We start from the raw sequence: 62,149 nt of genomic DNA, 5'->3' as shown, positions 1-62,149 counted from the left end.
GGCCGCGGCCTGGGGGCGACGACAGAGGAAAGGGCGGCCGCGGCCTTGTGCTCTGGGGTGTGCGCGAGGCGGCATAGCGAGCTCGGGGCGAGGCGGGACAGACTGTTTTTGGGGTGCCAGGAGCCTTCTGCGCGTTGGTCGCCGATGACCCATACTCATGTCCGCCCCCCGGACGCCCGCCAAATCGCTCCCCAAACGGACAAAAACGGATGTCCGGATGGGGTCTAGCGCTGGAGTTTTTTTTTTGCATCGAAACTAGAACTTTATTTCAGGATCATTCGGTTACAGTCTGCCCGTAGGCTAACAAGGAGGAAATCGGGGCTCTGCTCTAACCAGCACTCCGTGGCCTCGAGAGAGCAAGCACGTTGTGCACACGAGTGATCCGGAGTATTGAACTCCCTGCTAACATGGTGAACCGAAAAAGAAACAAAATTGAGGACTATATCATCTAGTTCTCGTAAGATAGGCGCTGCAACCGACCGTGAGTTGCCGTGCGAGATCCATTGGGTGACCAGCTCCATGCTATCGACCTCCATGATCACATGTGACATCCCGCGAAGCTGAGCAAAGATCACACCCTCCCGGAAGGCTAGTAGTTCGGCGATGAAAGGATCGGAAACGCCAACTAGCGGCATGCACCAAGCCCCAATGAAGGATAAATGGGACCGGGCAACACCACCAGCTCCGCCTGTTAATCCATCCGGGAAAACCGATCCATCGGTGTTGATGGTAATCCACCCCGTGTCAGGGGGTCTCCAGCCCTGTCCCGCCTGCATCCTTGTGCGACGGACAGGTAACTCCAGCAAAGATAGGGTTTCATGGATCCATTTGAGTGTCTGAACAGGATCATATCCGTCTTGATCATGAGTCCACTTGTTCCTGGAGGTCCATATGGCGTGCATGATTGTGATGATCTTGCATCTGTTGTCGTCTGTGAACATAGGATCCAACACAATATCACGCGCCCACGTTAACGGATGCAACCGAGGGAGTTGAAGGTCGAATCGCTCCTTGGCCGCAATCCAGAACTGCTTCGCATGCGAGCATGAAATAAGCGCATGCATCAAATCTTCATCCATTGCCTGACAGATGTCACAGCGTCCGAGTGGCTTAATGTGTCGACGCTTCAAGGTTGAGGAGTCCGGCAAGATACCGCGAAGCACTCGCCATCAGAAAACTCTTACTTTCGGCACCACATATATTTTCCAAAGCGCAGACCACAACTGTTTATTTGCTGATGAAGTATCCGTAGTCGTCCCTTCCTCTAGAGAGCCAAGCTCGTTGGGTGCCGATGACTCATGCTCCTGTCCGCCCCCCGGACGTCCACCAAATCGCTCCCCAAACAGACAAAAAACGGACGTCGGGATGGGTTCTAGCGCTGGAGTTGGCGTGAGAGAAGAATAACCAGACTAGGTCCATACGTGCTATCAAACGCACCCAAAAGACTTTGTGGTGGTGGTTGGGCATGACTGTGCAGCGAGGACCGAGCAGGACAGCAGGGCTGCATTCGTGTTCTTCTCTCTCGCCCACATTGAGAGCGGAGGCTGCAGCCCCGGATGTCGTCGGCCGGGAGGGCGAGGGCCGCGAGCCTGGCGGCGGTGGCGGTGCGGATGGTGGTGGGGGCGGCGGCGCGGCCCGCGCCGAGCGCGGCGCTGCTGATGGCGGCGGTGCGTGGGGAGGACACGGAGTTCGGGACGGCGTTGTGGTGGGCGTACGCCGCCTTCTCCGCCCTCCTGGTGCTGCTGGCCGGGATCATGTCGGGGCTCACCCTGGGCCTCATGTCGCTCGGCCCCGTGGATCTGGAGATCCTCATGCGCAGCGGCACCGACGCCGAGAAGGCTCAGGCCGGTAAGATCCCCAAACACCCGCCTCCTCCGCTCCGTCACAACAACGGCTGCGCCGGTCGCCGCCGGAGGGGTTTGGATTGGATTGGATATGATTAGTCTGCTCCCCGCGTCTATCCCCCGGCGGCGGAAAATGTCGTGGGTGGGGCCTACGGCTGGATAGTTGGACCAGGCGCCCTCCTCTTTCCCGTTGTCTGTTCCATGATTTTCCATTCCCCAGTCTCACATTAGGACAAAACATCATTCGTCTTAGGCAATTATATTACACATCTCTATGTGGACATCTAAGAGCTCATCTGCCAGGATTTACAAATTTTATTTCTAACTAATGGCAGCAATGATCCCGCTTATTGACTGTTACTGCTAGCTAAATGCTGCATCATTCAGCACAGTAGCTAATGTCCGACCCATGCAGATAAACACGGCTCATCTCCTTTACCCGATTGGCATTTTCTGTTGCTGTTTCTGTTTAGGTTACTGATGCATTATGTTTGCTGCAGCTGCTATCCTTCCGGTTGTAAAAAAGCAGCACCAGCTTCTTGTCACTCTGCTGCTCTGTAATGCTTGTGCCATGGAGGTACGCAATTTTGGTTTCAAGTTTCTAGCTCAGGCACTCGAAAAGTTATTGACCTTGAACACCTTGTTCACTTTTGTCTGTATTAAATCACGCTGTCGCACGATTTCCGGTATATGATCATTCTACATGTGGGAGCCAGTGTTTGCATTTATTGTTTTTCAGTGTTTGCATTCTTTTGAAGAAAAAAAGGATTTTAGTCCTGTGTTGGTGCCTTATCAAGTTTACATTATCATGCTTTGCGCCCAATATAAATTTACTCTAAAGTGATGTACTTGGGAATGCGCCCAATATAAATTTACTCTGAAGTGATTTACTTGGGAATGTACAAAATGGTGTAGCCATGATTTACTTGAGAATGTACCAAAAAGCTGTAGCTAAATTAATATACTACTAAGCTCCTCATTCTAGTTTTTGAAGCAATAGGATTTTCTTGTAGAGTTCTATTAGGATTGTTATGCTATATAATTAAGTCATTGAGTTAACAGAGCATATGTTCAGTCTGTTACTTGTGATTAAGTTGCTAATATGAGCGTGCACTTGTCTGAATTTCTTAATCATGTCAAGCTGGACAACATGCAATGCCAATATTTTGCATGACAGAGGACTGATATTGTAAACTGGATAGTATGAGGCTATGAGCTGACAATTAAACTCCCAGAATTCAACATAACCACAGTGCTAACTGCTAAGTTATTTCATAACATTCATGTCAGTATCTTCGCTTGTCTTGTGGGTATGTTTGGTGAGCTCTGCACTAAGGATCTTCAACATCAATATTTGCAAACTTTTTCTCCTAGTTTAATTGACACATGTGCATATTTTTTCCCGTACTTTATTTCTGAATTGTTGAGCTATTTGTAGACAGAGAATCCATTCTTCTCTTGTGTTTTTTTATTTTAACCAGTGGCTCTTCTGCTTACTTCTTTGCGCCCTTTTCAGGCTCTCCCTATATTCCTTGACAGGATTTTCAATCCTGTTCTTGCAATTATATTGTCAGTGACATTTGTTCTTGCCTTTGGGGAGGTAATGCATCTTATGTCCAAGCATTTATATTTCTGTTACCGGCCCACAGATTATCTGATTGATCATTACATTTCGACAACCAGGTTATACCTCAAGCAATATGTACCAGGTATGGGCTGGCAGTGGGTGCTAGCTTTGTCTGGCTCGTACGCATCGTCATGTTCATTGCCTATCCTATTGCTTACCCGATTGGGAAGGTAAATCAGCCAAGTCACATTACTCAATAGAAAAGTTTTAATTTGTACTGTATCAAAATCCTTTGAAGCTTATCCAGTGGCCTAGATTTTGAATTCCAGTGAATTAGACTATTATTATGAGGCCTGGGCTCACTGCTCTTTGGTGATGGACAAGGTCATGAAGTGATATTTTGGTTACACTTCTCTAATTAGGAAATTTTGGTAACATGCGTGCAAGTGCTTTCTTGTTTCTATTCTTATTTAGCCCTGCTCATCATAGCTGGTATTTGGGTTATCATAGATATCCATTATTGCTTTACTTTCCATTTCAGCAGCCTTGTTGGTTTGTATATGCTGAGCTAACACAAATTTTAGATCTCTTACGAAAGAACATGTAGTTCTATTTATTTGTTCGCTGTTGTATGTTGGGACTTGAACTACTGCTGCCAGATATCTCGAGAAAGAAAAAATAGTGACTGGAAATTGTAGGTATGGCCCATGTCTGCGCGATGCAAAAGAGTAATGGAAGGTAGTGCTTGCTAGTTATGGTTCTCTACTAAGTAGGGTGTTATTGGTAGGTTTAAAGAGTCTTATAATTTCCAGGCATTTGTTTCCAGTCAGAAAAATCAATCCTTCTGAAGTCCATACCTGTTATAATACTTTAGGTCTTTCTTAATCCCTGCCATTAGTTTGGTGATGCTAATTTTCTTCTGGGAAAGCGATCGTCAACAGTTAACTTTGTGTTCAAGCATATTTAGTGAACGCCCCTTGCTGTAGCTAGCTTGTATCAAGGTTTCTGTAGCTAAGAGCCATGAACAATCTGTTTGTACCTTTTTGTTCTATTTCAAACAAAAAATATGTAGTGTTCATGTGTGATTGAAAAATTGCAATTAATGTACACAGCTCATGCAGTAATTAAGTACAAATGTTGTAGGTTAATGTAGTATCCCTTTAGTAAACTGACATGGAACAGTATGTAACCTTATCTGTTTTAATTTTTTGTTCAAAGTTTAACCTTGATGTGATTTATCTATTGGTGACTGAAGTGGTTGACATTTTATATTGCCCCACAGCTCCTAGACTTTGCTCTTGGGCATGAATCTGCGCTTTTCAGGCGAGCTCAGTTGAAAGCTCTTGTTTCTATCCATAGCAAAGCGGTAATATGCTTTTAGCAAAGCGGTAATATGCTTTTAGCATGTAACCTTATAAGAAGTATGCACTTGTACCAATGTTATCTCACAGTTAATTGCCTCTCTCATGGCAGGCTGGCAAGGGTGGAGAGCTTACCCATGATGAGACTACAATCATAAGTGGAGCGTTGGACTTAACTGAAAAGGTGTGCAACATCTTCATAGTTTTGGTCCTAACATGTTTTTCACGAGGGAATTTAGGATTTGCCCCATAGTTGAGGTGACTGGATTTGCTCGGCTTTATATAATCTTTGACATATCAACCTCAGTTTGGGCACTTGATTCTTTCTCTTCAAGAATGAAGGAGCGAGCTGCTCCCCTTCGCATCTCGCTTGATGCGCTGGCCTAGATCACCTTGCACATACGCTTGTACATTCTTCTTGTTCTCCTCCCCTCTTTCCTCCCCCCTATATATGCCCCCCGCCCCTGTCTTGCATAGTGCTAATTGTACATACTTATTTGTTTTGCTAAAAAAACATCTTGGGGTTTCCTCTACAGTTTTCAGCAAAAAATATTCTCTACTGGGTTATCTTTTTTTTTTTGAAAGAAAAGGCAGACCTATATCTGCCTTATGCATTCAAAACGAGCCGGAGCCCGGATGACCATAGGCCAAATTACATGAGTTTGTTGGAAACAAAGCGCCTCCAAACCCCTAGCTATTGAGAGCCAGGAAAACACAGAGAGGAAACAAGGTCGAAACAGAAAGCTGGGGGAGCTACATCAGAAATCAGCCATGCAACCTAGCAGCCCAGGAGAGAAGAACTTGCTTGTCTCGTACGTGTCTCGCCCTGTTGCTCCATAGCTTAAGCAATTCTGCTGTGTGTGTAAAAAGTACCCTGGGAGTCCAGATCTTATTGTTGAAAGTGCGATCATTTGTAGCTTGCCAAGCTGTGACAGCACACGCAGCAAAGAGGATGCACCACAGCTGTCCAAAGACCGAACTCTCTTGCACCTGGTGCACAAAGCTGGAGATATCATTAGCATCAGCCGCTAGGCCTGCAACTTCCAACTTGTCCCACAGCTGCGAGCTGTGCCTGCAACGCAGAATGATGTGACTGATTGTTTCTGTGGCCGGGCAAGTGTCACAATCCGCAACCGGAGCAATAGCAGCCCAGTGCTTGCGCACCATATTGTATTTAGTGTTTAAACGGCCCTTGAAAGCAAGCCACAGGAAAATTCGATGTCTCAGGGGGATGATGTTGTTCCAAACATAAGACTTCATGTCCCAGGATACCCCTCTGAACGTCAGCAAGTTATAGAAATGTCTGGTGTTCAGATCTTGATGTGTGACGAACAGCGTGGATCTGACGAGCTATCGTTTGGTTGACAGCTCTGCAAGCTAGTAAGTAAATGCCCAAGCTTGTACTGGGATATCAATTTGGGGCATAAGATAGAATAGCAATGTAAAGGAGGACAGATCCTCTTAGGCACATCTACTATGGGGCAAATCAATGTTTCCTTTTGGTATCACATAGGCATAAGCTGAAGTATGATTAATAATTTTGATAAAATTTCAGGCCTTTGGTTTTTCACCTTCCCATTTTATTTATAGCAACCAAACTACACGACTTGTAGACTTACTCATACATGAAAAGTAGGAGAATGAATCAAACATGAATATGGCTCATGTATGCATCACATGTAGGCAAACTTGGATTGGAAACCATGTTTTCAACTCAGAGATGACTACGTAAGCTGTGGATTATTTCCAAAATCTAAATCCAAACTTGTCTACTCCACCAACTCGACCACGACAAATCTAATTGTCAAGCCACATTGTTTGCCATAATCTCCTCCTAATTTTGACTTGTTCTCTTTATAGGCACAACTCATTATTAGATACCAAACTAGCAATCCTGTTGGATACACCATCCGCTCCTTGCGCAATACATGCTAGTGCCAACTAATTATATAGCCCTTGAATACACCACCCACTACTCATTTGAACTTGATCTTCTTGCTATACGTGCAGATGACAACTAGACTAAGAAAAAGTAAAAAATAAATAATATGCATACTCTACTAACATAATTCAAAAAATACCACAACCGTTAACCTTGTCGTGCATTCGCCATCAGAGCAACACATGTGCATCAACAACGTGCGTCTGATTGGGATTAGCCTCCGCCTTCATCTTTGGTTATTTTTTTAATTGCGGCAATGTCGTTTGATGTTTTCAAACTCCTGACAATGTCACCTTGGAGGCCGGAGGATTAGGCGTGTGAGGTGACTCCCTCAGATCCATTCCAAATCTTCAAGCCCTTGGAGGCCTTTCCTCTTGAATTCTATTCAAGTGAGATTGAATGGTTACATTCTTGCGGGGAATGGGGGGCGGTGGTGGTGGTGGTTGTGGTTAATAGGCTAGCGGTCCTTGACAAATGACCAAGGCTACCCAGTGGTGTGGTAGTCTTGACCATTCGGGATCCCTGGTTGAATTAGTTATTCCTAATTGAAAGTTGAACTGATTTTCAAACCATATATCTGGAACTTTGCAAAATTAACAAATTTACTTGGTCGGCGGCAGAAGTTTGGCTGACCATCATTTTGGCACACTACATTTGACAACTCTAAAACTTGTCGAAAATCGACAAGTTTTCAGAGGTGGGCTAGGTAAGTTGGTGGCCAAACCACTTAGTAGACAAAATTTTGGTCTGCCTAGGGAAGCCGATTTTGTGGTACCAAAACAAGCAACCTCATTGTTACCACTTGAAAAAAACTGATCAAGGGGCACCATTGGCAACCAAAATTGAAATAAGCTTCGTAGTTGGCATAAAACTAGATGTTGCTTGACTTCTTATTGTTTCTCGATGTAGCCGCCTCATTTTGCTTTTGGGAAGACGAAAGCAAATTAGCTATGATTCTCTTTTGTGTTCTTTTATTAGCATTTAACAAGGTATAATATCCCCAATAATTATGCCTGCACCTGAAGCTTCCAGCTACGAATCATGGTTCTCATCCAAAACTAGTTTAATATATGTGGCAAGGCTTGAGCAGTCAACAATAGTGTGCTTCTTCTTTTCTTTGTATTGAATTCAGGATTAGGTGCCTCAGTTTCATTTATGAAGCAAATATTTTGGTTACGATTTCACAGTGTAGTGCTTCACTGTGGATCGGAACTCAATTTTATGAAGTTGACTTCGGCTGAAAACTCATTTTATTGTGTATGTAGACCGCCGAAGAAGCTATGACGCCTATTGAATCAACTTTCTCTTTAGATGTGGACTCCAAGTTGGATTGGTAAAAATGCATTTCCATTTGGTAGACCATTATCTCAATGGTGTTGCTTATTACTCCCTCCGTTTCTTTTTACTCCGCATATATAATTTGTTTAAAGTCAAACTATGCAAATTTTGACCAAATTTATATCAAAAAACACGAACATCTACAATACTAAAACTATATAGTATGAGAATACATTTCATGATGCATCTGATAATATTGATCTCATATTGTGAATGTTATTTTTTAATATAAAGTTAGTTGAACTTTATAAAGCTTGACTTTGACCAAATTTTATATGCAAACTAAAAAGAAACGGAGGGAGTACCATTGATCTAATGGTTCTCTTGTTGTGTTTTGCTATTCTTTTCCCAATTCTTTGCTTTCCTCATGCTAGATAAATACCCATGAGTTTGTATGGAGAAACACACGTAGTATGTTAGTGTTGCTCAAAATATATTCCTCATCCTAGGAAAATAATGATACACATATTACCAAGGTCCAAGAACATGTGTATTTGTTATGAGCCTCTATGCCTAAATATATGCACGTAAATGTGCGGTACATATGCAGAGAACACTTTATACAATTGGGTGATACAAACACGCTAGAACTAGGTAAACATGCTATGTATACACTATACATAGCTTTCAAAATCAGGGTGAATCAGACACACTTGTTTGGTCAACTGAAGCAAGCTCTGAAGTACTCAAGACTAATAGCTTGATCATGTACTTGTGACTGTGTATCAAGCATCAACACTTGTGACTGTGATTTTGGTCAGTGTGTGTATGCTTATTGATGGCAGATAACAAAGTTGAATCATATTAGTTTTAGATTCGTTGAAGTATTAAGTCCTTCAGTTGAAAGGTTGCAATGAGCAGTTTCCATTGTCCATTTGTGCCATTTTCTGCTTCTAATTTTGTTGGTTCTTCTAGCAAGCATATTCCATTGATCCTGATTGAATTCCCTTAGCTTTCTCTCTATCTGTGGATCTATACTTCGGTGATGTAATCATTTTAAAGTTTGACCTAGACATTATAATTAATAAACAGTTGTGAATACTATATATCAAGAGGACTCCGCTATGCAACTTTTGACATGCTTATTGCATACTGTTATTTATAGTGAACCTTCTTTACTTGTATTTACAGGGAAACAATTGGTACAATTCTTGCCCGGGGCCACAGCCGTGTACCTGTGTATTCAGGAAGCCCTAGAAATGTTATAGGTCTCCTATTGGTAGGTAAAAATTATGCCATGGAGAATTACTCAGTAATCTTTTTTATGTACTTTACTAACTTGAACCATTTAAATATTACTCAGGTCAAAAGTCTTCTGACAGTTCGTGCTGAAATAGAGACGCCAGTTAGTGCTGTTTCCATTAGGAGGATTCCAAGGTATATATCCCAATTCTATTTAAATATAAATTGGAAAACATCTCTTTCAAACTTTTATATAATTGCTCGATTTTTTGTAGTGTCTGTGTTGCTCTACTAGTACTAGAATATAAACTGTGCTGACATGCAATTGGTAAATATTAATCTCTCCCAGGGTTCCTTCAGACATGCCTTTGTATGATATACTGAACGAGTTTCAGAAAGGAGGTAGTCATATGGCTGCTGTTGTGAAGGCAAAGCCTAAGAATGCACCACCTCATGATAAAACTGAACCTGGTATGGAGTCGGCTGGGGCAACACAACTGACTGCACCCTTGCTAGCCAGTACTGATGAAAGGGTGGATACTATTATTGTTGATACTGAAAGACAGCAGAACATGCAGGTTAATAGAAATAAAGCCCACTCGATGCAGCCGAATGATACACCGTCAAATGCATTGGCTCAGTTATCAGAGGATATGGATAATGGTAGTGTCATTGGTATCATCACACTGGAAGACGTATTTGAAGAACTCTTGCAGGTAAGATGTAAACACACCAAGTTGCTCTTCTTTGGAAGGTAGTGTTGCCATTTTTCTGGTGTATGGTGGACAACTGCATTTGGAATTTAGGAGCAGAAAAACACAGTACATATGGAGTAAACTGTAACAATAGAGGTTAGGTGCATAAATTTTAGCCTTTGTCTTGCAACCACCAATTTAACTCTACATTGTTCATTGAACAACCAAAGTTTTGTTTCTCAGGGTGAGAGGTACCTGTTTTCGTGATAATTTACATAATTCCGTTTAATCATTTTGGCAAATTGGGAAAAAAAAGATCATGTTTGAACTCGTTAAGTATACATTTCATTTCGGCATATGGCCAACTTGTGCACGCAACACAAGTAAATATGAACCATGTTCTCTACTTCCATCCAACATTCCTAACTTTCTCCGTCATGATAATGGAATTAATTATGTTGCCATGATAATGGAAAAACTTGTTCTGGAAATCAATTTTGCTATGCATGTACTCTTCATCTCCTTCGTCCATTTACCCAACACATGGCGTACTAAATGACTATCTCTAACCACATATGTACTCAGATTGCCAGTTTTTTTTATTATTCTCAAAAAGTTGGAATTGTATATCTACGCAAAGGTGATAAATTGGTCAACGTACTGCATAACCACCTCTAACCAGATCTATAATCAGATTGCCATGTTTGTTTTGATTGTTTCTGAAAGCTCTAGCCTTGTTACTATAAGTTTGGGCTTTCAACTGGAAGTGTCATATTTGTTAAGTTCTTAGTTTTGATTTAATTCAAACCTTTTGAGTTCCTCACCATTCTGACCTTTGGAGTTTACAGGAGGAGATAGTTGATGAGACGGACGAATATGTTGATGTCCATCAAAGGTATGTCTCATCCTTCCTGGAGCTACCTGCTCCTGGCATTCTTCACCTTCTGCCAAGTGATACTGTATGCAACTTAATTCCCTCCCTCACAGGATCCGAGTGGCTGCTGCAGTCGCTGCATCAGCAGTTGCAAGGGTTCCATCTTATCGAAAATTATTGAGTCAAAAGGTAACTTTCCACTTTTATTTATGATGCAAGCTGATTAACAAAATATACACGAATATCTTGCATGATATGTTATCCTAGCACAAATTTTTCTTGACTCTTGAAATTTGGAGTATGAATCAATTTCCTTAATTTTGATCGTTAGAGATTTGATACTATAAAATTTTGCGGATAGAGAGGGTAGGTATGATATGAATATAAATCTTGTTATCTTGATTTCGCTGTTGTTTGTTTGTCCAGTAGGGAACTGCTCACAAGATTTAGACAGAAAATCTCCTTCAGTTTTTTGACTTTTTCGTCGACATTCCCGAACTATTGAATTAGCTGGTTTTAACATTTAACATAAACTTCAATGATAGGCTTCCGGCAAGTTTATGAGCTGTGATGATTATTTATAAGTCACCGCCTAAACTTGTTTTGCAACAGTTAAATTGCAGTTAGAGGCTTAGTAAGAAGTATGTGTGTACCCTATTACTTAGGTATAGTCTCTAGGGCGATCTTCCAAACAGATGCTGTCCGGATGTAATAAAATCCCAAATGGTCGAAGAGGCTTGCAGTCTCACCCAAACCCATGCTCCTATCTCGTCTTTGCTGAGATGCTGGTTTTAGTCCAATCTGTATTAACAGTGACGTAGCATTTTTGTCTTGTTTTGAAGATCATGGTTGTTCCTAATAACAGTTTTGTCTGTGCTTCCATGAATTTCTGGTGGAAGTCCCTTAGATGTTCATCTTTTGCATTTCCTTCAGGGTTCACAGGGACAGGGTCAGCCAGGGCAACAGCCTACCGGAATTCTGAAGAAACCTAGTGGTGATTCAAACAAGTCAAAAAATAAAGTGAGCCTTGTTGAGCCTCTTCTATAAAACGGGAGGTAATTTTAGATATATCACATCAATGTAAAGATGGAAGAACACAGGGGTATTGGGAAACTTTTTTCCGTTCATGCAATCTTCGGCAAGCAATAAATACAAGCGAACTTGCTCTGTAAATTTCAAGTACAGCAACATTTGGTGACCACTTTTGAAACCACTGATCACTGAACCATAAACATAAAACTGTTTGGAAATACTGACCGTGGAAACTTGGAATGGTGGTATATGGTAACATGCTGGGTGAATCCTTTTTTCTTCTGAGATCAGTGAATCCTATTCCGCGCATGCTGCATGGACGCATTTCCTGTTTGGCGCCTGTGGCGCCAGTTAACGTGCATTTTTGTTAACTGGTTGGTGCCTGTGGCGCCAGTTAACGTGCATTTTTGTTAACTGGTTGGCGCCTGTGGCTTATGTAAATGGGCCGGCCCATCTAGGCGCCGGTTGACTATTTTCTTTTTTGATAATCCTATGAACTTTTTTGAATATCATTGAACTTTTTTTAGATTTCAACAGTTTTTTTCAGATTGATGAACTTTTTTGAAAATGGATGAACTTTTTTTAGATTTATGAACTTTTTTTTTCAGTTCGATGAATTTTTCCTAAAAATAGATGAACTTTTTATTGAATTTCTATGAAATTTTTACAAATTTAATGAACTTTTTTTAAAAAAATAATGAACTTTTGCTAAATTGGATGATTTTTTTTTCAATTTGAATGAACTTTTTTAAAAAATTGATGATTTTTTTTCAAAATTGCTGAACCTTTTTTGAAGACATTAACTTTTTTTTTTCAAATGGTTGAACCTTTTTTATCTTTAAATCTGTTAACCTTTTTTGATTTTATATTTTTATTTTCGACACAAATAAAAAAACTGGGGCAACATGCTAGTGGGCCGGCCCAGGCTAGCAACGCTGCAGGCGCCGGATTGTTAACGGGCGCCTGCAGCGCTGCATAGGAGCTCCCCTGCATGAACGGTGACCATGGCAGGGTTGCACGGATGTTGGGCTGGCCCATTTGCTGTCAAAGTGATTTTTGCGATTTCCTTTTTCCTCCAGTGATTCTTCCGGTTTCTCCTTTTTTCATGGGTTTCTTCTGAATTTGTACTGTTTAAAAGAAAGCACAAACATCTTTAGAAACTCATGAAGGTTTTTAAACTATTCAGCAACACATTTTGAAATTTGTGAGCAATTTTGTAACTTGTGAACATTTTTTTAATACACCGTGAATATTTTTAAAATACATGGTGAACATTTTAAAGATGTTCATGTAATTAAGTATCGATGAATGTTTTCAAAATGAGTTACAATTTTATTCAGTTACACGATGAACATTTATATGTACGCTCACTTGTTCAATTTTTCATCTTTCACAATATGATTTCCCCATGCTGTAAAACTTACTAACAATAAAAACCTATGAAATAAGAACATTTATTTTTCATGTAAGAAATTAAAAAAACTGGTGAGCTGAGCTGAGCTGAGCTGCGGGTTTGCTTGTAAGTCATAACACACGGAATAGAAGGTCTCAACATGGTGCAGTAACACTAATAGGATGGCGCACGCCAATTTTGTGCCTCCAGGCCGAAACATTTGTGATCCTAGGCCGGGTCATACTTCTTTGACCCAACAAATCATGTGAAATCTCTCCTGCTTCAAATATGTAAGACTACACTCTGCGTGATCCAAACGCAGTCCAGTGAGAACTTGAACTTTCACATAGATTCAACTCGTGTATTGTAAAATTCCATTATAACAGTCCAATTAGATCCCGCAAATCAGACACGAGCAATGTCTCTTCTTGCAAGCAAAGTAGTAGTCAAGGCAACACCGACGCTCGTGGATTCTCTAAGTTAGCTCGTGCATGTGAAAAGTAGGAAAGACTTCGGATCCTAGACTGCGAAGCAAATTTAGCTTCAATAATTTGGAGAGATTAAAGGTGGACCTTCGGTCAGTACCTTTTGCTCAACGTAGGTATATTTTTTTTTGAAGATTGTAAGAGTATTGTGTTTTCGGTAAGAGAAAAATAATAATCTTTGAAGTTACTATGCTCCCTGGAAATGGGGCGCTCTCCGTGCTCTTGGTTATTTGGTCATTTCTTTCTCCGCGTGATATTCATTTGACCGCTCTTTCCCTCGCATGCCTTTATCTCTACCCCTTACTTCGCACATTCATGACCGCTCCCTCTCTCTTGTTTCTCATACGCGAAGCGCAAACCGATCTCCGCAACCTCCCCTGCCCCTCCCATGATGCGCAACACCATGGATTCACGGCTTCACGGCGATCTCCATCCTCCCTCGCCCATCCGCTGATACTTTGTGCTCCGCCGGCGACAAAGAATGCAGCCAACTAAGGATGCATGACGTGCTTGAAAGGATTGATATGATCGATTAGACGGGGGATAAATAGGTGACTAACAATTTTTATATGTGTATATCATATTTGATTACATAGAAACATGTGGGGCCATGGCTTTGAAATTAAAAGGAAATCTCGGTATAGTGTGTTGTTTTGTAGAACTTTTAATTACCTTAAGCAATCCATATATCAATTATATTATAGTCTGTTGGTATATATGCAGAACATAGTATGTGCGCCAGGATAGCTTTGATGTAATCTTTTGGCTGATTACAAATTGCAATGCAGAATCACTGATATTTTTCTAAGTTATTCCATTGCGTGTTCTATTTTGTGTGAAACAAATATGGTATGTGGTAAGCGAAATGATACTATTTCTTAGATAATGAAGTTATCAATATGTGGATTGGAATTTTCATGTTATTTACCTACTGATTTTGTTAGAACAATATCTAGAGTATAAGCGACATAACAAGAGAAAACTTTCACACAATGGCTTTTGACAAACCGCGTGGCAAAGTGCGCGTTTGGTTCTAGTTTGATTCATATCTGACGGAGGAGAATCGTAGTGAAATGGAAAGACATTTTGTATTGTGTGTCCTGTGTCCGACTCCAGGATATATATTTTCTACATTGATTTGTACCCCTTCCGGGCAACAGAAATGACAAAAAACACACCCCTCTGAGTAGAATTATAAGAAATGCCTTGGCGGAAGAAGCTAACGGCATCTGTAAGATTCCGCCTTAAGCCATGGCGGGAAGTACCTGCATGCATCTTGCATGGCGGAAGCTGCTTTCAGACTTGCCGCATGGCGGAAGGACGTGTGCCAGGAACAGCAGCGCCTGCGTTGCATGGCCCTTCCGCCTTGGGGCCTGCCGGGATGACTGGCCACACACAAGATACCAGATCATCTTCCTGTCTTCAGTGACGGTGATGGCGGCGCTAAACAAAGAAGTTTAAGATCCTTTCCCAACGAGGCAATCGACTTTATAGTTTGAGATGGATTTGAAAACCTCGAGCGAGGATGACGTGGCGGCGGCAGCATCCTCGGGCTCCGCCATTGCGACGATGTTTGTTCCAGCGCCGGTGTAGCTTGGGAGGTATCCAGGAGCGTATGCAGATTGCGGTCTACATCGATGGTATCTGAAAGATGATGGATCGTGTGCTGGGTCCGTGGTTTGTGGCTAGTTGGTATGGTTTCCCCCTCTGACATCTCTGTCGAGAGGAGGTGCCAGATTTGAAGTTCGAGGCATGCCTGTGGTGTTTTCCCACTCTGATTCGTTCAAAGACAATGGCTTTGCCTTTGGTGAGTCACCTTGCAGTAGGTCCGCAAAGTTGCATATTAATGATGTAGCCACATCGAGCTCGGGTGAGAAGGTGACGCGTTATATTTTTTTCTTTAATGGCTATTGTGGTGGTGCTGAAAACAGATGATGAACGTTGGTGTCCAGTTCAAAGAATTATTTGATTTTGATTGTAATTTTTTTACTTCGTTAATGATCCTTTGTGTAAGAGTTAGCGTTCTACTGTCTTTTCAGTTTTATCAGATTAGTGTTTATATGGATTGTGCTATGATTTTTATGATATGAATGAGATAAATATTACCATAAAATAAAACACAAGATACACAACAAGGTTGGCGCCTTAGCTATTCGGCCCGGGACGCACATACACGATGCTAATGGCTTCGATCTGTTCCAGCAAAACTCACGCACACGAGAGAACGGGACGCGATTGGTTTTGCAACGCTCCTAAGTAAGAGCATCTTCAACAGCCGCCCAACGCACCGCGCGCTAAAAACTATTTTGCCGCGCGCGCTTCGCCTGGCTTTGCGCGACCTGCAGCTCTGACTTCAACAACCGCGCTAAAATGTAGTGCACATGCGCCGCTCCAGCAGCGTGCAAAAAATACAGCGCGCACGACTCGCCGGGGCATTGCATGTATTGCATTTTGGACACAAATGAATTTCAAACATTCAAAATGCAATGCACACGACATATAAATTTCACACAAACAAGTTGATGAATAAAAGTTCATGCCCACAAGTTCAAAATCATGCCCACAAGTTCATCCAACCAAGTTCAAAATGCAAACCAAGTTCATGACACAAACGAGAGAAAGACACATCAAGCCTCGTCCTCGTCTTCGTCCTCATCTTCGGAAGATGATTCTTCCTCCTCATTATCATTGTCACGCACCGCATGACGTGAAACTCGGATGGTGTTGGCAAGATCTTCAACGGCATCTCCATAGAAAGGTGTGTGAGGCACACCGGAAGACATTCCGCCCATGGCAGCTAGAGGTGGACCCATGCCTCCTACGAGAGAAGCAAAACTCATGCCTCCCATGGCGGCCATAGCGCCGGGGGTGCTCCAAAGCCACCCATGCCACCCATGCCTCCCATGGTCTTCATGGTAGCTCCAAAGCCACCCATGGCATCTAAACCGCCCACGGTACCTCCAAAGCCACCCAGGCCTCCCATGGCGCCAAGGCCACCGCCACCCATGCCACCAAGGCCACCGCCACCCATTGCGCCAAGGCCACCGCCACCCATTGCGCAAATCATGGCTATTTTTTGGATCAACACTTCTTCACAGGAAAGATTGACAAACTCCTTTTGCGCCTCATTGAGGTTAGATGTGTCCAAGAAGAACAAATACTTCTCCCATTCCAACAATCTAGTTCGCTCCTCATTGCTCATCTTTCTCTCCTCCAAAACCACCTTCCTCTCCTCGGCCGCCACCCTCCTCTCCTCGGCCGCGGCATCTTGGTTCCTTGCCATTTTCCTCACCTTGTTGGCTTCTCTTCTTGCATTGACAATTGCTTCCATAGCATTTTTGATCTCATCATCTCCTTTCCTCTTCTTATTTTCTGTTTTGTCTTTCTTGCACTCATCCGGTCGTTTTGGCTTCGAGTATGAAACCGAGTTGGGTGTGAGGCTTCTCTTGCCGTCATCACTTGATGCATTATCCTCCTCCTCTTCATCATCATTCAACTCAATTGTTCGCTTGCGTTTGTTGCTCAAATGCAAATCATCCAAATCTTCATGCTTTTTCCGTTTTTCATCATCCTTCAACACTTCATAGCAACGAGGCAAGGTAAAGATCCTTCCTTTCTTGATCTTCCCCTTCTTGGTTTTCCTCTCCTATTCTTTGAACAAGTTTTGTGCAATGTGGTACTACATGCAAACAAAGCAAGTTAGCACTTTGAACACCAACAACAAGTATGATGAACATGTATGAAATGCCACTTACTCTATCGTCCTCATTTGTGCCACTTGGGTTCAACTTGTCAATCGCCTTTTGACAGGCCGCCCACCTTTGACAATCCGAGTTGATTGTCGACCACCGGGACCGAAGTTATCTCTCGGAGCGGTCAATTCCACTCACATTGCGACCATCAAAGTGTTCTTTCATCCGCCCCCAATAAGCATCTCTACTTTGATCACATCCAATAGATGGATCCCTCGACACTTGCAACCAAGTATTGCATAGTAAGATGTCATCGGCGTTGGTGTAATTGCCCGCTCTTTCTTTCGGCGCATCGACAATGCCCTCACCATCCTCGTCCACCTCGAACTCATGGTTTTCAAAATGCATGTCATTAGTCTGAGACCAATGCGAATTATTGGAGCCAACACCCATAGTTGACATGTATACATCATCGTTGACACTACAAAATATATAGAACAATGCAAATAAGCTATCTATATGGATGCATTCAAAAAATAACAAGAAAAGAAAAGTTGGAAAAAATTTCTATCTTTGAGGCATATCGTCGAACACGTTGTGCGCGTCGCCGGCTGGCTCAACGAGTGAGCTCGCCGGCGCTTCGGTAGCCGCCGCGCCTGTCACACGCACTGCAAGCTTCTTTCTCGTCCCCTTCGAGGTGCCGGAGCCGTCCGCCGCCTTGTTCTTCTTCGCGGATGTCTTGCCCTTTTTTGGCCGTGCCGCATTGGGGAGCTTCAGGGGGCGGCGGCGGCACGGGTAGGCGCCGGCGCGATGCCACCCGACCGCGGCGGCATGAAGAGGCCGCGCGCGAGGCCGATGCTCGGAGGAGCTCTGGCGGTGGCGAGGCCAACGCTCCCCGTGCTAGGGTTTCCGATGGCGGCGGCGGGGGAGGGGCCGCGGCTGTAGGATGGGGTGAGCGGGGTGCCGGCGAGTGCGTCCATCGGGTCAAGTTCGCCGGCGCCGGCGCGCGCGAGGCGAAGGTGGCGGGGAGGAGAGAGTGCGCACGAGCGCTCGTGTGTGCCGCGCGCGAAAGCCGGCGTCCCAAATGCACAACGCGAGTTGGCGTTTCGGACCGCGCGTCCAATTACATATGCCGCGCGCGCGGTTATTGCGCGTCCGCCGGAGCTTGTCTACATGTTGCGCGCGTGCTAAAATGACAAAATTTGCGACGCGGCGCTTGTTTAGCGCGGCTGTTGGAGATGCTCTAATGTAAAAAATCAGACTTCAGAGGTGTAGGTGCTAGGGGGCAGCATGGCCACATGACCGGGAGGAATTTAGATGGGGAAATGGGTGGTTTCCATGCATTCTTTGGCTCGTTTTCTGGAGCAATGCACGTCCGAAGACGCCAAGTACGGTGCGACGACCAAAACAACCACAAACACCGTCGTCAAGCGAGGACCCGGACCGATGACCGACCATAGGGCCCAATTTCACCGCACGAAGGTGACACCGGCTACTTAATCGTCTGCAATAGTGATTTGCTAATCTACTGTGTCCAACGGTTGCACACTGGCTTCGCTTCTTTTCCGAAATCCCCAAGAGTTTATGGAAAGTTGCAGAGAAAACTCTGAAAATTTTGGAAAAGCTGGTAAATTTTTTACTGAAGAATGCTGAAAAGTCAATAAAAATCACTTGGACTCGGAGGAAAAATAAGGAAATTTCCAAGAGAAGAGATTTCTTTTGTGGCCGCCTCTTTTTCACCCCTTTGCCGAAAGAAATCCTTCCACTCAGCTCATTGCCGACCTGGTTTCCGCTAGAAGATGGAAGAGTTCTCTACTCAAGAGCAATGAACATCAAATGCCGTAAATGCAAATAATTCAAAGGAGAAGTAAAGATCACATGAAAATTTGATGACCCGCAACCACGAGAACGACTATGGTGACTACGACTCAAAGGGGCTCTCATTGGGGAAATAGCTAGTGCAGATTTATATGTACAAGAAGGGATTCTATTAAAGGGGAAGAGAATTCCACATCCCCAACAAAAAAACAACAAGGATCACTAGTCGTCTACATGCTACCAAACAATGGAGCAAGAGCCATCCAACGCTCTGCGATGTGATATGATGTCCTTGTGAGACTTAAAACCACTATTTTTCCATTGAGGAGCTTGCCTTCATATATCGGAGTAATGTCTCCAGTAACAAATTTAAAGTACGATAAAGACTTAGTAGCCGCAATGAAATAATATTTGGTAAACAAAAGATTATTAAGAAAAGAAAAAAAAATCCACTCTTCTTTCCCAAAAGATTGATCCACCAAGTCGTCATGCATCCACCTACCAGCTAGCGACCCCAAAATATGAGCAGTTATTTTAAAAGAGTGGACTAACATGAGAACGTTATGTTTTGAGCAGTGCTTCGTGGACGACCAAATTCAGACGATTGTGCACGATGATTAAATTAAGCCTTGGAATCTCGTCCTCCTCCTCTACAATGGCCGCTGGATTATGGATCGTCCACGCATCGTTCACACTTTAGTGTGTGTAGCGGCTTCGTTATGTTTATAGGAATATATACAAACACCTCATCTCCTTTCAACATGTACATGCATGCACACACACTAGAGGACAAAAACTAATGTCATACTAGATTCTTCTATTTTGAAAATTCAAAATGCTTTGTATGTCAAACCGTCGGCTCGATTCAGAATTCCTTTTCACCATTAAATCTATTATGAAGAAACTTCCGAAACTAGATCATGTGTTGGTATGTCCCGATGACATTTTAGGGTCCAAAGATACCACACCTAGGTAAGTAAGTTATCACGCTTGCGGTACGTAAACTATCATGCTACTTATGCCGAAACTAGCGGGGTATGAAAAATGTTTCCAAACCTTCTCCCATATGCACATGCATGTACTAGAGGACACAAAGATGATATCATCCTAGATTCTCCTTGTTTAAAAATTCAAATTGTAGCTCAAACCTTCGGTCTGATTCAAAAAAAAAAATTCACCTCTAAATTCGTCGCGGCAAGACCTTCAAAATTAGATCCCATGTTGGCATGTTTCTATGACTTCTTTTCCAGGTCAAAAGTTACGAAGGCCGAGGGTACGTAAGTTATCAGCTACATAATTTACCACACTTTTACACATAACTTACCAAGGTGTCCTGTGTTAAAGTTACCACGGTGTTGTACCTTATCAGGTCTTCAGTGCATAAAGTACCATGCTATTAGCAAAGAAGTTACCGGGTATATTTTGCAACAATTTAGCACGGGGCAAGAGTTACCACGGTATTTGGAAGTAAATTATCAGGTACACGGTGCGTAAATTATGTGCTATTTACACAAAAATTATCGAGATATGTTTCTACAACTTTTTTGCTTAAAGTAAACACGGTGTATGTGCCAACCAGTTGAACCATATGAACTAGTGTGTGCAAGAGAAAATGTTGAGAAAGTGTGAAAGGAAAAGTAATCGGTGAGAAAATAAATAGTGAGTACATCGTACAAATCTTCATCCAGACATTAATTTTTTTTATGAGAGAAAAACCAATCAATCGGAACACTGAGCAAGTGTGGAAGGTAGAAAAAAAACTTGAGAAATGCCAGATTTAGCAGAAATTAAAGTATAGGGCCTCCTTCCATTGGGCATGAGCAAGGCCTTGGTGGATTGGTCCCTGGCTCCGTAATATTTTTTCTGTTTGTCTTCCTGAGGCTTGAACTATTGTGCAGGGATACTCCATCTCTTATACTTACTTAAAACAAATGTAAGGTTTCACATTTTATTTTTCTTTCCACCACTTATTTGTCCAACCTCCCGCATATGATAGTCAGCCACCTTAATTTACTTACCTGCTGAACCAATTCGATTTTAGTTTACTCACCAAACTTCTCATCAAAATATAAAATAAATCGTGGGTATAATTTGTAACAGTCACATAAATATGAACAGGTAAATCACAAGTTAACGTACTAGAATATTTATATCACGTTGCAACGCACGGGTTGTGCTAGTAAGTTAAAGAAGAGTAATTCTTAACTCGTGCAGCTGCACCGGTTAATGACTATAGTTGTTATATATAAAAAGTACTCAATGGGACAATAAAGTTAAAGAAGAGTAATTCCTAGCTCGTGCAGCCGCACAGATTGATGACTAATTATTATAATATATGAAAAGTACTCAATCGGAATAATAAAGTTAAAGAAGAGTAATTCCAAGCCCATTTGCACGGGTTGATGACTAGTTATTGATTATAGTACATATGAAAAGTAATCAACATGATAAAAAAAGAGAATTGTGCTAGGGAATCTCACAAAAAACAAAACCATCTAACAATTGATTTGGTAGACTAATAAATCAGAACCAATACATGTAAGAAACAACCCATTAACAATGAACTTGAAATAATTTACCCATAATTAGGGATGGGTAATTGGGCAGTTCATCCGTTAACTTTTGCGCAGTTTAAAATGTATAGTGCACGTACGCATCAAACAACTCAGCTCAACGACAAAACTAGGGCCGCGGCTTGCACACAAAGCGGGTTTTATTGCGGGTTTACAGATACAGATACATAGATAGTCCCCATTCAAAACCAAGTGGATGGCCTACTTGAAGTCAAGTCTACATTCTCTGTACATACCACGTATTCCAAGAGACTCGAGGACGGACGCATGCACGCACGTGACTCCAGCTAGAGTTTCCTAATTTCATATTCATCCATCCATATGAACACTTGCCCTGGCCGCCAGCCTGGAATGAGTTCTTCTTCTACTACTCACTCAGTCAGTCAAGCTGAGTAGCTGGTCGCTAGCTGCCATGGACCGTGATTTTAACTTAGTTTTTGACAAGCAAGCACATGATACGTAGGTCAATTTCAAAGTATCAACGTCGTTAGCACCCGCTTGCGTACGTTCAGAGTCAGACTGAGACTGGTTCATCAAACCAACTATTAATAGTACAACAATTGTGCAATGGTGGGAGGGAGGGAGGAAACTGAGCTTAGGTAGGACTAGCTACTGGTAGGCGATGAGCGAGGTGGAGATGATAGGCGAGGAGCAAGAAGAGGTTATAGGTGATGGTTCAGAGGAGGAGGAGGAGGAGGAGGCGCTCCCTCTCCATTCGGAGCCGGTGCGGCGGCTCAGGGCGGCCGGTCGGCGGGGGCTGGTGCACGCCCTCGTCGCCGACAACGTCCACGGGGACAACCTCCGGCTGCTGCGGCGCCAGCGCCGCAGGATGGACAGGGTGGGCGTGCGGCAGCCGACGGTGGAGGTGCGGTGGCGGGGCGTGCGCGTGGAGGCCGAGTGCCAGCTCGTCCGCGGCAAGCCGCTCCCCACGCTCCTCAACTCCGCCGTCTCCGGCCTCTCCGTACGTAACTCCGTTCGTTTTTACTTCTCTTCCGTACGTACTCCTACTGTTCCACTCGCCGCCTGTTCGCTCAAATGCCGCCATTGCGATCCGCAGCTGCTCACCACCATGCTGGGGCTCAACCGTGGCCGAGAAAGGATCCACATCCTCAAAGATGTCACCGGCATCCTAAAACCTTCCAGGTATAATCAAGGTTCCTCCTGCTATACGTGTACTGACCCCTCTTTCCTTCCTTCCTTCCTTCCTTCCTTCCTTTCTCATCATCAGTAATTGAGTACTCCCTCCGTCCGAAAATACTTGTCATCAAAATGAATAAAAAGAGATGTATCTAGAACTAAAATACATCTAGATACATCCTCTTTTATCTATTTTGATGACAAGTATTTTCGGACGGAGGGAGTATATATGCAAATGATGGATGCAAACCCAATCTGTGTTTCTGCAATGCATGCAGGATGACCCTTCTCCTTGGACCCCCGGGCTGTGGCAAAACCACCCTTTTGCTAGCACTTGCCGGAAAGCTCAACAAAAATCTCAAGGTGTCAGCAGAAATTGAATACAATGGTGTCAAGCTGAAAGATTTTGTCCCCGAGAAGACGGCGGCTTACATCGGCCAGTATGATCTTCATGTCCCTAAGATGACTGTCAGGGAGACGCTCGACTTCTCTGCAAGATTTCAGGGCGTTGGCAGCAGAGCAGGTAACCATTTTTTGTCTTCTTTTGGGACCTGGTTAAAATATAGGTTTTGGTGGGACATCAGGGCCACTAACTAATCGAAGCAAATCCCCAAAAGTCATAAGGACCTTGATTTGTTGAAATATAATAACTGACCATTTTTTGTTTTGTTTTGGGACCTGGTTGACATAGAGTTTTGGTGGGACATCAGGCTGCTAACTAGTAATCGAACCAAATGCCCAAAAGTCATGAGGACATTGACATGAATGAAATATCATTTACTCATTCTATCAAATGAACATAGACACTTACATGAAGGTGTGTGCTGATTGAAAGCCTTTCTTGTACAAAATAGAAATCATGAAGGAGGTCATTAGAAGGGAGAAGGAGGCCGGGATCACCCCTGACCCCGACATAGATACTTACATGAAGGTGTGTGCTGATGGAAACCCTTTCTCCGATAATATTGAATCAAAACTGGAAACGCCAACCTTTCTGCCAAGTGCTAACATTATTTTTCAGTGGGATTCTTTCCTATTGATTCTAAGATAAAAATTCATATAACCAAATATACAGTTACAACTGGTATGCACTTTTTTATAGGCAATATGTGTGGAAGGTTTGGAAAGAAGCATGCAAACAGACTACATTATGAAGGTAAATAATGTTCAAAGAAGAATACACACTGGTTCCAGAGTACAATGTTTTGCCTATGCATAATCTATTCTCGCCTCACAGATAATGGGACTTGACACATGTGCTGATGTACTAGTCGGAGATGCCATGAGAAGAGGTATTTCTGGCGGTGAGAAGAAAAGACTAACCACAGGTGAATTCATACATATGACATCTTCAGGATGGTTTTATCATCTCAGCTATATAATCTTGTAAATAATATTTTTGCAAGATAAATAAGTAAATAACTGCGCAATTCATTCACTAAAATTCAGTAAGTGCATATTGGAAGGTACACACCTCATTTTTGGTGGCTAATTGATTTCGTCAATATTTCCTGTACTTGGTTATTACCATGAACCGATATGAAAGTCTTGTCACAACAAACCATAAATTTCTGTTGTGATGAAAGCGCGCAAGCCATTCTGATAGATGAATCAACTTAGTACGATTTTCTCCACTGTTTTAGAATGTACTCCCTCCATTCCCAAATATTTGTCTTTCTAAAGATTTCAACAAATGACTACATACGAAGCATAATCTACACTCTAAAATATGTCTACATACATCCGTATATTGTAGTCCATTTGAAATGTCTAGAAAGACAAATATTTAGGAACGGAGGAAGTAGCTAGTAATGTGATATATTCAGTTTAATCCGTACTTTGTTGGTGTGTATAAGATAAATAAAATCAATTAGTTCAATACTGAATGCTTAATTTTTTTCACTTGTAAAAAATATCTTCCAAGCAGGAGAGATGATAGTAGGACCATCAAAAGTGCTCTTCATGGATGAAATATCAACTGGGCTGGACAGTTCTACCACCTTCCAAGTTGTTTCTTGCCTCCAACAACTAGCTCATATATCAGAGTTTACCATACTCGTCTCACTCCTTCAACCAGCACCAGAGACCTACGAACTTTTTGACGATATTATCTTGATGGCTGAAGGACAAATCGTATACCATGGCCCTAAGAGCTGCATTATGAGTTTCTTTGAATCATGTGGCTTTAAGTGTCCCCAAAGAAAAGGAAGCGCCAACTTCCTTCAAGAGGTATTTAGCAAAATACTAATTTACATACTCCGATTTTCTTATATTGCAATTCTCTTGTACAGACATGTTTCAAGTTTCAACTGTAAGAGTTACAACTACAGTTTAATGAAAGTAGACATTGTTAATAGGAAGTAAATGGGTATAGATTATGATAACCTGAATTTGCCTTGCTTATTTGTACTCTTTCTTACCATCATAGACTTCCACTCTTAAAAACTTATGTATACATAGGTCTTGTCAAGAAAAGATCAACAACAGTACTGGAGCCGCACTGAAGAAAGATATAATTTTGTTACAGTTGACCAATTCTGTGATAAGTTCAAATCATCTCAACATGGTCGGAATCTTGCCGAGGAGCTTTCAAAGCCGCATGACAAATCAAAAGGACATAAGAATGCCCTGTCCTTCAGTATCTACTCATTATCCAAGTGGGATCTCCTCAAGGCATGTTTTGCACGCGAGCTACTTCTTATGAAGAGGAATGCCTTCATCCACATAACAAAAGCCACCCAGGTAAGCAAGTCGAAGCTATCAATTTTTTTTGTGATTGATGCATGGAGATTCGTGGCTAGCTAGTTTAGTTGTTTTACAATGTTATCACGAATGTCACATGCTAGCTGTTTATGACTGTAAACCGAGTTCTAGTCTGTATGCACAATCCTCAAATTACACGCTTTATGCTTAGTATTAGTTCCACATAGAAATATAGCAGAAACTACAAGCAAAGTGGTGTGATAAAGTTCCCGTGTGTTAACTAGCATACTACATATTTCCGCTGCAGCTTGGGCTATTTGGTCTTATTACTGGGACGGTATTTCTGCGGACACGTATGGGTGTTGACAGAACTCATGCTAACTATTATATGGGTTCACTCTTCTATGCGCTCCTGCTGCTGATAGTGAATGGATTCCCTGACCTGGCCATGACAATTGAAAGACTGCCGGTCTTCTACAAACATAGAGACAACTACTTCTATCCTGCATGGGCTTATGCGATACCATCTTTTATCCTAAAGATTCCATTCTCTTTAGTTGGGTCGGTAGCTTTGACATCGATATCCTACTACTTGATTGGCTATACCCCAGAAGCATCCAGGTAAAGTCATAATTCTGCTGTACTCCCTCCGTTCCTAAATGTAAGTCTTTGTAGAGATTCCACTGTGGGCCATATACGGATGTATATAGATGCATTTTAGAGTGTAGATTCACTCATTTTGCACCGTATGTGATTCATAGTGAAATCTCTCCAAAGACTTATATTTAGGAACGGAGGGAGTAGAAACTAATTAGTTGGTGGTAAAGAAGCACTAATTCAACTACAACAACATTTCCTATCATCATTCAGGAATTATATATCACTATTGTGCCATTTCGAGTAATTCAGATGTGGAGTATAATCACCAAGTGAAAAAAAACTTGCTTTGTCCCATTCCGAGTACAAAGTATAAATCATTGTTTATATTGGTTTTGCAGTGATCTGCGTGTTCTGAAGTCAAACATAAAATTTACTTACCTAACACTATCTTTGCTTCTCTTTGATTATTGGGACTTGACTATTTCCACAAAACCTAGGTTTCAGATGCAATTCTGACTTTGTGTTAAGACCCACGATTCTTATGTTCAGGTTTTTCTATCAGCTCCTCATCCTCTTCCTGATGCACACAGTAACATTATCAATGTTCCGTTGTGTTGCCACATACTGTCAAACAATGGTGGCTGGTTCTGTTGGTGGTACTCTGGCATTTCTATTCACCCTTTTATTTGGGGGTTTCTTAATTCCTCGTTGTAAGACACTCCCCTATTTTCATAAGCTTCATATTGCTAATAAGTGACGTGTCCTAATTTCTTGCAAACGTGTGTCGTACTCAACTAGTATTAAACAAGCACCACTAACAATTTCAGTCCCATATTGCTACAGCATTTCTGCCTAATGGGCTAAAATGGGTATTTTGGGTATCTCCATTGTCTTACGCGGAGATAGGCTTGACTGGAAATGAGTTTTTGGCACCCAGATGGTCAGAGGTACACTTTGGCATACCAACAATGAGTTATTTGTTAAAAATGCAATCCCAAACGATACTAAAGTTCCTTTGTTGATAGATCATAATATCTGGCGTAACACTCGGAAGGAGGATACTAATGGATCAAGGTCTAGACTTCTCCAGCTACTTCTACTGGATCTCAGTTGGAGCATTGATTGGGTTTACTTTGTTGTTCAATGTAGGCTTTGCCATTGGCTTGACGTTAAAAATCATAAGTGTGACATGGCTTAAATTCCATTAAGCTAATTAGCTAAATAAGTCAAATACTTTACTTTCTTTCTAGCAGTATAACATGAATGTAAACTTAGTCAAGCATATTCTGGAGAAAACATAACATCAGAAATGGAAGAAAAATAATTCAATTCAGAAGAACATGTTGTTTACTCTTGTTAGATATGCCATCTGTTCTAATCTTCTCTGAGCCTCTCGGTTCCAGCATCTTCTCGTGCTATTATCTCTTGCAATAAGATTACCGCACTTGGTGGAAGAAACCAAGATAAGGATGCCGAAAATGTGAGGCCTAAGTTACATGCAGAAACTTCATTGATACCCAATACCACTGGTAGTTGAATTTTAAACGATGCAACTAAGCACAACTCATACTATTGATGGAATATAATCAAGATTTGACTTATCAATATGAAATCTTGTGCAGGGAGGATGGTATTGCCTTTCACACCCCTTGCAATATCTTTCCAGGATGTCAACTACTACGTAGACACCCCCGCGGTAATACTCATGTAGCTCGAACATCTATGAACACATGACCAGAGAGCTTAATTATAGCCATAGCAAGGGCTGATAAACAATAACTAAGTATTTCCTCATTGCAGGAAATGAGGGAGCATGGTTTCATGGAAAGAAAACTGCAACTACTCCATAATATCACAGGAGCATTTCAGCCGGGGGTTCTCTCGGCACTCATGGGGGTTACTGGAGCGGGGAAAACAACTCTCCTTGATGTTCTTGCTGGAAGGAAAACAGGAGGTGTTATTGAAGGGGAAATAAGAATAGGGGGTTATCCTAAAATTCAGGAAACTTTTGCTAGGATATCAGGCTACTGTGAATAGACTGATGTTCATTCCCCACAAATCACAGTAGGTGAATCAGTTGCATATTTCGCTTGGTTGCGCCTTCCACTAGAAACTGATTCAAAAGCAAGAAATGTGAGTTATATTTGATTCTGCAACGAAACATAAGCTACAAATATGCAAGTATATATGGAAAGAAAGTACTGCCTCCATCCCAAATTATAAGACATTTTGGTAGCCTAGCAAAACTTCTTATAATTTGGGACAGAGGAATAGTGTACATGGTTTGCATACTAGCAGCCTAGCCACCAGAAACAATTGAGATGTGAAACTCTGAGCTCATCTGTATTCCTTACCCTTGCAGGAATTTGTCAATGAAGTTCTTGAAAAAATTGAGTTGGATGAAATAAGAGATTCTTTGGTTGGAATACCAGCGGTAAATGGATTGTCGACAGAGCAACGGAAACGACTCACTATAGCAGTCGAGCTTGTGTCTAACCCTTCAATCATATTCATGGATGAGCCAACATCAGGCTTGGATGCAAGGGCAGCTGCTATTGTCATGCGTGCAGTCAAGAATGTTGCAGACACGGGTCGAACAGTCGTGTGCACCATTCACCAACCAAGTATCGATATATTTGAGGCATTTGATGAGGTAATTACTTGACATATATATAGCCTTCTGACCTTCTCCATGACTCTCTCTAGGTACCAAGACATAGTGTATTAAGTAATAAATTTTAAGGTGTAAAAATCTAATATAGATTTGCAAATTTATTATATTGGATAAGTATGTCAAAAAAGTTTTGATTTCATAAAAATGAATTAAAATGGTGCTACCATATCCTGAAATTTTGAAGCCAGGTCATACAATTAACCATCAGACATGGAACAAATTGTATGCCACCTCAGATAGAGAATCATCACTTTATCCACCAGAAATGAAAGAACCCAAATTAAGTCCAAGACAGAGTCTGCCTCAACTAATTTTTCGAGAAGTTAACAATGTAATTTTCTGAATTTTCGCTATGATTGGCATGGAACCTCTGTTCTGTTGTATCATTAACAAAGATGGTGTTAAAATGTGCTGACATATTCGTTTCATGGGTTAGGAAATTCCCAGATTAGTTGGAGAATAGATAAAAATATCTACAACACTTGGTTGGGTTTAGCAGTGCAATTTAAGTAGATGCATATGGTAACAGCTGCATAGATTTCATTAATAAGTATTCAAGTTCATTAATAAGTATTCAACTAAACTGTAAACCCTAGTTCCATATAATTTTCCATACATTATTAATCAGAAATTCCTCAACCAAAATAATTCATTTGGAAGTGAAGTACCATATTTACTAATTATGTTGTTATATAAATGTAGTTGATGCTCATGAGAAGAGGTGGAGAGTTGATCTATGCTGGGCCAGTTGGACACCATTCTTGTGAGGTCATCCAATATTTCCAGGTAATTAGGAATTTTAACTGCTTTGTAATTGTATATCATCCACTTGTATATGATATAGGCCAGTTTAATTAAACATACCATTTATAGTAAACAAACGTAACAAGATTTGGTTTTCATATTTTTCTCTATTTTCAAAATTTATGTTTTTTGCACAGAAAATTCATGAAGTTATGTATTATTGTGAACCCATATTTAGCCTCGTGATTCACATTCTACATACCACTGAAGGGGATGAGCTATATTAATCACAGTTGTAGTCTGTTTTGATCAGAGAAGGCTATACGTAGTTCACCACCAGTCCACCGCCTGACTTTTCTCCCCAATTGTTTTGCTACAAACTGGTGATTTTTTTTATTCTTCTAGGCAATACATGAGATACCTAGGATCAAGGACAACTACAACCCATCAACATGGATGCTAGAAGTTACTTCTACATCTATGGAAGCTCAAGTGGGAGCAGATTTTGTACAAATGTATAGGGCATCGTCAATGTGCAAGTAAGTTTCAACGAACCGACTCAGTTAGCAATAGTGCCTTAACAGCTGAATTATAATCACTGCACGATAGATTATACATATTAAAATTGCGTCTCAGACCTTCCACAATATCTAAGAAAAACAAAACAATTTTGATAAGAACAGAACATAAGCATGGCTCACATACCATGCTTAACAGAGATCTCATTCAGCCTTCAAACTAATCCTAACATAATATTTGTGCTAACCAATATGTAAATTTGGTGCTCAAAGGGATAAAGACATGCTGGTAAAGCGCTTGAGCGTACCAGTTCCAGGCACGAGTGACCTCCATTTCCCAACAAAGTTTCCACAGAAGTTTCGGGAGCAATTCAAAGCATGTCTCTGGAAGCAATACTTGTCGTATTGGAGAAGCCCTTCCTACAACCTGGTGCGACTGGCGTCCATGTTAGGCTTTTGCATTTTCTTCGGCGCATTGTTTTGGCAGCGAGGCAACATCAACCACATGTATGTAGTCATCTCTTAGTTATGCATATATCTTTTTTCTGCGGAAAATTATGCATACATCTTAAATCATGCTGCTGCTTGTTTTGTTTCTTTCTTCGATTTTCATCAATATGACAACACAGCTTCCAGAGACAAGCTTAATTATGCATATATCTATTATGGACATGTATGTGGCAATATATGATTGAAGCTGCTGCTTATTTTGTTTGAGGGTAGAAACGACCAGCGAGGCCTCTTCACCATATTGGGGTGCATGTATGGAATCACTCTGTTCACCGGCACCAACATTTGCCAGGCAGTGATGCCATTTGTCGCCATCGAGCGCTCCGTTGTTTACAGGGAGAGGTTTGCAGGGATGTACTCTCCTTGGGCCTACCCTTTTGCACAGGTCCTATTCATCGCGTGAATATTTTTCAGATAGATTATGCTACTGCTATATATGTGCAGACATTGACTTATACCTCTTTGGATTTAGGTTGCCATGGAGATACCTTATGTGCTGGTTCAAGTAGTGATGTTCATGTTGATAGCATATCCGATGATCGGGTACGCGTGGACAGCAGCAAAATTCTTCTGGTTCATGTACACCATGTCGTGCACGCTGCTCTACTTCGTCTACCTGGGAATGATGATTGTGTCGCTCACCCCTAACATCCAACTTGCATTCATACTTACATCTGTGTGCCACGGCCTGCAAAACCTCATCTCCGGCTTCCTCGTGCCTGCTCCGGTAAGTGAAGCCATATATATATATATATATATATATATATATATATATATATATATATATATATATATATATATATATATATAGACACACACACACACACACACACATTTATACATATATGATTACCATTAGAGATAAAAAAAGATGGTGCTTACAAAGGATTCATGAACATATGGCAGCAAATACCGAGATGGTGGATATGGCTCTACTACATCTCCCCAATGTCATGGTCGCTCAATGTCTTCTTCACCACATAGTTCGGGGATTACAACGACAGGATGATAGTCGTGTTTGGAGAGACCAAATCCGTTGCAACATTCGTGAAAGACTACTATGGTTTTCAACGCGATCTGCTGCCACTGGCAGCCGTGGTTCTGGCGGCGTTCCCCATAGTTTTTGCTGTCCTCTTCAGTTACAACATCTCAAAGCTCAATTTCCAATGGCGATAAACACACATGTATTCGAAGTAGGAAAATAGTAGCTGCAATACCCCCCAACAAAATTAATTCTTTGAAATGTTAACCAATTAAATAGAATGGATTGATTTGCTTTGACCTTGTTACTTTTGAGAGCCTGTTTGAATTTTCCAACAGAGAGGGAATAACATGAGTTTCCAAATAATAATTATTTGGGTATTTGAAAATATTTAAAGAATTACTTTTAGGGAATTATTTTGAAAAATTTAGTGTGGTTTGGAAATAATTCTCTTAGGCTTTAGATAAGTATGTCAATTTATTGTATTTTCCTTGGAACTTTTTGAAATTGATTTGGAGTAGTTGTGAGCCAAAATCAATTCCTGGAGTTATTTTAAATAATAAAACACTATCCTAATTGAACAGCCGAATCTCGCCTAATAACTTCAAAGGCAGCCCGGCCAGGCTTCCGACCATGACCCGTTTGAGGGCTTACTTTGCCGTACATCCTGGGAGCTTTTCAATTTTGTGAAATAAACCTTTTTTTGTTTAATAAACGATCATCATGCATATTCTTGGGCGAGATCGACATTTTTAATTTTTTGGTGCCTTGTGTGAGTGCATGTGGAATGCGACACCAGCAATGTACTAGTCGCACGTGAAGATATGGTCGGGGCATACCGTCAAAAGCTCATAATAGAACACATTATGGTACACAAAACCGACGGTGGCGTCTCCAAAGCTTGATGGGAAGAGAGCACACAATGGGATGAAGAAGCCACGAAGTAGGTGAACTTGTGACTAGGATTTCCATAATAAGCTTGTTTGATCACAATGGAAATGCTCAATCGATGAATGTTGGTGTTCCCATCTCCCGAAGCTCATCCGTCAATTTCAAGATGTCCACAATCGTAGATGGCCTAGTTCAAACATGTGAAAGTTTGTGCTAAGGTTTTAATATTTATCCTAGTTTTATTAAGGAATTTTGTGAGAGAAGAAGCAATATAGAGGAAAGAAAAGAGAAAAATAAGCAAATGGAGGAAAGGGCGACAAAAAGCTTTAGCGAAGCTCATCGATCTCAAAAGATAAACCATGCACACGTATTTCACTCAACTTTCAGAAGGTGCCTCACAAAAAACTATCATATTTTTATATTTTTGAGGAATCATCGTGCAGGAGGGGGGGGGGGGGGGGGAGGGAGTTCTCTCACATGAATATATTGCTTAAAAGTGGCCAAGCCAAGAGTCATCCCTTAGGCTTTGCTGATCTAGTTTATAAGGAAAACCAGATAAAAAACTTGAACAAGTTGGCCCTGTTTATGAGGGAAGCCGGGCCGAAAACCGTACAAGTGACAACAAGGGTAAAGAAAGAAGAGAGAGATAAAAAGAAAAGGGCACCCAAGACAAGACACGCCTAGCTAGCAGACAGAAGGACCATCGCCAGGAAAGACACTAGTAGATGTGGGGTGTCGCCCAAGGATCACAATACCAGAACTTTGCAAGCAGCCTAACGCATGTGTGCACCGAGCCCCACGGTGCAACTCAGGAGCATCGACAAGCAAAGGGTGCAACTGAAGATGAACCTTGACAAGAGCATGTTATCCTTGCCATGTTGTCCTGAAAAGGATTAAAGACCATCAAAGGGAGATTCTTTCATAGCATGACTACCTGGTAATTTTCCACATGATATATGCATCTACTTTGCATATCATTAATAACTACGACTTTGTGTTTTACATGGTACCAGTAATGTTTTGTAGTTGAACTCTTTTTGGCCATGTTTGTGCTTTCGTTTCTGCTGACTATACATCTTAGTGGCAGACATATGTAAACTACGGTTGTTTGTGTCAAGACTTCATACCAAGATAATTAAAAGGGACAACCAATATGGAGCATCACCTTATGTTTTTTCTGTTTGGTAATTTGCACATGAAGTTTTAGTTTATTTCAATTTGATTCACAAATCCCTTTTACTTTCGCTTTCCACTCTTGGTAAAGAAATTTTATAGGATGACACTTGCCATTCTTAGGAATTGCATTGCCTCGTTCCTACGCAAAAAATGAGGTTAGAGTGGATGTGTTGTATTCCTAAGGAATTCCTATACTCGTTTCCCACAAACCGAATGCATCTATATAAAATTTTCCTCTGGAATTCTATTCTCATGTTTTTTTCCTAGAATCCTATTATCATGTTCTTCCTACGAATAGGTACCCTTAGTCATTAAGTTTGCACTGCTAGTAGTACAATACAAATCAACTTTCTTAATGCATGTTTGCATGGATGATGGACGTCTTTAAAAAGCAACCGATGGAAGCTGTAGGTGAAGACGTACGTTTGACTTTGACTTTTTTTTTTGAAACGGGAAAGCTTACGTAAAAGCACCTCGTGAAAAGATCAACAACGCTCGGGAATATAACAGTGGCTTAATTACTCCGCCCGTACACATCCCCATGCGTCCTCCGCGTGTACATATTCCCATGCGTTTTAACTGAGGCTGGTCATAGTGAGGAGTAACTTAGACTAATAACATGCATATGTTACTTGTCTATGTTACTACCTCTATAGTGCATAGTATTATAGATTAGTATTATAGGTGGTCTCATTTATTGCCATGCATGATACGTAATAGTATCACATTTATTATGTTACATATCTATCTATGTTACTATAACCATTTCTTTAATTGCCTGCCACATAAACATGTTTGCGAGTCCAAATGCATGATACTACTTATGTTACCCCCACTAAAAAAAAGTCCAAAACAAACCTTGAACTTGTACACGAAAGCTAAACCGAACCTTGAACTTCAAATCCCTGAAATTAGCACACCGAACTATGTAATCCCGGTCTATATTAAACCTTGAGCGAGTCGAACCGGGATCGTTGGCGACTAGGCCGGCCCACCAAATGCAAAACGTGTTTTTCGACTTTAAAATAGCAAAAAACGATACTCACTGGGATTCAAACTTTAGATCTTGCGCTGCTAACCTCATCGTGTAGCCACTCCACCAGGTAACTTTAACTGACAAATGTGAAGCGCGGATGTATTTCACCAGACTACATAGCATCGAGGTTCGAAAACATTTTAGAATTTTAAACATTTTCTTGAAAATGATCAACATTTTTTAAATTCGGATATTCTTAAAAGCAACAAAGAGTTTTTCCAGCTCCAAACATGTTTTGCAATTTTTTAAACAATTTTTGGAATTGCGATTCAAAAAACACACAATGAAATTTTCAAACATGAACCTTTTTTAAATCCCTGAATATTTTTTCTACATGAACCATTTTTAAACGTGAACGAAAATTTCAATTCACTAACAATTTTTGAAACCTGAACTAAATTTTAAAGTGAAAACAATTTTTTAAAGCATGACATTTTTAAAGATAAACATATTTTGAAAAAATGGGAACAATTTTGGAAACCTGAACAATATTTTAGAATGTGAACACTTTCTAAAAAACTTTAAAATGGGAAAATTTGTCCAGGTTTCAAAATCGTTCGTGTTTTGAGCAATTTGTTATTTTTCGCCAAAAAGTGTTCGCACTCTTAAGAATGTTCGGGGCGTTAAAAATGGTTCAGGTTTTTTTAAAAAAATGTATGTTTTTTGAAAACTGTTCGTAACTCCAGAAATTGTTCAATTTTTTAAAACAATGTTGGAATTTAAAAAAAATTGGTTGTTAGAATATTCGGATTTCAAAACTGTTGGCAATTTTCAAGGAAATGTTTCGAAATATTACAAAAAATGTTTTCAAACCTCCATGCTGCGTGTGTTTAAATATTATCGTGCTTCACCTACGCTACCAACAGCCGTCTGTTAAAGTGGCTAGCAGGAAGACTTGACGAGCGTCAGGTCGCAAGTTCGATTCGCAGGGCACTTCTTTTTCAACTTTTTACGTAGCGCGGTTCGAAAAAATGTTGCAAAAAGAAAAACAAGCTTCGCCCCTTCCTTATGGGCCGGCCCAGTCTGGCCGCAGCCAACCATCCCGGGTTCAACATGCCACGTCGACGATCCCTGTTTGGGAACGCACTCAAGGTTTAAAATAGACCGGGATTAAATAGTTTAGTGTGCTGATTTCAGGGATTTGAAGTTCAGGGTTTGATTTAGTTTTCGTCTACAAGTTCAGGGTTTGTTTTGGACTTTTTTCCCCCACTATGGCCAGCCTGAGGCGTGGTGAAAATTGCCAACAGTTTTGAAATCCGAATATTCTAACAACCAATTTTTTTTAAATTCCAACATTGTTTTAAAAAATTGAACAATTTCTGGAGTTACGAACAGTTTTCAAAAAACATACTTTTTTAAAAAAAACCTGAACCATTTTTAATGCCCCGAACATTCTTAAGAGTGCGAACACTTTTTGGCGAAAAATAACAAATTGCTCAAAACACGAACGATTTTGAAACCTGGACAAATTTTCCCATTTTAAAGTTTTTTAGAAAGTGTTCACATTCTAAAATATTGTTCAGGTTTCCAAATTTGTTCCCATTTTTCAAAATATGTTTATCTTTAAAAATGTCATGCTTTAAAAAATTGTTTTCACTTTAAAATTTAGTTCAGGTTTCAAAAATTTAGTTCATGCTTTAAAAAATGTTTTCAAACCTCCATGCTGCGTGTGTTTAAATATTATCGTGCTTCACCTACGCTACCAACAGCCGTCTGTTAAAGTGGCTAGCAGGAAGACTTGACGAGCGTCAGGTCGCAAGTTCGATTCGCAGGGCACTTCTTTTTCAACTTTTTACGTAGCGCGGTTCGAAAAAATGTTGCAAAAAGAAAAACAAGCTTCGCCCCTTCCTTATGGGCCGGCCCAGTCTGGCCGCAGCCAACCATCCCGGGTTCAACATGCCACGTCGACGATCCCTGTTTGGGAACGCACTCAAGGTTTAAAATAGACCGGGATTAAATAGTTTAGTGTGCTGATTTCAGGGATTTGAAGTTCAGGGTTTGATTTAGTTTTCGTCTACAAGTTCAGGGTTTGTTTTGGACTTTTTCCCCCACTATGGCCAGCCTGAGGCGTGGTGAAAATTGCCAACAGTTTTGAAATCCGAATATTCTAACAACCAATTTTTTTTAAATTCCAACATTGTTTTAAAAAATTGAACAATTTCTGGAGTTACGAACAGTTTTCAAAAAACATACTTTTTTAAAAAAAACCTGAACCATTTTTAATGCCCCGAACATTCTTAAGAGTGCGAACACTTTTTGGCGAAAAATAACAAATTGCTCAAAACACGAACGATTTTGAAACCTGGACAAATTTTCCCATTTTAAAGTTTTTTAGAAAGTGTTCACATTCTAAAATATTGTTCAGGTTTCCAAATTTGTTCCCATTTTTTCAAAATATGTTTATCTTTAAAAATGTCATGCTTTAAAAAATTGTTTTCACTTTAAAATTTAGTTCAGGTTTCAAAAATTTAGTTCATGCTTTAAAAAATGTTTTCAAACCTCCATGCTGCGTGTGTTTAAATATTATCGTGCTTCACCTACGCTACCAACAGCCGTCTGTTAAAGTGGCTAGCAGGAAGACTTGACGAGCGTCAGGTCGCAAGTTCGATTCGCAGGGCACTTCTTTTTCAACTTTTTACGTAGCGCGGTTCGAAAAAATGTTGCAAAAAGAAAAACAAGCTTCGCCCCTTCCTTATGGGCCGGCCCAGTCTGGCCGCAGCCAACCATCCCGGGTTCAACATGCCACGTCGACGATCCCTGTTTGGGAACGCACTCAAGGTTTAAAATAGACCGGGATTAAATAGTTTAGTGTGCTGATTTCAGGGATTTGAAGTTCAGGGTTTGATTTAGTTTTCGTCTACAAGTTCAGGGTTTGTTTTGGACTTTTTTCCCCCACTATGGCCAGCCTGAGGCGTGGTGAAAATTGCCAACAGTTTTGAAATCCGAATATTCTAACAACCAATTTTTTTTAAATTCCAACATTGTTTTAAAAAATTGAACAATTTCTGGAGTTACGAACAGTTTTCAAAAAACATACTTTTTTAAAAAAAACCTGAACCATTTTTAATGCCCCGAACATTCTTAAGAGTGCGAACACTTTTTGGCGAAAAATAACAAATTGCTCAAAACACGAACGATTTTGAAACCTGGACAAATTTTCCCATTTTAAAGTTTTTTAGAAAGTGTTCACATTCTAAAATATTGTTCAGGTTTCCAAATTTGTTCCCATTTTTTCAAAATATGTTTATCTTTAAAAATGTCATGCTTTAAAAAATTGTTTTCACTTTAAAATTTAGTTCAGGTTTCAAAAATTTAGTTCATGCTTTAAAAAATGTTTTCAAACCTCCATGCTGCGTGTGTTTAAATATTATCGTGCTTCACCTACGCTACCAACAGCCGTCTGTTAAAGTGGCTAGCAGGAAGACTTGATGAGCGTCAGGTCGCAAGTTCGATTCGCAGGGCACTTCTTTTTCAACTTTTTACGTAGCGCGGTTCGAAAAAATGTTGCAAAAAGAAAAACAAGCTTCGCCCCTTCCTTATGGGCCGGCCCAGTCTGGCCGCAGCCAACCATCCCGGGTTCAACATGCCACGTCGACGATCCCTGTTTGGGAACGCACTCAAGGTTTAAATAGACCGGGATTAAATAGTTTAGTGTGCTGATTTCAGGGATTTGAAGTTCAGGGTTTGATTTAGTTTTCGTCTACAAGTTCAGGGTTTGTTTTGGACTTTTTTCCCCCACTATGGCCAGCCTGAGGCGTGGTGAAAATTGCCAACAGTTTTGAAATCCGAATATTCTAACAACCAATTTTTTTTAAATTCCAACATTGTTTTAAAAAATTGAACAATTTCTGGAGTTACGAACAGTTTTCAAAAAACATACTTTTTTTAAAAAAACCTGAACCATTTTTAATGCCCCGAACATTCTTAAGAGTGCGAACACTTTTTGGCGAAAAATAACAAATTGCTCAAAACACGAACGATTTTGAAACCTGGACAAATTTTCCCATTTTAAAGTTTTTTAGAAAGTGTTCACATTCTAAAATATTGTTCAGGTTTCCAAATTTGTTCCCATTTTTTCAAAATATGTTTATCTTTAAAAATGTCATGCTTTAAAAAATTGTTTTCACTTTAAAATTTAGTTCAGGTTTCAAAAATTTAGTTCATGCTTTAAAAAATGTTTTCAAACCTCCATGCTGCGTGTGTTTAAATATTATCGTGCTTCACCTACGCTACCAACAGCCGTCTGTTAAAGTGGCTAGCAGGAAGACTTGATGAGCGTCAGGTCGCAAGTTCGATTCGCAGGGCACTTCTTTTTCAACTTTTTACGTAGCGCGGTTCGAAAAAATGTTGCAAAAAGAAAAACAAGCTTCGCCCCTTCCTTATGGGCCGGCCCAGTCTGGCCGCAGCCAACCATCCCGGGTTCAACATGCCACGTCGACGATCCCTGTTTGGGAACGCACTCAAGGTTTAAAATAGACCGGGATTAAATAGTTTAGTGTGCTGATTTCAGGGATTTGAAGTTCAGGGTTTGATTTAGTTTTCGTCTACAAGTTCAGGGTTTGTTTTGGACTTTTTTCCCCCACTATGGCCAGCCTGAGGCGTGGTGAAAATTGCCAACAGTTTTGAAATCCGAATATTCTAACAACCAATTTTTTTTAAATTCCAACATTGTTTTAAAAAATTGAACAATTTCTGGAGTTACGAACAGTTTTCAAAAAACATACTTTTTAAAAAAAAACCTGAACCATTTTTAATGCCCCGAACATTCTTAAGAGTGCGAACACTTTTTGGCGAAAAATAACAAATTGCTCAAAACACGAACGATTTTGAAACCTGGACAAATTTTCCCATTTTAAAGTTTTTTAGAAAGTGTTCACATTCTAAAATATTGTTCAGGTTTCCAAATTTGTTCCCATTTTTTCAAAATATGTTTATCTTTAAAAATGTCATGCTTTAAAAAATTGTTTTCACTTTAAAATTTAGTTCAGGTTTCAAAAATTTAGTTCATGCTTTAAAAAATGTTTTCAAACCTCCATGCTGCGTGTGTTTAAATATTATCGTGCTTCACCTACGCTACCAACAGCCGTCTGTTAAAGTGGCTAGCAGGAAGACTTGACGAGCGTCAGGTCGCAAGTTCGATTCGCAGGGCACTTCTTTTTCAACTTTTTACGTAGCGCGGTTCGAAAAAATGTTGCAAAAAGAAAAACAAGCTTCGCCCCTTCCTTATGGGCCGGCCCAGTCTGGCCGCAGCCAACCATCCCGGGTTCAACATGCCACGTCGACGATCCCTGTTTGGGAACGCACTCAAGGTTTAAAATAGACCGGGATTAAATAGTTTAGTGTGCTGATTTCAGGGATTTGAAGTTCAGGGTTTGATTTAGTTTTCGTCTACAAGTTCAGGGTTTGTTTTGGACTTTTTTCCCCCACTATGGCCAGCCTGAGGCGTGGTGACCTAATTTGCGCAATATATATGGCTGCCTACGATAGATACGTGGAGGTAGATCGATTGAGAGCTCTCCTTCGTCCCCTAGCTTTGCCCAAAAGGATGTCAGCCTCAGACGCGAAGAGGATCAAGTTCCTGACGTACAATGTGTGGTCCAATCAGCACGTCGCCGTGTATCGCAGGATGCAGTCCGTTTCGGATCTCATAGCGAGCCATGCCCCGGACGTCATCTTCTTGCAGGTACCCCTGACGCTCGATCGACTCATTTTCACATCAATCATGCATGCATTATCGTTCATATGACCTGCATGCATTTTCGCTTCCTCCTCCATCCTCCCGCGGCGCAGCCACTCCTCTGTCTCCTATCCCTTCCGCCGCCGCTCGTCGCAGCTCCGCCTCCCCGCCTGGCAGCGGCCAGAGAAGGGCCTCCCCGCCTCACCTCCTCTTCCTCTCTTCCCGAGGGTGCTTGCCGGAGGGATCGCGCGGCGGCTCTATGGCAGAGACGGCAGCGGCAGCAGAGTCGGATAGCGGGAGCGAGGTGGGCCCAACCGGGGACTCGGCGGAGTTCGCTTCGCCGGTGAAGGCGAGGAAGAGGGCGCCGGAGTCGGAGGCCGGCACCTCGGCGACGACGGCGTCCGAGTCCTCGGAGACGAGGGTCGACGATGGCAACATCCAGGAGGCCGAGTCCTCGCTCCGCGAGGGCCTCTCCCTCAACTACGAGGTATGGAATCGTTGCTTCTAAGCTTCTGTTTTTCTTTTCCTTTCTGCCTGATCTTAGTCTGGGAGGTTGCGCGAGTTGCTCGGGGTCTGTTTGGGTGAGATGGAATCGAAAGATTAGATACTTTCGGTTATTCTCCCCGCCTCTGTTTTCAGCTGCAGGTGGAGTTCTAATTTAGCGACCCTGTGAATCATCAATATTTGGTTATATAGATGCCCAAAATGTCTGATTCTGGCTTTCAAGCTGAAGAAAATTCTAGCTGATGGTGACACAGAACAAAACAGTGGGGACAAAGTTGATAATAGCGACAATGCAAAGAAGGAAGGGGAAGGAATCGGGGAAAGCTTGTGAAGAGAAGGCCCCTGAGAACACTGATGCCAAGGAAGAGAACTCAGATGATGCTGAGGAGTTGAAAGTGTCAGATGCACAAGGGAGCGGGCTGCTCTCGGTGCTCGACCGGATGCTCACCGACAAGGAGTACCGTTGCGTGTGCGCCCAGGTGCAGCGCAAGGGCGTGGAGGCGGAGGGGTACGCCGTCGAGGGGATCTCGGTGGGCGGGCACAAGACCTGCATCACAGTGCCGTCCCTCAACGTCGCATTCGACATCGGCCGTGGCCCACTCTTCGCCGTGCGCCATGACCACCTCTTCATCACGCACGCCCACCTCGACCACATCGTGAGCATCTGAGTCCTCTTCTGGTTCGTCTCGTCTCTGTTCTGCTTGGTTAATCGGTTTGCATATGCGGTCTCTAGCTAAGCTCGGATGCGCCATTGCGAGATGGTGCTCATGCATGTGCCTCATTAGCCTATCAAACGGGGTGATACTTTGGTTTAGATGCTTGCAGTCTACCTGGTGAAAATTTTGTTTGCTCCTTGTTGGTATTGGCACGGGTGGCAAGTAAAGAAAGAGTCTAGGTGCGTCAAAAAAAGATAGGATGTGTAGTTGCTTTTAATGTTGCCCTGTGTTTGTTCTTCTAGGAAGAAGTAGATACCGTTAAAACCTTCAGATTGTTTTCTTATGTTGAGCTGTCAAATGGTTATTAGAATGCTCTTGATGCATTTTTCTTTTGGTTCTTTTGTATACGCGTCTTACAGATTGTCCCCATGCGCACTTTGCTTTGCAGGTTCATGCAATTCAGGAGCAATGCTGGTGCTAAGAACGCTGGCAATGCAAAGAAAAAAAGGCAGTAATTCATCTATCGTCTAAGATGACCATGGGCGCATGGCAAGCCACATTTTTCTTCCATGCATTCAGCTCAGTTTCTACTTCTGTAGAATTCATGTTTTCTAATTAAATTTGCATGCATCTTATAAACATGCTGCTTGCTGATGGCTGAGCACTATTTATGCACTTTTAAGTTGCTGCTAGATAACTTATATTTATGCCCTCCTGATCCAAGCTGTTTTAAAAAGCTTTCTGATGCTGTGTGATACCCTAGATCTTTCAGTAATTTGACCATGATGCTATTCCAACATGCATTGTGTTGCAATCACATTTGTCTTTTTGTTAGCTGATATGTTCCTGAGATCTACATTTCCTACCGATGACTCATAGACTACATATATGATTCTTTCTGTTACTTCCCATTTTTACTTGTATACGTGTGAGTGCCAGCTAAATCAGCCTATCTTATGAATTTCCTTGGTTTTTTGCATCAGGTTCTTCTGTATATCGACGCTCGCTGCTTTGGCAAAGGCCTTTATAACCTACACCAGCTAGGACTAGCCAAGACCTCGCCGCAGTTGTCTTCAACTCTTCATGCACTTGTCTTTGCAACCTTTTGGACACACTGCTACTATTTTGCTTGTGTGTTTGCAAATCCAGGTTTTGGTGCTCATAGAGTAATGCCCAAGATCTGCTGATGCAATTCTCTATTAAGCTCTGTTGTCGTAGACCATTTTTATATGTTGTGAATATTGTCGTTCGAACTATCTTCTTACCCCTGTCTCTTCTATCCATTGTAAATATTCTTGCACTGCGTTACCTGATCTATCTATAATTATCGTCAGTAAAATGCTACCTGCTTTAAGACTTTTATGCCTACATATTCCCCATTTCCAATGTTCTGTTTGGTAACACAATATTGTCTACCTTAGCTATGCATTCTTCAAAATGAATGTCTACATCTTAAAGCTAATAAATAGAACTTGACGATGCATGTTTGCTCTATTTTTTTGTCAAAAGTAGCTACTGGCTTATTCTTGATCTCTAGGCAATACCACCTTACTACAATGTTTTTGCTAATTTCTCAGCACTTGCGCAGAAAGACAAGAGCTACGTGTTGCTCAAGGAACAACTTGCTGTTGTTGTTCCTGTGCTAGACGACCTGAAATGCAAGACAGAAAAAAGGATCAAGCAGTATTATGATATTCGATCACAGATTGAGAAGATATGCTCCGAGTTAAGTGAGCATAATGATCAGGGTGATAATGTAAACAGTCCAGCTGGTGATGAACATGATTTGTCGACAAGGAAGCTTAATAGCTACCAAGCACAACTTCGTGCTCAAAAATAAGTTAAACCGTCCTGAATAAGCTAGGTAATCTGAAACCTACAGTTGGCCTTCAAAATATTATGTTTCTTGCACTACATGTGAATAAATAGAACTGGCAGCTGCTAAGGAATACTTGAGTATTCAGGAATGGTTCAAGTCAGAGAAAAAAGACCTTAGATTTTGTGGTATATGCTTTCTATAAAGTGGTAAGATGATTAATTTGTTAAGCTAGCCACTGCCATGTAATTTGTATCAACTATCTAGGACTGCAGGTCATCTAATTTAAGTTACTTTAGGATTGAGTGTTGATGCGAAATGTTTCCTTATTTGCATTACTTTCAGTCTGATAGACTTCACAAGATTCTGAAATATGTAAATGAAGGCATTCTTTATGTGGAGTTATTGGAATTGATTTCCCAAAGACTGTAAACGTAATTCATCCCGGTCTACATCAGAATGGTGCTGAGCAGTCCAGAAACATGAGCAATGGGAAGGCCTTCCTAGCACAATATCAAATCTTAAAGAAGAGAGAAAATCTAGAATCGATAAGGTACTCTCAAGGTTCCTTTCTTCTCGGTTTTTGTTATATGAGTTCTGCACAATACATTCTCAAGCAATCGATTGCCTATAGATGAGAGACACAATGGAATCATTATGTCACCTCTTGAAGTTAATGGATTCTTCTGAAGAGGAGAAAAGGCAATTCAGCAAAGTAATCAACATTCTCATATCACTAGAAGAGGGAATCACATCCGCTGGTGTTCTTTCGTAGGAAACAATCGGGAAGGTTTACTAGAAGAGGGAATCACATCCGCTGGTGTTCTTTCCTAGGAAACAATCGGGAAGGTTTTACAGATCGCCTTTGGTTTTTCTTTTATATCCTATTTGTTGCTTACCTTAATCATTTTTTACACTTTAGACCTCATTACTGTCTCTGTGGTCAAAAGAAGCTTGTGATCACTTGTTCTATATATGTAAAACTGCCCTTCTACTAATATTTTCAAAAGACTATTTATATATGTTTACACTGGTTAGAGAAAATCATGACATTGCCAGGAACAATTTTTTATTTTTGTATGTTTCACTCTGTCTCTAAATATTTTTATGTGTACTCTTTCAATGCTTGTCTTTCTCTCGCCCTTTGCGCCTGCTGGGTTTGAAAAACACAGGATGGAATTGTTAATTCATTATCTCTGTCTGAAGCAAGACATTTTTGGTACACTGTTGAATGGAGTTGATGTATTAGCATGAGTAACATTGCGACATTCTAAGGGTTGGTGCTAGAACCCCACCTAGAAACCATTGTTTTCCCAGCAACTATGTGGTTCATATGTTGATATGATTGTTTACTGGTAGGACAACCAGGAGGTAGTGCAATATCCTTATTAGTTATACTCAGGGATGCAAAATCTTCACCTGATGATTCCACCCCTTTTTACATGACACTAGCTGCCGCATAGTAAAAAGTGTCTCGTCGATGCTCTTTATGACACTAGCTGACAGATTAATGAGTGCACTCATAGAGAACATAACAAGGTATTTTAGGAAGTGCTTGGACGAGGTTCAAATTTTTGACAGTCTTAGGCCCGCTTTTTTTACAGTGTTGGTTTCAAGTTTTTTTTTCGACACAGTTAGACTTTCTGAAATACAGCCTTGAACTACACATGAAGCAATAGTGTTTATTTGGTCACCAGCAAGATGATGATGTGAAACGAATGACAATTTGCGTCTTTCAGAGTTTCTACCATTAAATAGTTTCCCATAACAGAATATTTGCTAATATTGGTAGCTAAAAATGAGATACTTATGCTTGTTGATGCCTTCCCTTTTTGTAGTAACATCCATGTGTCCAACATATGTAGAATATTAGATTTTTTTGGCTGTTTATTGTAGTTCGTTCTCAAGGTTTGGAAAATTCTTTAGCTATATTCCTTTTCTCAAGCGAGCATGAGCAATATCTTCTTTATGCCGCATGCCGCCAAGTTTCTCTATTTTAGATGGTTGTGTATTTTCGCTTCTAAAAAGGGATATGTATTTCATTAATATGACTATAATTTGTGGTAGGTACATACTGAAGGATGTTCCGAGGATAGCACCAGGTTTAGAAGTTTTGCAATTCACAACAATACCTCATAATTTTGATTTGATGTCCAGAATGTCAATTGAAGAATGAGCCTATGAACTGCATTGTATTTTGGGATATATCCTTATATATGGTGCCTGTGGATTTTTTTTGCAATTATAAGTTTACATTTATGGGTATTATAGAGTCCTTTCTTTTTCCACAAGGGGCAGTAGCCGTGCCATTCGATTCGAAGGACAAAAAGTTGATCACAAAGGGGTAGCACTCAGGATATATACACAAGAGTATAGAACCAAATTATATGATGTAATTGACCACTATTTCTATTTACTTCTCCTGTACAAATGTTCACGAGTTCATGTATTAAGTACATTTTATTGTGTCACTTGTGTTTACTCTTTTTTAATAAGTTTACAGCTACTCAGAGTTCGTAATTGCAGACTCAATTATTTGACCTACCGATGATCTAATTTGTGGCATTATTGCCTTTAGAAAATATTTGCATTTAATTCCCTTTATGTATAGGGGTATAAGTTCTTATCAAATGTACTCAAATATACGGTTATTAAAAAATGCAAATATTTTCAACATGAACATGGTTTTAAACGGGTCTGTGCGCCATTTGGCGCAACTGGTCATCTAGTATGAAAGAAAATCTTTCGGGGGTCTCCGTGGTGGGGATTGTACGTGCAAGTCGCTGTTCCGGACTCTGACGCTGTTCTGGTGGTAGTACTACCAACAACAATGGAGCACCAGTACCGTTTCCTGTATTTCGTTGTTTGGTGGCTAATTGTTTGTACTAACATATTACTACTATGTAATCTTCTGCAGCTGACCAAGTTGCATCCAGGGCACGACCAACACGACGCCGTGCCTGGGTCCCTGCCTGTTGGTGCCGCCGCTTTTTGCAGCGCCGCTCTTCTTCTAGCTCTCACAAACACACACATGGTGACGAACTCTACACACGCACGCGCACACACATGCACCAAGGAAGAAGACCAAAATGGCTTTGCCAAGAGAAACTTTCTTGATGCCCACCGTGGCTACATTGTGTATCCAGCCTTCACAGCCTCTTTCCATTGCTCAATGTGACATATATATACACAGGAGGGCACACAGCCAGCCATCACATCCGGCCATCACGCACGCACTAACCGGCCAGCACATCCAGCCACTACTCCAACTAACTCCATGCATGATGCTAATCACTGACTACATGCACGTAATGCCATCCACTCCTATCCATGCGCCACCAACACACGGCCAAGAGCCACCGGCTTGGACTCATTCCATGCAAACTACACTGAATCATCCATGCACTAACTAACTAACCGAGTCACCTGACTAGCACTGCCGCCAGCGGCGCCAGCGGGTTTGTTCTCGGCTTTTCTTGACTGGAAGCGCAGTGCCACCAACCCCTACGGCGCTGATGGCCGCCCTCGCCTCCACCCGGTGTTCTGCGACCACAGGCTGCATGTGGCGATGTGCCGCTTACCCGAGCCCACTCGGTCGGACATTCGGTCCGTGGCCAGGCTCGACAAAGCCCACGACTACCTCCGGCACTTCGCCAGCTGCTCCTCCCACAACGCCGTTCTCGCCGGTGACATGAACTGGGACGAAGACCTCGACGGTCCCTTCCCCATCGCCGCTGGATCGGGGTGGGTGGACGCCTGGCGTGAGCTGCGGGGTGATGACGGCGCCGGCGGGTGGACGTACGACTCGGTGGCGAACCCGATGCTGCGCGGGTTCAAGCCCGGGGGGAGGCGGATGAGGCCGGATAGGTTCCTCTGCAAGCTCAGGGACTTCAGCCTGGACAGCACCGAGATGGTCGGGACAGAAGCCATTCCTGGCGTCACCTACTACGACGAGAAGGGGGGCGTGCTGCTGCCGGTTCTTCCCAGCCATCGCATTGGCTTGCTGCTCACCATCTCGCCCAAGCAGGCTTAGTTGATTTTTTGGACTTATGATCGGCGTCGGGAGCAGTGCGGTGCTACTCCAAAGTGTTCTGTTCCAAATTGTGACAAGGTTCAGTTATCTAGTAGTACTTTTTTTTACCGCAAGTTCAGTTGGGTTTTGTTTGAGGATAGAAGTGACCCTGATAACAGCCGAATGTTTCGGTCTGGAGGGCCTTCCCACGAGTTAATTGCATAAAACCACTACATTTAAGGCATCGTTTACAGAAAACCACGAGGTCACTAATTATTTGCAAAACCACCGCGCATTCAGTAATTCTTTTGCATAAAGCACTTATCACTTGCTTTGCCGTGTTTGATCGCATTTCTGACAGGTGAGGCCCGCTTGTCAGGAGCTGACTTGGCAAAAAAGTTGCCACATGTGCGTCTTGACCAATTCTTCTTTCTTCTCCTCTCTTTCACTCTCACACACATTACAACAAACACGTTGTGTGCGTGCACTGGGAGGGGCAGGGCCTAACGCCGTTCGCTTGGACGAGGGAGAGTGGTTGTTGCCGGGCGTGCAGAGGCTGAGGGAGCCGCATGGCAGCGGGAGGGGGGGTTAGGCCGTGCCGAGACTGGATGCTCGCGGTGACGACTTGGGCGCGCAGCAGCCGCAGGTGCTGCACGGGATCCAGGTGGTGTCGTTGGCGACCAGCAGAGTCTGCAGCGGCGTGCCGAGCCTTGCGCAGGCCACGTAGTTGGAAGTGCGAGTGCGCCAGGAGCAGCGTTGAGCTGCACACGAAGACCGCAGCCATCCAAAACACAGGTAAGAGCAAGGCGAGGATGATGGATAGTCTTGGAATGGACATGGTTCCCGCTGGCCATGTGGGAGTGGACGGAGAGCTGGGAGATGTAGGAGAGCTCGTGGAGGTCCAAGGACGCGTGCGCGCCCGGCGAGGGCGTTCCTGACGCGCCCAGCGAGGCCACCGCGCAGAGGGAGCGTCGGAGGTAACTTGTACGTGACGCGCACCACCAGGAGTCGCTGGGCTGCTGCGAGCCATTGAGTAGTTATAGGATGTGTTCTTGTGTGCCTGCTGCCACTCGCGCTAGGTTGAGTTGCTGCTTTGTTCGTGCGTGTGCGTGATGTGCGACAGCGACGAGCTTCTTGCCGGTGATAGCTAGGCGGCATGGTGACGGGACCCCTCAACTCATGGGTGGCGGTCGCGGACATGCACGACGGTGCGGGCCGGTGAGATTGCTGGAGGTCGGGTCCGGACGTAGAGACGATGCGGAGCAGTGCCGAACGCGGACGCCGTCTGGGTGGCGAAGATGTTGTACGGAACCATGGTTCAGCCGAACCTGCGCTCGACACCATTGATTTTTAAACACTATTCATGAGGATCCATGTATGGTTAATTAAAAAATGTAGTTGGAATGCATGTCTATTCATGAGGATGCATGCATGGTTGATTAAAAAATGCAGTTGGCATGCATGTCACAAATCCACATGTAGTGGGATGTTAAATCGTATGACATAGACCGTAGGTTCGATTGAACCATGGTCCTAAATCACGTGTCTCGTCTGGGTGGTCAGCGGCCACGCCAAGCAAGTCGAAGGACGTTGCCACAGTCGACGACAACAACTGCAACCTGTGCGTCGGCCATCACACGAAGCTGTGTATGCAGCCAGTGGCATGGATGCACGCGGCGGCTTTACCTCCGCATAGGTTTGAGCTTGTACCACCAGAGAGGGGCCATGGCGGGCTTGTGTGTGCGGATAGCGTCGTAGATGCATGCGGCTGCAGCCTCCACCTCGATCCTGTGGGCGGCCAAGGACCAGAGCCACCTTGCCGGAGGCCTCCACACCCACCATGTCCTTCTCCGGCTGCTTGCTGCATGCCAAGTGCTCAACGAAATGTCTAGCTGAAATAGAATGTGAGGAAGAAGATCCACCGGGGACTGGCATGTGGGCGTTGACTGCGAGGCCACCGTGCAGAGGCTCGGGCTCATGAGGCCGCTTGTGTCAGGAGCACGGCGGCGGTTGCTTGCCGGGCGGCGTAGCAGCGGGTGCCCTGGTCATGGGCGTTGAGGGAGCGGCCGGCGGCGAGCTGCGGGGAGACTCTCCTCCATGGCCTCTCACACAACCACGTTCCTCTGCTCCCCATGGTGAAGCGGCGCAAGCGTCGGTCCCTGCCCTCAACATGTTTGTTGTAATGTGTGTGACAGGGGAAGAGAGGGGAAGGAAGAAGACTTGGTCAAGACGCACACGTGGCAATTTTTTGCCAGGTCAGCTCTTGGCGAGCGGGCCCTACCTGTCGGAAACGCGACCAAACACGGTAAAGCAAGCAATAAGTGCTTTCTGCAAAAGGATTACTGAATGCGCCGTGTTTTTTACAAATAATTAGTGACTTCGTGATTTTCTGCAAACGATGCATTAAATATGGTGATTTTATGCAATTAACCCGCCTTCCCACCGAACGAAAGATTCGTACAAAAGCGATCGTGCCAACGAACAAAAACGATCGGCGGAAACACGCTCCAGTCAACCCCTGATTGCTAAAAAAGGAGTATCCCCCAGTAAACCAAGTGGGCCAAAGGCCCAACTATCTTACGCCATAGCACCAGCTAACATTTTAGTTTAACATACAGAGAAAGTTGCCATCTTTTTCGAAATAAAACAACAGCCTAAAACATGGATTTGAAAAAAAAACATGTATGCATGTAATTTGACATCCATAAAATAGCCACAAACTGTTACAAACTAAAAAACCTTGCTAGGGCAACTACTATCCAATGAAGCTGCTTAAAAACACCATCTGTACCCCCCCCCCCCCCCCCCCCCAAAAAAACAAAAAAACATTACACTCTTACTCATAATATATTCCTGATCATTTGCAAGTAATACCGCCATGGGAATGACACTACATGCCATGGCAAATTTATTAAACTCCCATATATTTATAAAAAGGTTAAAAAATTATGAGTTGCCATGATATTCAAACACACTTCATGACATTTGAGGGTGAAAACAATCGCTGAACATAAATATCATGAAGACTGCATCAGTTTTGATTCAACTACATGTGTGAACATGTGCCAAGTCAAGCCACTTGAATTATCCAGAGGAGGATACCATACTAACATATTACATCACAACCAAACCATTTTAATGCATGCTGGCACTTAAGATAAATCATTATCCACTCCTAACTATTTAAGCATGTCATGAGGAACTGTAATCTCTAATTGTTATCATAAACATGTTTACTCATAATATGTTGAATCAAGATCGATTGAGTTAAACATATTTACAAAAACGAAAACACGAAGAGTTCATACCAGCTTTCCTTGAGCACAATCACTTCATCAAATCGTCGTCATTATTGCATTTCACTTACACGACCTAATGATGTGAAAACAATAATAGTGCAAGTGTGCCATGGACTAAGCTGGAAGCTACAAACATTTTTATTCAAAGGGGAAGACAAGGTAATATTGGCTCTTTGTGAGATCAACAATAATGCAGATGAGAGCCACTTAACAATTATAGCATAGTCTTCTCCCTTAAGACGATTCGAAGAAAAGAAAAGAATTTCACACACTAAAATGTTTTTGTAGTTTTTGGTTTTTCTGAAGAGAGCAAACGAACGAAGGGAAAACGAAAACGAGAAAAACTATTTACATGGAAAAGCTCCCAACAAGCAAAAGAAGAACGAGAAATCTTTTTAGGTTTTCTTTTACTACTACGCAGTAACTAAACAAGAAAGAAAAACCGAAAGAAGCGAGAAATATTTTTGGGTTTTCTAAGTTTTTCAAACAGACAAGAAGAAAGCGGAAATGAAATTAACATGGATATACAATGAAAAAAGATGAACACCGACAACTAGAATGAATGGGCGATATACTTCCCGAAGTTAGGCTTTTGGCCTAGTTTGGTCTATGGCCCCTACTGGCCTGGATAGTAACCGTGGTAGTAGTTCGGGCGACACTCGAGTGCGGCCACTAAGGCTCAACCGAAGCTAACCGATAATTATTAATGAAGAAAGGTGGGATGCCTACCAGGGCATCCCCAAGTTTAGATGCTTGAGTCTTCTTGAAATATTATTTTGAGATTCCTTGGGCATCCCCAAGCATGAGCTCTTGTGTCTTCTTCATTCCTCTCATATCACGGTTTCCCTAATCCTTAAAAACTTCATCCACACAAAACTCAACAAGAACTCGTGAGATAAATTAGTATAAATCAATGCAAAACCTTATCATTCTCTATTTTAGAAAATCACTAAAATTATAATTTAACAGTGCATGCTAAATGCCTTTACATATTTAATACTTATACCCTCAAAGAGAATCATCAAACAAGCAAACATATGCAAACATAACAGCAATCTGTCTAAACAGGACAGTCTGTAAAGAATGCAAGAAGATTCATAATTCTCTAACTTCAAAAATTCTGAAAATTTACCACACTGTAGAAAATTTATGATAGCTTATTGTGCAAAAAATCAACATTTTATCACATTCTTAATTTTCTCGGGAATTTTTGCAACAGCGATAAACTTTTTGTTTTGAAATAACAACTCATATACTTGCAAAATAAGCATGGTGAAGGCTATCCTTGCCACCTTTATTGAAATAAAAGATGCAAAACATTGCCTAAATAACAGAAAGCAAATCCTAACAAAATAAAATGACGCTCCAAGCGAAACTCATCTCATGTGACGAATGAAAATATAGCTCCAAGGTTACCGATAATGTTGAAGACAAAAGAGGGGATGCCCCGGAGGGCATCCCCAAGCTTAGTTGCTTGGATCTTCCTTGAATATTATCTTGGGGTTCCTTGTGCATCCCCAAGCTTAGGGTATTGTCACTCCTTATTCTCCTCATATCGATATCTCAACCAAAACTTGAAAACTTCAATCACACAAAACTCAACGAAACTTCGTGAGATGCATTAGTATAATAAAGAGCAATTCATTCACTTGGGCACTGTCAAAGACAAGATTCATAATTGTTCTCACACAATTCCTACTGTACTCTATCATTTCAACAATTTATATAGACCAATATAAGCTATAAAAACCATAAAATGAGCAAACTATGCATTGAAAATAGAATGTGTCAGAAACAAAACAGTGTGTAATGATCTGAATTGTTCTCATACTTCTGCAATTCTAAAAATTCTGAAAAATAGGAAAATGTAAATTGCTATATCAATCTTGTGTAGAAAATTCAGAAGTTTTAGTCGCTTCTGTGAATTTTAAAAATTCTGCTACTGGACGCACAAGTTTCTGTTTTCCAACAAGATCAAATCAACTATCACCCAACATAACCCGAAAGGCTTTACGTGGTACTTTATTGAGACAAAAGGTATAAAACATGATTACTACAATAGCTTAATCATGAACACAAAAACAGTAGGTAAAAGTGTTGGGTTGTCTCCCAACAAGCTCTTTTCTTTAATGCCTTTTTAGCTAGGCATGATGATTTTAATGATGCTTGCATAAAAGTAAAGAACTGAAACATGAAAAAGAGCATCATAAAGCATATGACTAGCGCATTTAAGTCTAACATACTTCCTATGCATAGGGATTTTGTGAGAAAACAATTTATGGGAGCAAGAATCAACTAGCATAGGAATGCAAAACAAACATGACTTCAAGATTTTCAACACATAGAGAGAGAACTTGATATTGTTGCAATATGTAAAAGAATAAGTTCCTCTCTCATAATAATTTTCAATAGCATCATGAATGAATTCAACAATATAGCTATCACATAAAGCATTCCTTTCATGATCCATAAGCATAGAAATTTTATTGCTCTCCACATAAGCAAATTTATTCTCATTCATAATAGTGGGAGCAAACTCAATAAAATAACTATCATGAGATTGAAAATTAAAATCATGATGACAAGTTTCATGGTTATCATTATTCTTCATAGCATACATGTCATCACCATAATCATCATAGATAGGAACTTTGTTTTCATAATCAATTGAAACCTCTTCCAAAATAGTGGAATCATCATTAAATAAAGTCATGACCTCTCCAAATCCACTTTCATCAATATAATCATCATAAATAGGAGGCATGCATTCATCATAATAATTTTTCTCATCAAAACTCGGGGGACAAAAATATCATATTTATCAAACATAACATCCCCAAGCTTATGGCTTTGCATATCATTAGCATCATGGATATTCAAAGAATTCATACTAACAACATTGCAATCATGCTCATCATTCATGGTTTTTGTGCCAAACATTTTACTGAATTCTTCTTCTATCAATTGAGCACAATTTTCCTTTCCATCATTTTCAAGAAAGACATGATAAAGATGAATAATATGAGAACCTCAATTCCTCTTTTAGTTTTCTTTTGTAAAACCTAACTAGTGATAAACAAGAAACTAAAAGATTCGATTGCAAGATCTGAAGATATACCATCAAGCACTCACCTCCCCAGTGACGGTGCTAGAAAAGAGCTTGATGTCTACTACACAACTTGTTCTTGTAGACTCGTGTTGGGCCTCCAAGCGCAGAGTTTTGTAGGATAGTAGCAATTTTCCCTCAAATGGATGACCTAAGGTTTATCAATCCATGGGAGGTGTAGGATGAAGATGGTCTCTCTCAAACAACTCTGCAACCAAATAACAAAGAGTCTCTTGTGTCCCCAACACACCAAATACAATGGTAATTTGTATAGGTGCACTAGTTTGGCAAAGAGATGGTAATAAAAGTGTAGTAATCATAGTAGATATTGATTTTTGTGATAGGAACAATAAAAACAGCAAGGTAACAATTGATAAAACGGAGCACAAACGGTATTGCAATGCTTGAAAATGAGGCCCAGGGTCCGTACTTTTGCTAGTGCAATGTCTCAACAATGCTAATATAATTGGGTCATATAACCATCCGTCAACGTGTGATGAAGAATCACTCCAAAGTTCTTATCTAGCGGAGAACATAAGAAGAAATTGTTTGTAGGGTATGAAACCACCTTAAAGTTATTCTTTCAGTTTGATGTATTCAAGAGTTTGTACTAAAATAACACAAAGTTATTCTTTCCGTTCGATCTATCCAAGAGTTCGTACTAAAATAACACCATATGATACACATCAACCAATTTCAGATTCACAATACTCATTCAACACAAAGAACCTCAAAGAGTGCAGCAAGATTTTTACCGGAGAAACAAAGATGAGGACGTGCATCAACCCCTATGCATAGATTACCCCAATGTCACCTAGGGAATCCACGAATTGAGTGCCAAAACACATATCAAGTGAATCAGTATAATACCCCATTGTCACCATGGGTATTCATATGCAAGACATATATCAAGTGCTCTCAAATCCATAAAAATATTCAGTCCGATAAAACGAAATCTCAAAGGGAAAACCCAATTCATCACAACAAGATAGAGAGGGAGAAACACCATATGATCCAACTATATTAACAAAGCCCGCGATACCTCAAGATCGTGCCAAATCAAGAACACGAGAGAGAGAGAGAGAGGGAGAGAGAGAGAGAGAGAGAGAGAGAGAGAGAGAGAGAAAGATTAAACACATAGATACTCGTACAAACCCTTAGCCCCGAGAGTGGACTACTCCCTCCCCATCATGGAGACCATAGGGATGATGAAGATGGCCTCCGGTGTTGATCTCTCCCTCTGGCAGGGTGCCGGAACAAGGTATATATTGGTTTTTTGTGGCTACAGAGGCTTGTGGCGGCGGAACTTCCGATCTAGGGTTATTTCTGGGGGTTTCTGTATTTATTGGATTTTTTGGCATTGGTGTCACACGAAGATGGGCCTCGAGGTGAGCACAACCCACCTGGGCATGCCCGGACCTCCTGGTGCACCTAGGTGTCTTGTGCCCACCTCCTTCACCTTTTGGTCCTCCTACGAAGCTTCTAGTGCCTCTTTTGTTCCAAAAAATCAACAAAAAGTTCCATTGCATTTGGAGAACTTTTATTTCGGACAAAATACTACACCACGACAGTTCTGCTAAAAACAACATTAGTCTGGGTTAGTTCCATCCAAATCATACCAAAACCATATAAAATTGTTGTAAGCTGTCAGGACCCTGATCCTAAGTCACACCGATCTAGCATGAAACACATCATATCACTTTGCGGCCTTACGCACGGTATTCCCACGGGTGCCACCTTACCTAGCCCGGGACCGTTTGCGCCTTTTGGCTCATGTATATGACAGTGCCGTAGCATCCATATGACAAAGAACCCGGGCCGACATGACTAGTCGTAAATCCAAGGTGGCGCTAACTTACAGGGACATGCATACATGACCCAGCAACGAATGTGTCGATCAACAACGTATGAACCCAACTCGTAGCAAGCTACAAGGACTTAAAGGAACAACTCATGACATTTCCCTGAAGGGACAGACACAGGAACGAAGAAGGACACATGCCAGCCAACCTAAGTGTTCTGGAGCAGTAGCAAGCTACCATGGCTCAGTGGAAGCACTAGGAGACATTTACCGGTAAAGGAGGCTATCTTGAATAAATAACTAGGTTGTCGGATCCCACACATGCCAAGCATTTCAATAACATACACACAATATGCTCGATATGTGCAAATACAACATGGCATCACAACAAAACTCTACGACTCAAAGTATTTATTCAATAGGCTCCGAGGAGCCAAGTATTACAATCATGAGTATCATGACCCAACATTCAGAGCATACATACCAAAAGCACAAGCGAAATCTTAACATATCTGAGTACAGACAACTACAAATGAAAAGGGCTGAGAAGCCTGACTATCTACAAGACCCTCCAGAGGGTACAAGATCATACTGAGGTAATCAAGCTAAACGTCAAAGTCCAAGCGACACTACTAGCAATACTGAAGTCTCTCTTCAAAAACACAAATTAAGCAAACGTGAGTACAAATGTACCTAGCAAGACTTACATCATAACTATCTACACATGCATCAGTATCAACAAAAGTAATGGTGGTGTTTAACTGCAGCAAGCCAGCTTTGACTCGGTGGCTATCCTGAACTACGACTGCAAGTAACTCTTTTGAGGTGGCGCACACGAGTCCACATATTCACCATATCAATACACCACTATGGATCCTCTCCCGTCTCCCTACGAGAACGCCATCCATAGCACTCACGCTTATCTTGCGCTTTTAGAGTATTCACTTTCACTTGTCTATGAACTGTATAGGAAACCCAGAGGTCCTTTACCGTGGACGCGGTTATTCGAATAGATGATGTTAATCCTGCAGGGGTGTACTTCTTCATACACGCTCTCGCCACTTACCGCCATGTACACGTCATGTATCTCGGCAACCTTCAAGGGGAAGTCTGGTGAGGGTGTCGGCCACGACCTGACTAACCACACAAGTCCCTAGTCCAGGTTTATCGCCTATTCAGGTTCCATCCATAGGGAGTCCAACCAAGGTTTCCACATACGGCCCCGAACGATGTGTGCAGGGTTCCCGAGGCACCAAACGGGCGTCTCGATACACCGTGCCATGTGCCTACCACATCAGAGCCCACCCCTTGGGTCAGCGGTGCACACAGCCTCCAACATACTACAAACACCAGAAACTACTTGCAACTCCCGTACATAGGCTATGGGCGGTTAATAAGTCGAGAGGTCCATTGGTTTCGGGCCCAACGCGTGGTAGTAACTGTTCATGGATCACAAACACAAAACTAAGTTCTTAGGGACGGTTCCAATGAAATAACCCACCATGTACTCCTACATGGCCTCTCATCGATACCTTTACAAATCGTGTTCAACACTTCACTCTCATCATCGACATAATCATTTCACTCTAGCCCATCACCCAGATGAACCAGACTTGACACGACTCTAAGCATAGCAGGCATAGCAAGGTAGGAAACACAGACATGGCTCAATCAACTCCTACACATGCAAGTGGGTTTCATCTAGTTACTGTGGCAATGACATGTCATGAAGAGGAAATGGGTTCAACAACCGCAACACCTAGCAGTTTGAAACGTTGTTGTCTTAAATGCAGTAAATGAGAGCAGGAGCGAGAGCATGGGATTTTATTGATATGATCAATGGTGGATGCTTGCCTGGTAGATCGGTAGATGGGTACTGTCCTTCAGTTGGATATTCACGGAAATTATCAGGAGCGGAACCTACCACAGAGAACACACCGTTAAGACAATCAATACACGACAATATGCAACAATATGATGCATGCATATGACATGGCAATATGAGTGTGTTGGGCTAATGCAACCAGAACCAGATGGATTTGAGTCATTTTGAACCAAAGGTTCAACCCCAAACTCAAATTATGAACTTAAATAGTGCTTTATCATTTTTTGAACTAAACAACAAGGTTAAGTTGTGTAAACATGCATGAAACCAGTACATATGTATAGATTGGATTTTTCTGAACATTTTTCATATATAAATCTTTGCATTTGGAGTTACAGATTAATTTCTATGATTTTTTGAAGTTAGCAACAATTTCTGGAATTTCCTGAATAAGAATAAATCCAGAAAAGGCCATTACTGTGTCAGCATTGCATCAGCGTTGTGTTAGTAGGTCAATTGTGCAGTCCAGGTCAAACCTGACCAGTGGGACCCACTGGTCAGTGTCATAGTTAGTTAACTAACTAATTAGAGTTAGTTTAGTTACTAAACTAGGTTTGACCAGGGCGGGGCCCACATTTCAGTCAGCCAGGCGGGGTCAAACCCGCCGGACTTGGTCCACGGCTCGTCGCCGGTGGAGCCCGAGATGGCGGAGGGGCTCGGGATTTGCCCACAGTAGACCAAATCGACCACGGTTTGGTCCTACGCGTAGCTGGGGCTCGCGCACATCTGGTAGGGGAAAGCAGGAGGAGCTGGGGTGGAGCGAGCTCGTCGGAGTCGAGCTCGTGGCGGTGGCTGGAGTTTGGTTGTTGGTGGTTTTTCTGCTGCAGCGTGCTAGCAGGCAAGCAGATGCACTAGCGAGGCGCTACGAGGTGGGGTGAGCGCGTTAGGCACTAGCGTGTGACCAAATGGTCACCGGAGTGACACCGACGTCGAGCTTGTGCGGCGGCATGCTACATTCAGCAAGGGGGCAACGTCTATCGTGAGCAAACGAAGCATAGGAGAGTGGGGGGGGGGGTTGACGCAGGGGCTCACATGGAGTCGGTAGGGCGGCTCAGCAAGCTCGGGGAGGCACCGTGGACGACGAACGGACGCCGGTGATCTCCGCGGCCGAAGCTTGAAGAAGAGGTTGGGGAAGCCGCTGCGGGGCATGTCTGGTCGCGTGGATCGGCGGAGATGGCGCAGGGGTTGACAGCGTAGCTCTTGGACAGCTCGGGGTAGCACGGGGAGCACAGTGGCTGCGGTGAACAGTGTCGGCGGCGACGGCTGTGCTCGGTGGAGAGAGAAGGGGAAGGGATGGGGACGAGGGAGTGAGCGAGGGGGTTCCAGGGGTGCATGGCGATGTTGGAGGCGTCCAGGGCGTCGGGGGGGGGGGGGGGGGGGCAGCCAGGCAGGATGGAGGTGGCGCGGGCGCGGCGAGCACACGCCCTCCTGCCTACTGGCACGAGGTTGAAGACGGTGGGGTGGCTGGGCTCGGCCAGCTACAGTGCTAGGCTGCAACTGGGCTGCATAGGACCTGAGCAGCCAGCTACTCTCTCTCCCTTTTATTTCTATTTTCTATTTTCTGTAATTGTTTTGGCTTTAAAAAAATGGTAGAGCATTTCCAAAAATCATGAGACTGCTTGTGGCCAGTGTTTGGATTATTTCCAACAACAAACATTTTCAGTTCATGAATATTTGGACAATTAAAATAATATATAAAATTTAAATGCCCAAATGCAAATAAGGTATGCTTTAATTCAGTGACCCAATGTTGTCCTAGAAAAATGTGAACCATTTTTGTCAGAGGTTCTAGACCAAGGCAAGGATGATGAACATTTTTGAAGGGCATTTCAGGTTCATTGAAAAAGTATTTTAGTAACCTTAGTTGATTTAAGTGGTGGTGGGGGTTTCTGCCATTCTCCCATTTCAAGTTTCTGAGAAAATTTAAACATGATGCAAACACTCTAATGCATGCACTGACTAGGGTTGTGACATAAACATGTCATGAATACTTCATAAATTGTAGATACATTGGAGACGTATCATGCACCTGGTGGCGACAAGACACCAGGGCGTGCCAGCAACCCGAGGCGCGCCCTGGTGGGTAGTGGTCCCCACGTGGGTCCCCTCACTTATCTCTTCAGCCCATTCCTTCTCGTACCTCCAGAAAAAAATCACCATAGCTCTCTCTCTCTCTCTCTCTCTCTCTCTCGTGTTCTTGCTCTCATACCCGCTGATTTCTATCTATTTGCTCAAAGCTCCATGTCCAAAACTATTTTGGGGGGTTGCTACTTGGTATGTGACTCCTCCATTGCTCGAATTTAGTGGTTTATATTTGAATAGTTAGCTACTCTTGGTGCTGCTGTAGATGAGCTTGCATGTTGAATTCTTAGAGTTCTAAGTAGTTTGAATTCTTAATATAGCCTCGATGCACCCTTATGAGTAGTTGCTATCAATCTTGTGAAGTTTTTTTGACAAAAAATTTGTGGACAAATTTTTTCAGAATTTTATCTATAAGAATAAGATGAGTTTCTTTAGGAAGTTTGCTGCTACCTCTTGAGCTTGCGTTGGTTTTTCCCTTGAAGAGGAAAGGGTGATGCAGCAAAGTAGAGTAAGTATTTCCCTCAGTTTGAGAACCAAGGTATCAATCCAGTAGGAGACAACACACAAGTCATCTAATACCTTCACAAACAATCAACAAACTTGCACCCAACGCGGTAAGGGATCCCTTCACGGTTATTTGCAAAAGTGAGATCTGATAGAGATAGATAAATAGTAAAGTAAATATTTTTGGTGTATTGGTTTATAGAACGGAAGATTCAATAAAAATACCCAGTACTTAGTAGTAGCGCGGGTTTTTACCCCTCGCTACTACTATGGCATGTCCCGGGGGGCACGGTAGAGACTGCTTAGTAGTAGCGAGGGATAAAAACCCGCGCTACTACTATCAACTTAGTAGTAGCGCGGGTTTATAACCCTCGCTACTACTATGGCATGTTCGGGGGGCACGGTAGAGACCGCTTAGTAGTAGCAATGGTTAAAAACCCGCGTTACTACTATCAACTTAGTAGCAGCGAGGGGTAAAAACCCATGCTACTAGTAACTAGCAGTAGCGAGGGGTATAAACCCGTGCTACTAGTAAGCGTATGTGTATAAGCTTTTCCCTAGTAGTGTAGTGGAGTAATTGTGAATTTGAGAAATACTTGTGTTGAGGTTTGTGATTCCCATAGCATGCACGTATGGTGAACCATTATGTGATGAAGTCGGAGCATGATTTATTTTTTGATTGTATTCCTCTGTGTGGAGGCCGGGATCGCACGGTGGTTAACTCCTACCAACCCTTCCCCTAGGAGCATGCGCGTAGTGCTTGGTTTCGATGACTAATAAATTTTTGCAATAAGTATGTGAGTTCTTTATGACTAATGTTGAGTCCATGGATTATACGTACTCTCACCCTTCCACCATTGCTAGCCTCTCTTGTACCATGCAACTTTCGCTGGTACCATACACCCACCATAGACCTTCCTCAAAAAAGCCACCATACCTATGGCATTTCCATAGCCATTCGGAGATATATTGCTATGCAACTTTCCACCGTTCAGTTTATTATGACACATTTCATCATTGTCATATTGCTTTGCATGATCATGTAGTTGACATCGTATTTGTGGCAAAGCCACCTTTCATAATTCCTTCATACATGTCACTCTTGATTTATTGCACATCCCAGTACACCGCCGGAGGCATTCACATAGTCATATTTTTGTTCTAAGTATCGAGTTGTAATTTTTTGAGTTGTAAGTAAATAGAAGTGTGATGATCATCATTATTAGAGCATTGTCCCATGTGGGGAAAAAGGGGAAAAAAGAGGCCTAAGAAGCCAAAATAAAAAAGAGAGGCCAAAGAAGCCAAAGAAAAAAAAGAAAAAAGGAGAAAAAGAAAAAAAAAGAGAGAAAAGAGAGAAGGGGCAATGTTACTATCCTTTTTCCACACTTGTGCTTCAAAGTAGCACCATGATCTTCATCATAGAGAGTCTCTTATTTTGTCACTTTCATATACTAGTGGGATTTCATTATATAGGTTGGCTTGTATATTCCAATGATGGGCTTCCTCGAATGCCCTAGGTCTTCATGAGCAAGCAAGTTGGATGCACACCCACTTAGTTTCTTTTTGAGCATTCATACACTTATAGCTCTAGTGCATCTGTTGCATGGCAATCCCTACTCACTCACATTGATATCTATTGATGAGCATCTCCATAGCCCGTTGATATGCCTAGTTGATGTGAGACTTTCTCCCTCTTTTTTTTGTCCATGGAAAAGAGACCTAGGGGCCATAGGTTTCACTAGTGGCTTCTCTCAAGATAACAAATATTATGGTGGGTGAACAAATTACTGCCAAGCAATTGGTAGAAAAGTGCAAAGTTATGATGATATCTAAGGCAATGATCATGAATATAGGCATCACGTTCGTGTCAATTAGACCGAAATGATTCTGCATCTACTACTATTACTCCACACATCGACCGCTATCCAGCATGCATCTAGAATATTATGTTCATAAAGAACGGAGTAACTGTTTGGGGATCGTTGCAGAAATTACAATTTTTCTATGCATCACCAAGATCAATCTATGGAGTAACTAGCA

The 62,149-nt window shown here is 42.0% G+C and overlaps 2 protein-coding genes, 1 long non-coding RNA gene and 1 pseudogene across 5 annotated transcripts; all 4 read left to right on the top strand.

Moving 5' to 3' along the window:
* Positions 1-1,434: 1,434 nt before the first annotated feature.
* On the top strand, positions 1,435-12,055 carry LOC123156769 (DUF21 domain-containing protein At4g14240). 2 transcript variants are annotated; one of them, XR_006478388.1, is made up of 14 exons: positions 1,435-1,848; positions 2,345-2,421; positions 3,361-3,444; positions 3,528-3,641; positions 4,694-4,777; positions 4,885-4,956; positions 7,980-8,047; positions 9,184-9,271; positions 9,356-9,429; positions 9,584-9,705; positions 9,813-9,950; positions 10,778-10,824; positions 10,917-10,992; positions 11,737-11,812. XR_006478388.1 is itself a non-coding variant. In XM_044574948.1 (13 exons), exons 1-13 carry the CDS (start codon positions 1,557-1,559, stop codon positions 11,848-11,850), a joined length of 1,557 nt encoding a protein of 518 aa, XP_044430883.1. In that variant the 5' UTR covers positions 1,440-1,556; the 3' UTR covers positions 11,851-12,055. The 2 variants fall into 2 exon arrangements, 1 of the variants encoding a protein (XP_044430883.1); XM_044574948.1 differs by having other exon boundaries at positions 1,440-1,848; positions 9,584-9,950; positions 11,737-12,055.
* Positions 12,056-22,384: 10,329 nt separating this feature from the next.
* On the top strand, positions 22,385-32,290 carry LOC123162995 (ABC transporter G family member 41-like; annotated as a pseudogene).
* Positions 32,291-40,456: 8,166 nt separating this feature from the next.
* On the top strand, positions 40,457-42,357 carry LOC123161732 (uncharacterized). 2 transcript variants are annotated; one of them, XM_044579537.1, is made up of 3 exons: positions 40,457-40,931; positions 41,203-41,604; positions 42,053-42,357. In XM_044579537.1, exons 1-3 carry the CDS (start codon positions 40,494-40,496, stop codon positions 42,083-42,085), a joined length of 873 nt encoding a protein of 290 aa, XP_044435472.1. In that variant the 5' UTR covers positions 40,457-40,493; the 3' UTR covers positions 42,086-42,357. The 2 variants fall into 2 exon arrangements, with proteins under 2 accessions (XP_044435472.1, XP_044435473.1); XM_044579538.1 differs by having other exon boundaries at positions 41,203-41,627; positions 42,053-42,114.
* Positions 42,358-42,423: 66 nt separating this feature from the next.
* Positions 42,424-45,916, top strand: LOC123161733 (uncharacterized). Its single transcript, XR_006480850.1, has 3 exons — positions 42,424-43,973; positions 44,055-44,269; positions 45,488-45,916. It is a non-coding gene; the product is annotated as an uncharacterized lncRNA (long non-coding RNA).
* The last annotated feature ends 16,233 nt before the right edge of the window (positions 45,917-62,149 follow it).

Source organism: Triticum aestivum, chromosome 7B, assembly GCF_018294505.1.
Source record: "Triticum aestivum cultivar Chinese Spring chromosome 7B, IWGSC CS RefSeq v2.1, whole genome shotgun sequence".
Taxonomy (NCBI): Eukaryota; Viridiplantae; Streptophyta; class Magnoliopsida; order Poales; family Poaceae; genus Triticum; species Triticum aestivum.
This window is presented reverse-complemented; position numbering and strand designations above follow the sequence as displayed.

Coding starts and splice junctions, on each gene's coding strand:
- LOC123156769 (XM_044574948.1), top strand. CDS start 1,557: ATGTCGTCGGCCGGGAGGGCGAGGGCCGCGAGCCTGGCGGCGGTGGCG. Junction 3,642..4,693: donor TTGCTTACCCGATTGGGAAG/GTAAATCAGCCA, acceptor ATTGCCCCACAG/CTCCTAGACTTTGCTCTTGG. Junction 4,778..4,884: donor TTTCTATCCATAGCAAAGCG/GTAATATGCTTT, acceptor CTCTCATGGCAG/GCTGGCAAGGGTGGAGAGCT.
- LOC123161732 (XM_044579537.1), top strand. CDS start 40,494: ATGCATTATCGTTCATATGACCTGCATGCATTTTCGCTTCCTCCTCCA. Junction 40,932..41,202: donor GCCTCTCCCTCAACTACGAG/GTATGGAATCGT, acceptor ATGGTGACACAG/AACAAAACAGTGGGGACAAA. Junction 41,605..42,052: donor ACGCCCACCTCGACCACATC/GTGAGCATCTGA, acceptor TTTGCTTTGCAG/GTTCATGCAATTCAGGAGCA.